The sequence below is a fragment of the Adelges cooleyi genome, unplaced genomic scaffold (genome assembly GCF_023614345.1).
Source record: "Adelges cooleyi isolate 19-005CV unplaced genomic scaffold, UGA_ACOO_1.1 ACOO_flye_CR_arks_rails_tigmint_CR_PRNA_651, whole genome shotgun sequence".
Lineage (NCBI taxonomy): Eukaryota > Metazoa > Arthropoda > Insecta > Hemiptera > Adelgidae > Adelges > Adelges cooleyi.
In genome coordinates this window covers 15,519,260-15,591,348 of record NW_026096352.1, presented here as the reverse complement: position 1 = coordinate 15,591,348, position 72,089 = coordinate 15,519,260, and the positions used below count along the sequence as shown (strand labels likewise).

The 72,089-nt window shown below is 33.0% G+C and overlaps 5 protein-coding genes and 1 pseudogene across 11 annotated transcripts in view; 2 read left to right on the top strand and 4 right to left on the bottom strand.

Moving 5' to 3' along the window:
- LOC126845018 (uncharacterized) overlaps positions 1–224 on the bottom strand; it is a 114,069-nt gene extending 113,845 nt beyond the window's left edge. The window contains exon 1 of the mRNA XM_050583588.1: positions 81–224. The gene's annotated coding sequence lies outside the window, so the exon portion shown is untranslated. The remainder of the gene's footprint in view (positions 1–80) is intronic.
- An 8,715-nt stretch (positions 225–8,939) lies between these two features.
- On the bottom strand, positions 8,940–10,668 carry LOC126845014 (adenosine 3'-phospho 5'-phosphosulfate transporter 1-like; annotated as a pseudogene).
- A 7,624-nt stretch (positions 10,669–18,292) lies between these two features.
- Positions 18,293–22,357, bottom strand: LOC126844414 (juvenile hormone esterase-like). Its single transcript, XM_050582596.1, has 11 exons — positions 22,321–22,357; positions 21,905–22,047; positions 21,676–21,816; positions 21,453–21,600; positions 21,128–21,313; positions 20,853–21,052; positions 20,465–20,627; positions 19,821–19,984; positions 19,107–19,272; positions 18,750–18,882; positions 18,293–18,682 (listed from the first exon to the last, which is right to left on the bottom strand). The coding sequence occupies exons 1-11, from the start codon at positions 22,340–22,342 to the stop codon at positions 18,508–18,510; spliced, it is 1,641 nt and encodes a 546-aa protein (XP_050438553.1). The 5' UTR covers positions 22,343–22,357; the 3' UTR covers positions 18,293–18,507.
- A 2,575-nt stretch (positions 22,358–24,932) lies between these two features.
- LOC126845013 (ATP-dependent Clp protease ATP-binding subunit clpX-like, mitochondrial) lies at positions 24,933–26,642 on the bottom strand. Its single transcript, XM_050583585.1, has one exon. It carries the CDS (start codon positions 26,640–26,642, stop codon positions 24,933–24,935), a length of 1,710 nt encoding a protein of 569 aa, XP_050439542.1.
- Positions 26,643–37,222: 10,580 nt separating this feature from the next.
- Positions 37,223–59,867, top strand: LOC126844337 (transcription factor 12). Of its 7 annotated transcripts, XM_050582468.1 has the most exons (16): positions 37,223–37,567; positions 38,764–38,807; positions 39,074–39,205; positions 39,336–39,389; positions 52,963–53,053; positions 53,129–53,301; positions 54,346–54,570; positions 55,061–55,243; positions 55,494–55,628; positions 55,699–55,813; positions 55,957–56,095; positions 56,666–56,755; positions 57,140–57,220; positions 57,828–57,973; positions 58,108–58,256; positions 58,434–59,863. In XM_050582468.1, exons 1-16 carry the CDS (start codon positions 37,435–37,437, stop codon positions 58,473–58,475), a joined length of 1,932 nt encoding a protein of 643 aa, XP_050438425.1. In that variant the 5' UTR covers positions 37,223–37,434; the 3' UTR covers positions 58,476–59,863. The 7 variants fall into 7 exon arrangements, with proteins under 7 accessions (XP_050438425.1, XP_050438430.1, XP_050438427.1 ...); XM_050582470.1 differs by lacking the exons at positions 37,223–37,567; positions 38,764–38,807; positions 39,074–39,205; positions 39,336–39,389 and adding an exon at positions 43,649–44,514 and having other exon boundaries at positions 55,957–56,014; positions 58,434–59,865; XM_050582467.1 differs by lacking the exons at positions 37,223–37,567; positions 38,764–38,807; positions 39,074–39,205; positions 39,336–39,389 and adding an exon at positions 43,649–44,514 and having other exon boundaries at positions 58,434–59,865.
- Positions 59,868–62,840: 2,973 nt separating this feature from the next.
- On the top strand, positions 62,841–65,465 carry LOC126845012 (uncharacterized). Its single transcript, XM_050583584.1, has 5 exons — positions 62,841–63,536; positions 63,625–63,699; positions 63,783–63,980; positions 64,063–64,241; positions 64,506–65,465. Exons 1-5 carry the CDS (start codon positions 62,841–62,843, stop codon positions 64,681–64,683), a joined length of 1,326 nt encoding a protein of 441 aa, XP_050439541.1. The 3' UTR covers positions 64,684–65,465.
- The last annotated feature ends 6,624 nt before the right edge of the window (positions 65,466–72,089 follow it).

Below are 72,089 nucleotides of genomic sequence, written 5' to 3'. Positions count from 1 at the left end.
TCGTAACATTAAATACATTTATAATTCAGAAAATATATAAAACCAGTAAATATAAGAAAACAATTTCGTATAATACTTACGAAATAATTGCAATGATAGTTATACTGGCTGCTTCAATGTTTTTTTACGACTAATCGAAAGGCTTATATATTACCGACCCAAAAAATAAAATCCAGATGTATTTTGCAAAATTGTTTTTGCGAATTTGTTAACATAAGCAACATTTGTTGTTTTTAAAAACATTTACAATTAATTAATTTGGATGACATTATGTGTCGAATAAATTGTAAAGGGATATAATAAACACTATTTAACATATGTAATTTATACTATATTGATACAGTTTTATTAAAGTATGACGCAAAAGGCAATGTTATTTGTATAATAACAGAACGTTTATGTGTCTAAAAAATACTAGCGCCAAATAAATATTTCGCAAAAAAAAACAATTTTGGTTAGCGTTGTAAAAAATAATTTTCCAATATTTCAAATATTCCTAATATTATTAGTACCAAATAAGTAAAAATGTTAAATATATTATTATACAGAGCTTTAAATCAGAAAATTATAGTTAAATAAGTTTCTTATAAAAAAACCCGTTCAAATAACAAAATATATTGGGCACAAGATTTACCGTGTGATCGCTATAAAAATAAGTAAACTAGTAACTCTTCCAAAAATACAAAGTTGGTCTGATTAAAACTATGGTTAATAGAAGGTTACAAACGATTTCTATTTGAACTGGCCAAATAAAAACTTGGTCCAACTTGAGTTAATTTTATAGCCAATTCCTGTAGAGCTCTCCATCGCCTCTATGCATTCATTCTATTATGCATATACTCTACTGTACAAGTCCTCTGGAATAAAATCACTTTTAAATAAACGCTTTAAAGCTTATTTGTATACACAGCACCTCAATTTAATATTTTCTTACTTTGCTGGTTTACACTGTGCTTGGTTAGGACTGTACTGGCTTGAAAATACAAACTATTGATTTACATCGAAGCGTTTATTCGATAGTGATTTTGTCACTCTCAGATTTAAAAATTCCTTAAACTTGTAACCTCCCTGTCCCCACTATGGCCCCGACCCCACTACGCTTCGTTCCCAACTATTCCCCGATCCCTTTATACTGTTTTTTTTTCGATATTAATTTGTTGTATTACACTTTTATCGAGTTTTTTTTGTATTCAATATATTTTTTATTATAAAGTGTTTGAAGTTTCCTGAAAATCACTTTACGACTCTGGAAGAGTTGTTTGTAAATTATTAAGATATCTGGAGACCGAAAGTAATTAAATAGGTGGTTCCCATAGGAAAAAGCCAGTACAGTGGGTTTGAGGCATAGTAGGGACAGAGCATAGTAGGGTTGTGTCATGGTAAATTTTACTTACTATTGAATGGAACACAATAATAACGTACCATACGGTTTATCGGCTGATAATAGCTGTCATTCTGGACAGTCAAGGAAACTATCAAATCTATGTAATTTCTGAAATCATTGGAAAGTACGTAAAAGGATGTTACGTGAGGATTTCAGAACAAACAGTTTTCTTATTTAGTAACTTATTCCAAAAAAAAGGAACCATTCAATTTCAAGACGCCTGAGACTAACTACTAATTTCCATAGATTCGATTGAATGGTGATTATTAATATTATTGCTTATGAAATCTTTTGACCTTTTTTTAATCTATAACTACATGTATGTTTGTGTTTCCAACGTTATTAACAGCTTGGAACAGCAAAAACGCTCTCACGAAAAAACCAAAAAAGGAAGGAATTTTTCTTTGTTTTTTTTTTTTGTGTACCTATTCTTAGGATATAAATTTTGAAAATTATTCACAATGTAAAATAGGCGTTGCTCTATATATTATAAACATTTTTTAAGATTCCTATTAAGAAAATAACAAAAAAAAATAAACTTAATTTCAAGTATAATTATTTATTTAGATTTTAATTTTGTTATGTGTAGTGGGTATTAGGAAAAAATTATTATTTAATAAAATGAAAAAACTAAATTTTCTTTGAAAATATGGACAAAGTTTATATTACAACATAAAAAAAAAACTCAATACATGTTTTTATATTTTTTTAAATTAAAACACGCATAACTTTTAAAATGTATGCATATTTGCCGTTTGTTACTTTGTAGGTATTCAATATTTTTTTCATTATGCGTCATAGATTGTTATACAAAAAATATATTTGTACAAAAAGCCTGTGAACCACATTACAATAAATTTAACCTTTTTCAACTGCGTATTTTTTTATATAAATCCAAAACCATAATGTTGTTAGTGGAGGGGTGGGTATAGTAGGGATGGGAGGGAGTCAAGTGAAGCCAAAGATGTGGCAGGTTTTATGAAAAATGACGACTTAAACAAAAAAAATTACATAATTACTACATCTATTTGTTCTGCCGCATGCACAGACCATACTCGTATCCATAATAAATCACAAAAATAAATGAATTTATTAAATAATAATAAATCAGTTTGTATTACTAATTATTGTAAGTGAACAATTTTTTGAATAAAATCATTTATGCTGTAGAGTCCCTCTATACCTATCTTCACTCTATGCTCAAACTTTTAAATAAGAAATATTTTCTAACACTTCTAGGGGGAAGGATTTTTGGTATACTTTGTTGAGTTAGATATTACTGTCCTAATTAATACAGTGATATAGGTAAAATTCATAAATTAGAAAATAGAGTAATAATAAGTAGAAACATAAATAAATACGAAACGACGTAATAATGGAAGGTATATTATATGTTAAGATGGTTTAGTATTGGCAATCCACAAAAACTTTTCTTAAAGGTTAGTTAGTAGCATAAATATGTTTTAAAAAATGATTTAAATAGTTTATAAAAGTTTTTGCTCGGGTTTTTTCTCGTTAAAAATATTTTTTCTGTCATATTTCTCTTTGATATAATGGTATGAATCATTAAAATATATTTTGTTTTACATTTTATTGCTTAGTTCAGAAGGAATACGCGTTTTATACAAAATGGTTTGTTACTGCATTATTCATTTTTAATAAATAGACCATAGCATTTTTGATATACTGGATGATTCTTCTAACACTCAACACTAGTCTACTCTAAGGCCTCTGGACACCGACCGTTTTTTTCAGCCAAAACACATTATTTTTTATCCATTGAACAGGCCGAACCAGTGATCCGACAAACAATCTAAAAACAGATATAAATTTGTATTAAAGTTTACTTTAGATCGGTCATGGCATACTTAAACACGAGTAATGTAATATAAAACTATACAAATTGTTATTATGAATTATGACTGCTCTAAAGTTAAAACTTAGATATTACCAAGTATTTGTCACTTGCTTTTATTTAAACATCAGAATGAAAATAGGTCTTATATTATATTAAATATATAAACAAATCTGTAGACAAATTTTAGAAAAATATTTATATTTTTTGATTTGAAAGCTATTTTGGGTTTATTAACATGATATTTAGTGGATTATCCATGTTGTGGGTACTATATAACTATATAAATTACATGTTTTTAAACATTACTATAACTTTGCAAAAACTGGTCGGATCAAGTCGACATTGTTATGAAATATTTATTAGGCATGCCTCTATCCACACTCAATGAAAATAACAATCAATTTGAATAAACATTATTTATCGACCGTTATGTGTTAAGGATACAACCATTTTATTCATATGAAAAAAAATACCAATACGATAAAAGGATTAATTACTTTGATATAAATGTATTAAATTGGTAAATAAAAATTGTAAATTAAAAAAAATCTTTTATTATATAATTTAAAATTGTAATAGTTAATAATTATTAATACAATATATTTCTCGATTGGTGCGATAACATTTTTATTATGATCGTTATGTTTTTATCAAACAATTGTGTCGTTTATTGTAAAGCTAAATTATTTCTCTGTAATAATTTAATTTTAAAATAACGAGCTTTTTGTGAATTAATATGTAGGAAAACCAATACAATAAATATTCATTCAGTGTTTCATTAATTTTTAGTTTTATCGGAGTAGCTTTTCTTATGTAATGAAAAACATGACTAAACGTGACTCTATTAAGAAAAAGCATATTTATTTAAAAGAATTAGAGCTAGTCCACTTTTACAATTAACGACCCAATTGTTGATTCAATTCATACAAATATTTCGTTATTATGCTTATAAAATATTTATAGGGTCAGTAGAAAAAATATATTTATGAAATTAATTTACATTTTTATTGAATATAGCATTATTTTTCGTTTAGCCTCTGATTTGAAACCCAAATTTCAATAACACCTGCCTCATAACCTATGAGTCATAGGTGGGATTAGAGGTTTTTTTACAATGTTTATATATTTTTTCAGATATCCAGTTGTTTTATGAATTTATTTTTTTGTTGTTCTTTTTCTTTTAACAAACAAGCATGCAAGGTAGAACTCTACTTTACATAAGATATAGCGAATATTTTTTCTGTATTAGTTCTGTTTTCAGACTTAGTATTATAGTTGTAATTAATAATCACTATTAATTACACATGTAATATTTAACAGTACGCATAGATTATCTTTAAAAAAAATTATCTCATAAGCAGCTTTAATTTATATTATATTTTATAAGTTAAAAAAGAACTACTAAAGCAACTACAATTATAATACCTCCAACTTAGTTTCGGCGTTTAAAATTTTTTTTTAAATAGCTATAAAAATATGTGTTTTCACCCCTTAAGTGATTTAGGTACACGTAAAGGGCTCTTATGTGTTAAATCAATAATCAGATAAACTTAACTACACAAAATACAGTATTTTTCACAATGACTGTTGAAATGAAAACAAACGACTAACAACTGTTGGACTATATTTTTAAGTTTTAACATTATCAGTTATGTATACATTATACAGTAAAACATTTTTTAGATTTTATTCTGTTGTTTAGGAAAAATAAGTTTTTTGTTTAAACGTATATTATATTGTCATTTAAGATAATAAGGGAATCTGAATGTATGAACACAATAATTATAAAATGTGTTAACTAGAATACAAGATATCCATAGAGCTGTAATTTGGATTAAAACACATAATTTTTAAAGATTCTAATATTCGAATAGTGGTATAATAATATACATTTCGAATTAGATTGTAATTCCTACTTTTATCGATAAATAAATAATTTCGTGTGGCATTATTGAACGGGATTATAGCTAACTTGGTCCTCACTTATCGATGTGGAATAATGATTAAGTTAGTACTTAACAATTTTTTTAGTCCGATTCTACCCAACCCGGACCGAACTTACCCAATAAAATAAATGTAACTGTCTGGAATAACCTGGACTGAGTAGAATCGCGTTAAAACTATTTATTCAAACATCAAATCGAGTTGGGTAATATTTGATTTTGATTTTTAACTGAAGAATTATTAACTAAAATGAAATTTAATAATCTGACACTTTTCAAATTTCGGGAAAATAATATAATAGTAAAAATACAATTATTAATCGTTTTTAATCGATACTAAAATATTTTATATTGGCATCATCCTCTACTGGATATAGAAAGCACTCAGGCACACTATATTTTGTCACTTTTTGTAATTCCTATTATAGTAACGTGTCAGAAGGTATAATTGTTAATTACGTCGATATTGACAAAGACACATAAACTGATGCTTTTTTACAAGAAAACTATATTATCATACACCATAATAGTGAAAAAAGTCCATATCAACCGTACTTATTAAATTAATTTAAACGTTCATATAAAAGAATATTATACAAGTTAGAAAATATTTTTTAGCAACAAAGAAATTAGTAATAGTAACTACAACACACAATATAATAACCGCGTCCTACCAATTTTAAATCACTGTTTGAGGAAATACATATTATTTCCTAAATCAGTAAAGATTTTTTTTATAATTTTTTGTTTATTATTTCAAGATGTTAAAAAAAAAATGGTAGTATTACGTTATATTCGTATATTCGTTATTTATAACAAATTTTAGATGAAAATTTAAACTACTGGGACTACTTTACTGGAAGTAGAACCCCACACATGTTTTGTATATGTTGATGTATATTTTACTCGTACGTATGTATTAATACTCAGGTTTGACCCTACTGATAAATGAAGTCTAGGAGCTTGATGGCCAAGTATTGCACGGAGCATGTAAATGTATATGTTTCGATCAAGACATGGGTGAAGGAGTTAGACAAGAAGGTTGAGAAAGCAGACAGTAAGTCGTGGAGAGTCCCCGGCGAGTAAAATCAAAGCGGGCTTGAACGTTCAGGCTCTAGGTCTATAAGCCCTAAAATTCCAAACTAAACCGTCTATGCCCCAATTGGTGGGAATAACGTACGTTAAACATAAAAAAAAGACATACAGTGAATGTTTTCCTAAATCAAAAATGTTTTATAATTATAACTTATTACAAGGAGTTTTTGTAAAATCAATTATCGTGAAAATTGTAATCCAATATTGTAATATTATTTTTTTTTTTTATCAAAACCAAGCTGTTTTTGAAAGCTTCTGTTGTAATGCAAACAAATGGTAAGATCTTGTACAGTTTTATTACATATTTTTTTTATCGAAAACAAGTTGTTTTTCTTAACATATTTTGATTTGCAGTTGCTTTTGTATTTAAATTTTTCACCTTTTGTATTTCTTTAATAATATTTTACAATATTTTCCCACATTTTGTGTGGTTTTCAATTGAACTGTTATTTTTCAACATGAAAACATGTTGGTAGCAAAGTTAGCATGTCGTTTTTTACAACGTCTATTGCGATGTAAATAAATCACAATACCTCTAACATCGTAAACTTTTAATTTTTAACGACTTAAGAACATAATTTACAAAATTTTGACTTTATAAAACTAAAAAAAGAAAAAAAATCATAACGATTACTCTACAATTGGCTACAATTCCTATTAAACACATTATAACACTTAAGGACAAAAAACCTAAATCTACTACAATCTATTAAACTCAAATCATAAGAACCTGCATACTTTACCAAAACAGTTGTTATTTCATTTTTTTTTGTTTATTTAGATTGCTTATTGTTTTTTTTTTAAACAACTTATTAATCTTGATGTATTTGGTTTTTAGGTTATGTTTGTATTTAAACTTTAGAACCATTTTATTTCTAATCTTTAATATTTTATGTATTCAACTGTTTTAGTTAAAATGACTTAATTGCACAAAAGTTAACGATACATTTTTTAAAACTAAGTATAATGTTTTTTCCACTATTTGTATAATTATATATTGTTAATTTTTTATGAAACATGTCAATTAATATCCAAGTACGAGACCGATCTCAGTCGGTTCTTTTGGTGGATGGTCTTACATCCGAAACTTGAAAACTCCTGCGACGATGGGCGATCTGATTGGCAAAGTCAATGGGTGCGTGTTCAGAAGAAAATGTTTAGTGTAAATTTGCAAAGCTTTGTTAAAGGTTTTCACATAGATATAACATATTATATTTTAATATCTTGCGTACGAGTCCGCAACACCACGGGATACATTTTTATGTATCTAAGGTGGTTAGTAAACATATCAAGTTTCTGGCTAATATTTTAGTGTTTTCATAATATCAGGCCTAAAACAATTCATAGAGAATATGGCCCCTTAAATTATTGAATTTATTATTCATTTCTATTTTGAACGTTGTGAATACAACTTACATGCCCCCCCCCATTTTAACCCACAACCACATCCCTCATCTTCTATCTCTTACCCCTATCTCCTATATCCTATCACATAAATGTAACATCCCCATCCCCAACCCCACCCTCATAAAAAGGACATATAAGTATATTATAAGGATAAATGTTCGATGTTATGTTGACAAAAATGTATAATTATTAATTGTATTAAATTAGATATCTTTAACGTCGGTCACTTTATTTAACACTAAACTACCTACCTTCCTAATAATTATTATTAACTAAATCAGTGTAAATAGTTTATAAATATATAATGATTATTGACTTATAATTCGCGAAGATTGTGTGCAATTTTTCGTGTACGGTAATTAAATGTACATTACGGTAATTTTGAAGACATTGTGCATTAGTCCCATTTTTTAATTCTGGCAACACTGGATATTACCTTAATATATTATTAATGTGATTTCCTACCCTTTGTTTTCTGCCTTTTATTTAACTAATAATTTATAATATAAATTGTTCGATTTTTTTTTTTTTACCACAGCACTTTTGTTTTACTGCAATCTGCAAGTGTACGAAACACCTGCACTTCTCGGTTTCTTTTTAAACAGTTCAGAAAATCATTTGGGAATGACAGTTGTCAACACTTATTAGTATATTTAGTTATTACTAATCGTGCGGTCGACCGGAATTAAAAATGCGGCTTATATCAATTAATGTGCACTGTTTTCAAAACAAAGAGTTTCCCTTTACAATCTGCCATTTGCGGTAGACATATTGCCTGTTGCTAGTTGTCGTTTTACGTTTGTCGTTGACGTTAGCTAAGGCCTAGTAGTGGTTGTGTCTTGTGTCATTACAATTGTTTTACTTTTGTTATGCGTATTTGAATTTGTTTTTCTATGGTGTTTACTGAATTAAATAAATATAAAGATACATCGTTTGGAATCGCTAAGATCCGTCTTTGAAGTAATTTTATTCAGTGTTATTATTTTATATATTGATTTTGTAATAATTATCTGTAGACAGGTATAATTAATATTATAACTTATAACCATGTTCTTCCACTTTATTGGAACTTAAGGCATTGGTTTATTTTCAGACCATAGATTTGGATTGGATTTAGATAATTTCCAGTTGGAAAAATTATACATACAAGAATTATTGTTACAGTAATTTGGTCTATGGAATAGTTGTGTTACTTAAAAAAAGGTTCAGTTAAAATCATTATTGTATTATATGAGAAAGAATAATCATCAGTTTACAATATTTTAACAATTCTATTTGGCAAAACAATTTTTTTAAATAGATAACATTGCAGTAACATAAAATACAGCCGGGTAAATATGGATATGAAGACAAATACGATTCCAAGTGAAGCCATAAATCCATCAGGGTGATGATACCTCAAACATGATATTATTATTGATAATCCCTGTAAAATATTATCTCTTTGTTAATAATAACAACTTAAAAGTACAATGTAATTTTGTATTAAGCTATGTACTTGTCATAGTTTTGTTTAATCAATAATTTATAATCAAAATTATAATGAATTGTATTTACCTGTCTTGTAGTCATTATTATAGTAAAAACAATTAGTCCCAACTTTGAAATGGTTTTAAATATAAATAACTGGCCACATGCAGAGCTCACTGACAATATTATGCAATCTGTTCGAAACGATAGATACTATATTTAGAGAGAAAAAAAATGAACAAAAATGTCGATATTATAAATATTTTAGATTAAATTTGAAATGTGTCACTATCATACTTGCGATATAAATACATAAGTTTTTCTGAATGAATCGGATTGATATAATGATACTGATGTGAGCAACGATGACCAAAATGAAGTAGCAAAGACCATTTGTAAAGAAGTTACTTGGTATTGTGTGAATATACGGCCTTGCCATGTTGCCGTAAAACTGTCAGACGCTAAATAACCCACCAATAAAATGATGCCGGATTACAAGTTGTATCATCTAATATTATGAAAAATAATTGGCAAAAATATGTGCGTTAATAATAATATAATATTTAAATAAATAATGTGTATTTCTAAATAATTACCCGAATGCTTGTTTACAGTGACTGAAACGCAGCCGTACCAATCCAATATACCCACTGCGGTAACATATTCGTAGTATTGATATTTTTTACCGGATATCAATTTCCTCATTAGCATTACAGGAATAATTTTACATGTTTTAGCCAATACCTTAAAAATTGTAATAGTTTGAACTAGTTATGATAATGATTATTAAGTAATATTATTTAACCTGTGTATATAGTATTACCTGTGTTGGAAAACTAACGTACTTGAGAGCCTCATATTGGCACCATGAACTTATAACGTTTGATTACAATAACTGTACTTGTATAGTGGAGGAGGATTTTTTAATCCAACGCCTTTATTCATAAATAATACTGCAGCGGACAATACAGTAGAAAGATCTCTGTTTAAAAAAACTAACATTTGTGAATCGCTAAATTTTGATTGTATGTCTGAACCGTACGACTAAAAAATGTAATTCTTGATTTACATGGTATATCATAAGAAGTGATACTAAATATAAAAACTAAGCTTACTTGAGACTTAATTTTTTCTTGAACCACGCCTCAAACTTAGAATGAGGTTTGTACCCTCCAAAACAATACATGAAAGTAAATAAATCTTTTTTAAAACTGGCAGAAGAATGAACATCTTGTACAGTATCTTGCTTTATACGTTCTACATCAGTACTGTGGTTTTCAACGAAAAGGAACTTTAAAAGTTTACTTGTTATACTGTTATCTGAAAACGCAATTAAAATATTAGAAAATAGTTATTTTTACAAATTATTCCAACAAACCTTCTAATTCATAATATTTAGCAAATTTATACAGCCAATAACCTGGTACCAATACTAAGCAGTATCCAAGACTGTTTTTTAAAAACGTACCCAAAGATGATGTATTGTGGGTAACATTTGAAAAATTTACCATAGTGGTAAAGAGCTACTACAAAAATGAAAAACGTTGATATAAGTGGTTTTTGATAGATACGTTAAAAAATGTACACGATGCTATAACTTGGTTTTCCAGCATTTTTAAGAAAAATCTTTTTATGGAAGATTTCAACATGAAAATAGTTTTTACATGATGATTTTACTTTATTTCACATGTTTTGAATGTATTCACAGTGTATGAATCATACATAGTTTATATTTTGTAAAAGAACATTTTTAAAACAAAATGCAATGCCCTTAACAACAAATTAACCCATTCAAATAACCTGCTATCATCTTATCTATGAACAACTCCACTGCTTTCTTTGACATATTATGCTACGTTTCAATATCGAAAAATCCTTAATTGTATAATATTTTCAGCTCGGATGATAAAAATAGATAAAAAAATATGTTTCAGGTTTTAATTATTACATTTATCTTACCCTAGACGTATAAATAAGAATATATTTTATGTCTTAAACTTAAACCAAAAATTATGGATATTTGACTATAAAAAAAGACATAGTATGATCCAAAATAAATTGTCTAATTTATAAACTTAGTTATCGTACATTAAATTTGTGTCTAATCAACCCAATATTCTTTTTTGTTTGACATTTTTTATGAGTTGTTGTCTGTTTGTCTGTCCTTTATGCATTAGTACACCATTCAAGGATGACCTCAAACACGAACTTTGTACTTTAAATACGGTACTCAAGCAAATGGTAGGTGATGATTAAAGGAACAGGCCGAATCTCTGTACCACGATTCTGGCAAGCTTTTAACTGTTGGAACGGGATCTGGGACTGAGACTGGGACCGGGCTGGGACTCTCGAGTAAGAGGAGGACATAATAACCGAAAAAAGTGTCACAAAAACGCTATCGCGCTGTTATCTGATAAGAGAGAATAGATTAGAGATGAAGGATGGGGATGAAGGTGGGAATGGAAATTATTTTACTCAGCCCTGACAGACTAAATCTCGGGCAACGCCGGGTCCGGACAGCTTGTCTGTAATAAAAACCATCCATAATATTAGGGAAAATACATTTTAAAACGATATTTGGCTAGGTTGAAAGATGATAATAATTTTCAAAATTAATATGTCAATTACAGCTATATAATAATTGAAACAAATAAAACATCGTTAAAAAATTACAAGTAAAACAATGTCAATAATTGCCGTTAGATGTGAATAAAAATTAATAAAATAACAAATGCTAACAAATAACAAATTTATATTAAACTGGTAGTGTTCGATGAATCTAGAACGAACCCAAAAGCCTTGTAACTTGATTCTATAAAACCGCTTATTTTTTCTTTGAATATCTCTTCCACAGAAACGATTGTGCATTCAGCATTTTTCCCTACCAAGTGAGCTTCCTTTGTGATCATAAATTCCGGCCAACAAACTGGTGTATAGAATTTGACCAAGCTGTTTACGATACTTTGGATAATCTTATCGGTTTCGTTGACTAACTCTTCTTTGTTGACCGTTTCGCATTCGTAGTATTGTATAAACTGTTTTAGTATTTCCGATACGGAATTGTCGAGCTCGGTTTGCGAGGACAAACTAAGAAAATAAGAAAACACGCTTTGCATACGCAACACCAACGGGGCACTCGCCTTTATTGTATCCAGATATTGTTCCCAAGCGTTGTCCTCCGGGCTATAACAAGCACCGTACCAACTCCACAACTCTACGACGTAATCGCAACAAGCCTTCAGCACCGTAGCATATTTACAGCTCAGGAACTGATAAGCTTTTCTAAATTTATAGTTGACGTTTTCTCTGGTCACCAACGCTCCGCCGGAGCTGGTCGCCAGAATACTACTTACGGTTTTGTATGTGTGTTCGTCTTCTATGATCTCAAAATTAGTGATCGAGTTGAATGGATCGAGCCATACCGGTTTCGCCAAAAGCTTGTTCATTTCTTGTATGCATTGTACCTTGACTGGGTCGTACATTAACCGGGCAGTCATGGTTTCCGGATTGTATTCAATTCCTAACGACCCGTCGAAAAACTTTAAGAAGGTATCTTTTTCACGTATCGCACATTTCCTTGTTTCCGACGCTGCTTTATCGGGATTGAACCTACTTAAAAAATTTTTTACATAATAGGATGCGTAGGAAATTCCGCTGGACTTAGGGTCCCAAGGCGTTTTTCGCCAACAAAAGCTTTTAAACAACGTGGATAACCGTTGCTCGATTTTCGACAGTTCTCTACTGTTGTCTTCGACCTCGGCGTCAATGGCAGGTAACGATATCGCCGATCCGTTTTGGAATGCGGACAAGTCCAGAGTTTTGCTCTCGTAGTAAATTCTTATGTCTTCCAGGATATCGGACATGTCAATGTCGAATGCGGTTTGCCGGGGCAATCTGGGTATACAGGAAAGCACTGCCTTCATGCGCGTGACCATCGTTTCACTGTCTTTGATCATCTGCAGGTATCGCTCTAAACAGCGCAACGAAGCCTCGAGATTCGCCATTTGTACGCAAAACGGTCCTATACCTGTTACATAGCCATAGTATAGTCTCAAATTATCCGCGAAATTGCACGTCAATAACTGTTGTGTTTGTCGAATTTTCTGGTACACGTTTTCGTTGGTCACTATGGGTACATTGCTACTGGACGCTAGCAAATCGCACACACCGATTCGCTCTTCGCCGTCTACAATAATCTCAATCACGTTTAGATGTATCCATTTTGGATATGATAGCAGGTCATTCATCGCTTCGACGTGACATGCCGTTGCTGGATTTAATATCAACGCATATGCGTACACCGGTAAAAAGTACAGGCCAAAACGTCCCATTTTTGTATAACACTTGAAAACTCACAAAATACGGTCTTGGATAAAAATTTGTACACGTATGTGGATGATAAACTATAGCCAGTAGAAATACTATGTCGATAAAAGCATATTGTAGCGACGTGATGTGGAAGAAAAGTATTGTAGGTAAAAGCGACAAAGAAAACAAGTTTCACTTTTAAAGTGGGACTCGGTATTTGTTTTTTGAGTGTATTAATGTATTTCATTTTGTGTGACAGTAGGTAAACTATGTGAGTCGTTCTAGAAAATCATCGTGTGCTAACCAAAACTATAGTGCCACAACGAGTAGATGGTATTTTTTCATATTTTTTTGTATTCGTATGGTTTAACCAAACACCCAAGTGTGTTTGCTATCAGAATGAAACTAATGCAATAACTGCCACTACCTCTGATGTTAAAGCTATAAGTTGCAAACCCCCAAAGAAAAAAATGCAAGCTAGGCCTTAGCTAACGTCAACGACAAACGTAAAACGACAACTAGCAACAGGCAATATGTCTACCGCAAACGGCAGATTGTAAAGGGAAACTCTTTGTTTTGAAAACAGTGCACATTAATTGATATAAGCCGCATTTTTAATTCCGGTCGACCGCACGATTAGTAATAACTAAATATACTAATAAGTGTTGACAACTGTCATTCCCAAATGATTTGCTAAACTGTTTGAAAGAGAACCGAGAAGTGCAGGTTTCTTATACACTTGCTGATTGCAGTAAAACAAAAGTGCTGTGGTAAAAAAAAAAAAATCGAACAATTTATAATATAAATTATTAATTAAATAAAAGATAGAAAACAAAGGGTAGGAAATCACATTAATAATATATTAAGGTAATATCCAGTGTTGCCAGAATTAAAAAATGGGATTAACGTACAATGTCTTCAAAATTACCGTAATGTACATTTAATTACCGTACACGAAAAATTGCACACAGTCTTCGCGAATTATAAGTCAATAATCATTATATATTTATAAACTATTTACACTGATTTAGTTAATAATAATTATTAGGAAGGTAAGTAATTAAGTGTTAAGTAAAGTGACCTACGTTAAAGATGCTAGATACCAATCTAATTTAATACAATTAATAATTATACATTTTTGTCAACAAAACTGCTATAACATCGAAAATATATCCTTCTATATCCTTATATCCTTATATGTCCTCCTTATGAGGGTGGGAATGGGGATGGAAATGGGGATAGGGGCGTACTATTATATTTCCATCCGAGTTGCTACAAATGTAAATTTTAGCACCTTTTAAACAGCTGTAAGGACACTTAGCTATTACGTTATAATACGTTATTAGTATTATAATCCAAATTTTTAGCAACGATGCGGTCTGCGAGAGTATAGGTTTGACAACAATGTGTTGGTTTTAATCGACGATATTTCATAAACCGCTTAACCGATTTCTTTGCGTAGCAACTCTATAGATTAAAATTCGTACCTTTATTGGGCTTTTTTACTCTCTAAACGTTTTATTAAGGAAAACCTAAGAGAAAAAAAATGAAAAACTTCACTTGGACCGTGGTCAATTTCTAGGATGCTATGTGTGAATGAGTTAACAGTCAACAGATACTTGCAAATAGTTGATATATATTTATATATGGCTAACTATGGCAATAAATTATTACAGACAGACGAACAACGCTAATTGTATTGAGCCTAATACAAAAAATGAATTTTTTAACACCATTATCATATTCGCACTGGAGAGTTTGTATTTGCAAGTTATTCATGTAATAATTCGTATACTTGTGACCACCCTCACTCTCATTTAGCTCCGTCACCACAAAAATCATTTACTGTCGATGCTAAAAGTAATTACTGTTAGAACTAATATATGCATTACAAGATGGTAGCGACTAGCGTTGCATTAGATACAAGCACAGCTATGACATATATATAAAATAAAAAATGAATATATAGCTTTACAAAAGCGTTAACCAGAGAATATATTTTAATTAAACAATATTTGTTTAAGAAAAGAACTGAGTTTGGTTCAGTTATATGGTCACCGAGCTATCTTTTATACAAACATTTAATTGAGAATATTCAGTTCTATTATTAAGTTATACATTAAATATACCTATTCCTAATAATTTGCAAATCTCTTGCTTGGAATTCACGTTTTGTCAATTAAGGAGAAATGTTGCTGATATCATCTTCTTATTTGATTTATTAAATCGTTTTATTGATTCCCCTGAACTGCTATCTATGATTGGACTTAAAACATACAATTTTCGTTGTTTAAAAAAAACTAATTTGTTTCATGTCCCATTTTATACTACAGTATAACTATAGTTCCATATCTTTTTTCCCAAGAACTCTCTCTTTAGATAACCTTATTGACGAAAAATTAGGTTTCTTTTTTTTGTCATGCGATTTCTTTAGACAATGTTTATATTTAGCTTTAAGTCAAATAGCTATTTGATTTTCGTTTACGTTTTTTATATGTTTTGAATTGTGTATTATAATCTTATTACTTGTTATATTATTATTGTCATTCCACTGTGATTAATCATTTATGTTATACTTGAATTGTATTTTTACATAGGTTCTTATACCTGTCTACAGACTACAATAAAAAAAAATATAAAAAAAATAAGGTATACAATAATATATGGTGATCGATGCATAATTGCACAAAGATAAACAAAAACATGAGGTAAAATAAATACAGAGATACTGAACAAGCTTTAAAATTTTGAATTAACTAGAATAATTAGTAACAGATTTTACAATTATCTTAATACACAACAAGCTAGGTACAAGTAGGCTGGATCAACAATTACGTCACCATAAAGACACTAATTGTTAAATGATCAATTTATTATCAAATATTTCAGTTTACATAACTTTTACAAGCATTCTCAATTTATTACAATCCTTAGTTGGTTATTGTTGTCACATTTAAATTTTCATCCTTTTTACTACTCACAATCACTACCTATTCACTAATTACTTAATACCTATATTAATTCAGGTGAATGTTTCTATTCCTTATTATTTTTTGTTAGACTAAGTTACTTAAAAATGTTTTAATGCATTCTAAACTACACCTTTTACATCCCTGTGTATTTAGTATGTATTCATTTTAACGTTTTCAATGATGGTTTGTTTTAATTAATAATTTTTTTTAATTATATTATGTTTTATGTATACACTATGCACATTTCAACAAATAAATAAATATACTAATAAAGTATACTTTTTAAATCTTATGACGTATCTTGTCGTTTGATTCAACTAATAGTAATCATTATGTAACTTAAATATAAATATTATTGATGAAATCCCCAAAAAATGTGTTTATTACACTAAAACAAACGTTATTATATAGTTCAAGAATTGTACATAAGTGTACAATTATAAAAGAGAAGCTAGCCGAATTGGTTTGGATCACAGGTTAAGAGGGCGTCGCACCGGTGATTTTCAGTGGTAAAAACATGTTTAAGCAGACTGAAACTAACTTGCTTAATTTTGGTTTTAGAGTAAAAGCACCCATTATAAAATTAAAAGAAAACCCTATTCCGGAGGGCTAGACGGTGCGTTTTTTAAAAAAAATTAATTTTTTGGAAAGTTACAGTCATTTAAAAATGTTAAAATAGTCGTTATTTCTAAACTATGTATTGAGCGTTATACTTAGAATAATGAAAAAAACGCACCGTCTTGCCCTCCGAAATATTGTATACTTTTAATTTTATAATGGGTGCCTTTACTCTAAATCCAAAACTAAGCGAGTTATTTTCAGTCTGCTTAAACAAGTTGAGATGAAAAAACATTTTTAAATCGCTTTCAAGGATGCTGTGATAGTCGAAAAAATAAATTAACTACCAAAATAGAGTCCTAGTTATTGAACTAATAATTACACATCACAGTTTAACCTTTAAATTAAGATTTTGTAAAAAATTGCCTATACTTTACTCCTTAAAAATGGGCGGTGCGACGCCCTCTTAAGTGTAAAAAGGAAGACTTTTTGACACATGAAATTTCAGACAAGGCAATACAAATTGCTGCTTATTGGAAAGGGAAGGGAATATGAAGACCCGACACGACAAGAAGAAGAATATAACTAAAAATTACATATTTATGCTGGAGTTTTGTTTTGCAATTATAAACCTGGTTTTATTATTGCATTAAAGGGAAAAATATTTTTGGTGTCGGGCCACTTAACACTAATAAAATATAAATCATTAAGTTAAAAAATATGAATAAAATATAAATAATACAAGTAAAATAAAATATAAATAATTTGTTGAATGAAAGTTATAGAACTAAAAATATTTACTTGCCCTAACACAGCTTAAATGGAAAGTGGCAGCGTATGTCTTTCGTTAACTTCTGATAATAATATTTATAATGGTCTGTTTTGGACATTTACATGAACAAAATATAATTGAAAACAATATATACCAAGTACAAAGTATAAAAATGTAACGTTTTCTGAAAATCTATAACGTTGTTTAAAACGGTTTTGGCGAAGGCTGTTAACGAATTAACTGGGAGACGTCGCAAATACCACAAAAGTACAACGTTTGTTATGTTGCCTTTTTTTTTTTTTTTAGGAGCTTGTATATAATTATTAGTTTTTCTCGTTAAACATATTCAGTGTAGATACAAGTACCGTATTATACTACAGGCAGAAATGAGCAAATTTTAAATACATTTCTTTTTTATACGTATTTAATATCAAAAATTAAATTAAATTATTATTTATATAATAATAAAAACAAAAATAAATAACAATGAAAACAATTATACATTTTTATGAAATAAAAGTGTCAATAACATATAATAATATCCAAAAAACCCTGTATTAGTTCAACTAAATGAGTTACAACAAAATTTACCAGATATTTCCCACAATATAAATTTTAAGATTATTGTAAGAATAGTAGTTATCCAAATAAATATATAATTATAGTTTACTATAAGTAGTACTGTAAAAAAAACCATTCACATATATAATCTTATATTAATATACATTACCAACAAAATATCACAGCTTTTGATTTAATTTTACTAATTCGGCCAAGTCTTTCCAAAATTTTACTCTGGTTCCGTTCACTTGGCCTTCGACCGTATGAGTATCGTCGCCGTCGATGGATAGATATTTAGGATTATCCAAACTTGTAGGGTCCCATTTGACTTTAAGATCTGATGAATTCGGGTTTCTAAAGTAAAATACTGTTTTTATTTCAACAGTTTTTGTGTTATTAAAAAAAACATCGATAAACGGACCCTGTTTTTGCAAAATTAGTCCATAGTTTACACATTGTCCTGCACATACTCAATTCTTTGGAATTTGGTTCAGGCTTGAATGCAAACAATTTACCAAAAAATAAATAACTCATTTCATCGGCGTGACACGCTCCTGTCGATATAAAGTATTCATTATTATTATAATATTAGATATTGATCATTTTTTCTCAACGAGGAAGGATTTTTTTACAATACCCATTTATTTACATTATAAAAAGTATAATATAAAAACACAATAGTCTAGAAACGCAAGAAAAAGTTAATTAAATGTTTTTTTTTTTTGTAAAATTTATCAATACATAAGTTAAAATAAATTTACAAACTGATATATTGTACCTTTCAACTTTAGGAATTCCGGTCTTGTAGCAGAAAGAAGTTTTTTAAACACATTAATTTCTCCGTCAAATTTAAATTCATAGTTGTAAACTGGTGTTTTGCCTTTTTCGAGTAAGTGGTTGAATGCTTTGTGGAAATCTTTGATAAAAAATACATCACTGAATAGCTAAAAAGAAAAAAGTAAACACAATAAATTAATATGATACAATAAAAAAACGCAACTTTTATAAGTCTAGTTTGACGTTTGATTATAACTAGATACATTTTTTGAACTATAAAAACAAAACGTATAAAATAAATAATTACTTGTACTAAAAATTCTTGACTTAAAAACTGCAATTAATTTATACTTACAATTTACATTAAAAAAAATTATACAAGTTTAACATAATATTTTAAGGCCATACTTAAATATTTGAAGATGTATTTTAATATTTCAAAAATTTTAAAACCAATATAACTTTAGATTAATCTCACTTTGAATTTCTACTCAGAATTAAAAAATAAATTAAGAAGTATAAATAAATAAAAAAATGTTTGAATCTTTTTTTTTTTTAACTCTATTGGTTTAACGCGTTTTAACAATTTCATGTTAAACTACATTTATTTTTATATTCCATTTATTAAAAGTAGTGCATTTTGGAATTTTAATCCGAATTTTTTATAATAAGTTTAAATTGTTACAAATGTTAATCGATAATAATATGTTATTACCGTGCAAATACTTTCTAATTTCTCAATTTCAGATTTGGAATCGTAACCTTTATAGTAAAACGATTGAATCTTGTTTATGACTTTATCGCTTTTGAATTCACTATCCAGCAATTTACTAATATATTTGACTTTATTAAAATTCATTAATTTTTCAATTGCATGCTCTGAAAAAATAAGTCATAAAAAAAATGTGTTACTAACCGATAAAAAATATTATTTAATCAATTTTCACATGATATACTTAAATCATGAACTCAAAATCACACCATATGGTTGAATTTTGTTTGGTAGAATATAAATTAAAATGTTAACGCTAAAACATTTCGCTGAATAGCAACAGTTTATATAAACGTGTCAAAATTGCAAAATAATGCAAAAGCAATTACATTTAAATCGGCAATGATTTTAAACTAAAGCACAATGACATAAAATACGTCTTGTTTGTTGGAATTTTTACATTGTATAAATTTGCAAGCATTTAATTGTTTAGTTTTTTTAAATTTTCGTTTCAACTTCCAAATCAAATGGTATTGTGCAGTACAAATTTTACTTTATCGCATTACATACATCTTTTTTTTATAAGTGATATAAACTTGTCTAGTCTTGCAGTATTTTGTGCTAAATTAATTAAGAAAATCATTTGCCTCCAAACATTATCATTCCTTCTAAATTGTTGACTCCGGATATTAATGGAATCAAAGTGGCTGTTTTCAACAGTTCTTCTGGATGGGCTGGTAACAATCTCTCACTAACTTGATCGCTTTCAATGGACGGAACAAATTGGTAAACTAAAGCTTCTCTTTGGCCCTATAGAAAAAAAAAAAAAAAAATTTACATTTCCAAACAGCCAATAAAAAATATATTCGACCTACTAAACAATTCATATTTTTATATAAAACATATTTTTATTATAGTTTGTTTCTCATCAACTTTCAAATCGATTTTATTGAAGTTGAACGCTCAGTCTGAAGTATTATTATAAATACACACACAGTTATTTTGTTATAATAATAATTTCACGTGAATACCTACTTGAAATGTATATTTGATCATAGAAGCCTTAACCAAGTCGTTCACTGGAACTTTTCTTAAATACTGGACTATTTTGTGAGGGTCATCTGAAGGACAACCCAAATCCGACGCTAATTTGAGCGCAGCGTTTTTGTGTTTCGAATTAAATGCCCAAGGATTAAAAGCACATCCACTTTGCATAATAGCTCTTTGGAACACACCTGACAAATCAACCCGGTTTAAAAAAAAACATGATGATAGTTATTAGCAGCAGCAAAATATAAAAAAATATTTACCTTTCGATAATGGAGAAAGTATATGATAATGAACAGATGCTGATCCAGCACTCTCTCCAAAAATTGTTATGTTATTGGCGTCACCTCCAAACTCCGATATGTTTTCTTTTACCCACTTAAACGCAAACAATTGATCCTTTAAACCCATGTTTCCGGGACAATCATCGATATCCAGGTTTAGAAATCCTTGTTCGTTCGTAACAGATAACAATAAGTAATAGTATAAAAATGAAATACCCAAATCATAAAGTCACATATACAAATACGTTAACTAAATATGTATTTATCGTGAATAAAAGGTTTAAAAGTTCTCATAGGCTTTTACCTAGAACATTAAGACGATAGTTAAGCGTGACCAAGATTACGTTTTCTTCGATTAAATAGTCCGGAGAATGGAAGTCAGACGATCCTGAACTAAAGTTAAACGCGCCTCCATGCACAAACATCATTACAGGTTTCTTTTTATTTAATTCCTATTAAAAAGAAAAAAAGAAAACAAAATATAATAAAATTCATTCATTCGAAACACTGTTTTTCATTTAACGTACTTGTGGCACAAATACGTTCAAGTATAAACAATCTTCCATTCCGACAATTTTTTTCGTTATCATTACATCTTGTTGTACGCAAAACCTTTTATCTGAAAAAGCTTTGTAAACTCCGGTCCATCCAGGGTGTTCGACTGGTGGCTGGAATGAATAGTTTAATATTAATACAATATTATTGGTAAACAAGTTTCACCTGGGTACAAAGTAAAGGCAATATACTGTTAATTACCTTAAATCGTAGTTCATTGACGGGCGGCTTAGCATAGGGTATCCCTTGAAAACTGACAAACGGTTTGTTCGACAGGAGAGTCTTAGAATATTGACCTTGTAGAGCTCCTTGTTTGATATTAACGATCATTTTTTGCTTCTGGGCTAAACAAAAAAAATGTACTTATATATATTTTAATATTATGGAACTACTAAAACACTAAAGATAACAAAAAAAATTGAGATAACATGATTATTAAAAATGATATAAAAAAGATAACAAAAACAAATTTTTAAACCGCTGGTTTTCCTTTCGCACAATATTTTGGTCATACTTACTTAATATGACATCTCTTATTTTGTTGAATTGATTTTGTAATTTGGAAACCTATACTTTATTGCAAAATATATTTTGAAATAACAAAAATTTTTACCTACATAGTACAAACCAGCTATCCATATATTATGTTTGGTAAATGGAAAACGATCGTCATAGTTTAAAATTTAAATAGGTAATACTATTTTAGAATTAATTTCAACGATGAGTAGAATAATATGATGTAAACCTACATTATCAGTAATTTTAGTTGTAATTTAAAAAAAAAACGCCAAATAACAAATGAAAATGCAATAATAATAAAAATACTTACACAAGTTAGAACTTGATAGTTTTTAATCACTAGTTTCGGATATTAGGATTTGGCTACAAAGTAAATATATAATAGATACATAAAGAATATTTTATTGTTTATCCCCGTAATCTCGATAACAAATAGTAAAACAAGGAACATAATATTCTTATTCCTTTAGCCATACTTACAGTTTCTGAAATAGTATGATGTGGTAGTTTATTATAAGTTATATTATGTAGCTTGTATACACAGTGAACAAAGCAAATTCGTTGTGTCTGTGCACAATTTTTACAAAAACTGAATTTATTCCGGTTTTCACTAAAGAGCATTGTTTCACAAGAAAAGTTTCACAAGACACATAACAGAATAATTATTTATTCTGTTTATTGTTGTTCTTATTATTGTTGCACATATTATCATAATATTATGAGAATGCAGTGAAATAACCTTGTAAACCTTTGTGAAATTAGACATTTCTATAAGATAAAGCTTGTCATATGGTAGCTAAAAGGACCTTAGCAAGTAGGGCTTGTTAAAACAGGGGAGCTATTTAGGAGAAAATTGAACTAGAAATTATGACCATGTATACTAATTAGTATTGGAGTACTATTATACTTTATATTAGTAGAGTAGTTAATAAGGAAGTAAATAACTTTCTGGGACAAAGACTGGGGCAGAATAAATTTAATTAAATTAATTATGAGGGTCATATTATATCATACCAGTGCTTAAGTTTAATTATTTAAAAGTTACACAATTACTTATTACTAAATAAAGCAATACAAATAATAAAAACTTAGCAATAATGAATAACCAACATAAATTAAAAATTAATAAATATTGACACGATTTTTTTTCTTCATTATATAGGAATAAAAAAGTACTCAAAGTATAATATTTTAATTTTTTTTATAAATATTTTTTTGATTAATTGTGTGTTGTTGAATTGAAACAGTCGATACGATTTTACTGTGTTTTAAAATCAAATGGACCTTAACTTTCTAGTTATTTATAGTTACTCTTATTGCCTACCCACATTATAGTATTATCTCTCAGCTTTAAGAAGAAGAATACATCAGTTAGGTTAGGCTAGGCGTATTGCGTCTTTTTTTTTTAATTCATATTTTTATAATTATTTTATATTTAATTAATACAACGCGACACACTGTAGTGCAAAACGCAATTTCAAAATGCATCCCTTATTTAGAGGACTAGGTTTGAAACAAAACTATTCTTATAACATACTTTGTATACTTCATATTTAATTAAATATTTAAAACAATTAACAAATCGTTAAACAAAAAAATCGATATCAATTTTTAAATCAGCGACCAAAGAACATAAAACGTAACTCATTCGAAGGCAAGGTGAGGAAATTTCGGCTTGGTAATAATATGGTTCGCCCCGTAGATATAGTCGATACCAACAACACAATACACACCTAGCCAAGTTTTTTCACACGTATTTTATTTTGTTATAAATTTAGCATTTACGATTATAATCACAGACTATATTGAAGATTTCCATTTAGTCTGTATTAATATACTTTGAAATATCCTTATCAATTTATGGATAGCAGCAGCTGCTGTTGTCACTTATTTAGTTATTATGAATTATTGTAGGTATATTTATTTTGTGCAGCTCCATAAAAAAATTGCCAATGGTACCAAGCCGTGAAACCACTACACCACTCTGTTTAAAAAGTTAATTTGCAATTTTTTAATATTCTGAGTTTTTAACAGACTTAAATTGTGTACTATGTAAAAATTCGAATCGTAAAAACTCAGTCTGTTTAAATATTCTTTTAAAATTACATTAATTAGATTTAACATTATTCTGTAAATAAAATTTTAAAGCCAACAAATGAATTGTTGGTTACTAATGGTTACCAATGACATTATTTTTACAAAATATAAATCACGTAATTTCATTCCTTTTAAAAATAATTTTGATTTAGTAACAATAAAAAAAAAACCTGTGCGTGTGTCTTTATACGCGGCTAAATTACATGAGACAACTTTAGCGTCTGTGGAAATGGGAGAAAGTGAGTGATAATTTAGAAAATAATGCAATGCTGATGTTTATAATATTTGTATTTTTCCAGTTTTATTCTCCAGCTATGCAACACAACTGGGAGCTGTCGCCAAAATCTGGCATTCGTTAGACAATTCCTGGCTTCCTACAAGTTTCGTGTGGCAACTGCAATCATCCGCCCCGACACCATTTTTACCTGCCACTACTAATAATAAGATGTTTAAGACTACTGAGACAGTAAACTTGTTAATACTTTGACGGTGCAATTGCATATACTTCTCATCAAAAGTAGCGGGGATGGTCAAGTAAAAAGCGTCACGTTAGAAGTGATCGCTAATTGCATTGGCATTAGGGTATTAAATTTTAATATTTCAACGTTTAAAATCAATTTTGTGGTTTATCGGCGTTTGAGCAGGTCACACTAGGTTTTTGGCTTTTGGTCTCGTCGTCGTCGGTCAGACGATCACCACGCATGTAACGAAAGCGGTTTTTCCCGGTGACCATTTCGGCCGTGATACGAACGCTGACCACGTCCGACCCGGGCAACTCGTACATGGGATCCAACAGGATGGATTCGACGATGGACCGTAACCCGCGGGCGCCGGTGTTTCTTTCCAGCGCCTGTTCGGCGATCGCCAGCAGCGCGTCTTCGGTGAACGTCAGGTCGACTTTGTCCATGCCGAACAGCAGTTGGAACTGTTTGATCGTGCTGTTCTTCGGTTCGGTCAGAATTTCAACGAGCAATTTTCGGTTGAGCGAGTGGAACGGCACCAGCACCGGGAACCTGCCCACAAACTCGGGGATCATGCCGAACTGGACGAGGTCGCGGGGAGTGACTTTCTTCAGCAACTCGTCTCTTTCGGCGTTTTGTTTTTCCACGTCCGACCTGTCGGACGACGGCGACGACGACGACGATGACGATAACGTAAGATCCCCGTCGGTCGGCTGTTGTCGACGGCCGGCGAAGCCGAAGCTATTCGTCTGGGTGCGGCGACCGATGAGCTTGTCGAGCCCGGTGAACGCGCCGGACGCCACGAACAGTATGTTGGTCGTGTCCACCGACATGGTTTCGGCACGGGCTCTTCGGCTGCTCTTGTCGGTCACGTTCATCACCGTGCCTTCGAGCATCTTCAACATGGCCTGCTGGACGCCTTGGCCGCTGACGTCTCTCCACTGGTGGTGCCCGGACGCGGCGAAGATTTTGTCGATCTCGTCCAGGAACACGATTCCCGTCTGCGCCTTGTTCACGTCCGAGTTGGCCGACTTCAACAGTTTCGCGATCACGCTCTCGATGTCTTCGCCCACGTAACCGGCCTGCGTCAAATTGGTACAGTCGCATATGGCGAACGGCACGTCCAAGTGCTTGGCGACGGACTGCGCCAACAGTGTTTTGCCGCTCCCCGTGGGCCCGATCAGCATGATGTTGCTCTTGTCCAACGTGGTGTTCTTGAACATCGCCGAGAACTTGTCGTCTTCGTCGCCCTTGTCCGCGGCGTTCAAGTGCGGCGCGTCCAGCGCGTGGTTGACCGGGAAGAACTCCCGGGAATTCCACACGTCGTCCATGTGCCGGACGACGGCATCGCGCTTGCCGCTCTGCGCCTCGGCGCTGTGCGAAATCCGTTTACAGTGGTTGTACACGGCCACGGACAACACTTTCTTGGCCAGTTTCTGTCCGATCACGTATTTGTCCAAGTGGTCGGCTATTTCTTTTGGCGTCAGTTTGTGTTTCTTTTTATCGGCCTCGGCGGCCTCCGAGCGAATTCTGTATTGCATCTCTTTGGCGGTTATCGTTTTGAAAACGTGAAAACACTTCTGGCATCTCACAAACTTGTCGGTGGTCAAAAAGAACTCTAAAATGGTGTTGCCGCACCTCGGGCAAAGTATACCTGTCTGGTATCCGCCGGCCGCCGGTCCCGTACCGCTTATGGTCCGCCAACAGGTCGACGACAAATGAAAGTTTCTCCGCAGTGCGTTGTTGGGCACGAAGAGCTGGCGACCGACGAATTTGAAATTCCCACGCGGGTTCACATGATGACTTCCGTATAATCTTAACGCTGCGCAACTCGACCAAAATAATCGAAATTTTGACGACATCTTGTGAAAAACTTGTGTTGGGATTTAACATGAAAAGATCATTTTGTGTGAATTACATTTAGGAATATTGTACTTATAGTTCTTAAAGACAAATGTATTTTAGCAAATAAGCAATTAGTTGCGTTTTGTTTATCGAACGAGTAACACGTATGTTCCGCTTTCGAGTGCCGAATTCGCGCGTTGTGTTTAAATGTTGTGTTGAAAAATGTTTTCGCTAACAACGGAAAAGTGTTAAGTGTTTTAACATAAATAGGTCACGCGCAAACGGCGGCTTGTACGTCATTTTGCAATGAATTCAAATAATCAGCCAGGCAATGTTTACACGGCACCAAATCAAATTGTTATTGACCAAGCAATTTTAAATGAATACAAAATGAAAACGAAAATTTCAAAAAAATGGTATTAGATCTACAAGCGAGTATCGTACAATTGCAGAGCCAATTTTTAGACTTCCAAGTGAGTAAAATAAATAATACTAATACAAATAAAAACTCATACAGAGTTACATGAAGAAACGGGTTCTAGCTCAGGTGCTAGTTATAGCCCGTTGAAAAAACGCGTAAAATTGGGAGGAAACACTTCTGTCAAAACTGTGCCCAAAATATACAAACCACCACCGATTACGGCTTGTGGTATTTAAAATATACAACATTTAATTAGTTGTTTAACACGTGAAGAAGCTGCTGGTCACGAGCAACAGCTAAAAACAAATGCTAACGGTGACATAAAAATCCTAACAGGCGATGAACACCAATTCAGACGCACATGAAAAATTTTAGACGAAAACCAGCTAAAAACGGAAAAAAAATTTCGTGTTGTATTACGCGGTTTACATCCAGATACTGATATCTGCGAGATCAAAAGAGACCTTGCGGACCTAGGTCATTCTGCAGTCGAGGTTTCGAATATCCAAATTAAAAAGAAACTTAACCCAAATAAAAAAACAGCGAATGGAAGTATATAAAACTACCTTTGTTTTTTGTGGACCTAGATCCGCAAGCAAATAACAAAGATATCTATGGAGTAGACAGTCTTTGCTACCACAAAATTAAAGTCGAACCTCCAAGAAAAAAAAAAGTGCCACAGTGTAAAAATTGTCAATCCTTTTTACATACCCACAACTTTTGTCACAAAAAATCGGTTTGTGTCAAATGTGGCGAAGATCATAAAACAGAAAACTGTTCAAAATCAAAAGCTAAATGTGCAAGTTGTGGAGAAGCTCACACCGCCAACTGGAAGGGGTGCTCTGCCTACAAAAAGGCTGAAGAGCGAGTGCATCCAAAGAAGACAACTGCGGTACAGCGTATTCAGCAAAAGTCAGTTAAAAAAGTAACCTCGAATAATACCTATGCACAAACGGCTAGTTCTTCTAGTACCCAACAGATGACGACACAAAAGCCTGTACAGCAACAGCAGGAAAATAATGATGCCTCCTTAAAAGAGGTATTATCCGCTCTGGCTAACATTACAAAAACGCTAAACAATGTTACTTCTAGATTGGATAGGTTAGAAAATAATAACCAGTCCAAAGCTAAGAACAACGCGCAAAAGAAAAATAAATGAACCGTACACTGCGGAGCATAACGTGGAACGCTAACGGGTTAGTACAACGTAAACAAGAACTTGAAAACTTCTTAAACACTGAAAATATTGACATTGCTTTTGTATCTGAAATACACTTCACATCATGGACTGTTCTAAAAATAAAAAACTATAAAATCTATACAACTTACGGTTACGGCTATTCATTGCCCACCGCAAGGAGGTGCAGATGAAATTAAATTTACTGCATTTTTCCAAACGCTAGAAGACCGATTCATTGTTGGAGGTGACTACAATGCCAAGCACTCTCACTGGGGATCAAGACTGATCACTCCGAAAGGGCGTGCTCTACTAAAAGTAGCTAACACTATAAACGCTGAAATAATTTCTACTAGAGAGCCAACCTACTGGCCAACCGATTCTAAGAAAATCCTCGACCTGCTTGACTTCTTCGTAATTAAAGGCATCTCCTCTAATTATGTTGAAGCTGAAGGACTAACAGAGCTAACGTCCGACCACATCCCTGTGTTATTATCGTTAAGCTCAAATGTCATTATGAAAAAACGAAAACATTTTCTAACAAACAAATACACAGACTGGGACCGGTTTAAAAATACTCTGGAAGAACCTATCACTCTTTCTGTGCGGTTAAAATCGTTAACAGATATTGAAATGGCAGTACATAAACTGACTAATGACATTGTTGAAGCGACAACACCTGAAGCTCAAAAAGGCAACGACCGCGAGTTCAACTATCCAAAAGAAATCAGAGAGCTTGTTCAACAAAAGCGGCGAGCAAGACGAATTTGGCACAGAACTCGACACCCATCCGATAAAACCGAATGGAACCGAGTCAGCAAATTGCTACATGATAAAATCAAAGAAGTGAAAAATGAAACATTTAAATCGTATTTGTGTGGCTTATCTGCAACAGCCGATTCCGATTACTCGTTATGGAAAGCCACAAGACGATTAAAAAGACCTCGCGTTCATATACCACCCATCCGAAAGGAAGATAGCACTTGGGCGCGCAGTGAACAAGATAAAGCTGAAGTAAACGGACATCATCTCGAACGTGTATTTCAGCCAAACGACATAATTTCTGAACTTGACAGCACCCAATGTCAGCCACTCATTTCTACAAGAGAAATCATATGGCACTTTACACCACTTGAAGTAGCCCATGAAATCGATACCAACATCAACACGAAAAAAGCACCTGGATACGATGAGATTAGCCCACGCATCCTTAAAGAGCTACCTAAGAAGGCAATCATCCACCTTACTCACATCTTCAACGCCATCTTGCGAACGAAATTTGTTCCCGAGCAATGGAAAAGAGTGGAGGTAATTATGTTGCTCAAACCTGGGAAACCGCCCGAACAAGCCACCTCTTATCGGCTGATATCGCTTCTACCATGCATGTCAAAACTATTCGAAAAACTTCTTCTTAAGCGTCTTAGCCCACTTATTGAAGCAAAACAACTCATACCAGATCACCAGTTTGAATTCCGCCATAAACACTCGACCATCGACCAAGTTCATCGCGTAACGAACGTGATCAGTAAGGCGTTGGAAGAGAAAAATTCTGCTGTGGTATATTCCTTCATGTGGCCCAAGCTTTTGATAAAGTTTGGCACAAAGGTTTATTACTAAAACTGCAAGAGCAGCTCCCACATACGTGGTGTGCACTTCTCAAATCATATCTGACTGAAAGACATTTTCGTGTTAGATACGAAGAAACGACCACTAACTGGAAGAGTATATCAGCTGGAGTACCTCAAGGTAGTGTTCTCGGACCTATTTTGTACCTACTCTATACAGCTGATATTCCAACTAATGACGACACAACGATAGCTATGTTTGCCGATGACACAGCAATGCTGTCAACCAATAAGGACCAACAAGCTGCGACTGAGATCCTACAAGTGACAATCAACAACGTTTACGACTGGACAAAGCGTTGGAAAATAAAAATCAATAGTGACAAGTCGGTGCACGTCAACTACATGCTACGTAAAACCGCATATATCCCAGTCACGCTAAATCAACAGATAATCCCACAAAATGATTCAGCAAAATATCTGGGAATGCACCTTGACTCGCGACTTAACTGAAAACCTCATGTACCAAAGAATAAATGCGCAAACTGTATTGGCTAGTTGGGCGACACTCCGAGCTAGACATAACCAGCAAACGTCTCCTGTATGTATCGATCGTTAAACCGATTTGGATCTATGGTATTCAACTGTGGGGTTGCGCCAGTGTGTCTAATATCGAACTCATCCAACGTTGCCAGAACATCGCTCTTCGTACCATTGTTGCAGCATATCGGTATGATAAGAACGATATCATCCACCGCGATCTAAAAATAACATCCGTGCAGGATGAAATTACCCGGTTTGCCCGCAAACACGCAAAAAGACTGGAGCTTCACTGAAATACAGCTGCCATACAACTCCTCGACAACTCGCAAGACATCAGACGACTCAAACGACTCAAGCCATTCGACTTAGTCTAATTATTAGATTAAGAATGGGACTACTTCACTGGAAGTAGAACCCCACACATGTTTTGTATATGTATATATATATATTTTACTCATATGTATGTATTAATACTCTTTTGATTTATATTTATAAAGATTTTTAATTGTTTAAATAAAAATGCCCTTAGGCAATTAAAAAAATAAATAAGCAATTAAATGTAAGCCAAACAATTAAAACCAAGCTATACAAAAATTGTCTACACAGTAAAAATTTCAATAATGTTTATTATTTAAGGCCGCCAAAGTTACTTTGTCGGATGCACTCTCCCGTAAGCGACCGTTCTGTTACGAGGAGGGTATTGTAGCGTGTATTATTGTTTTTAAATTGTTCTTACGAATATTATAATTGTGTGTATGTTTTATTAACTTTTGAGTTACTTTTCTTTTACTTAATTTAAAAGTGTTACCTTTTCTCCCGTCGATTTTAAGGTAATTTGAACTGAGTGTTCTTTTATATTAAGTGTTTTGTGTTAAAGACCGCATCTCCTGAGGAAGCCACAGTACGGCTCTTGTTTCTTTGCTAGTGTCAGTAATTGCGGTCTAGCTACTAACCGGTTTATTATAGTTATAAAGCTAGACAATATAATTGTCCCGAGGCATTATACTATTTATAATCAGAGGCTTGCTCGTTGGATGGAAAAACACCTGAGGCAGAAACAATCCGAAAGGTGACTAGAGCTCTGCCACATTTATGCGCACTTACTAAAAAGTCACTTTAGTGTTTAGGTAAAAGGTATTAAGTAATTGTATTTACAGTGTATGTGTGTTTAACGGTTCGTGTACCAAAGTGCGTATACGACAATATAAAATACATGTTTGGCTATAGTAACACAATGCTAAATGTTATCTGTTATATACCGTATATTATTTAATAATAATAATTACACAAGAAATTATATAAGTATACTCTTAAGTAAGTTTATTTGTTCACTTTACCAAAAAATCATGAGTCACGAGTGAACTTTAATTAATAATTGAATTTTTTTTTTCATAGTGTTTTTATATAATGTTATCTCAATTTTCCATCAATTATTATGTTTCTACCCTCCTCCCAAACTGAGTTTTTTATAGCAACTACTGGTACTTAAATGGTAACATATATATTTTTAAACTTTTTAAATTAAGAATATTCTACTAAAATTTTTGACTGGTCTAAAACCAGTTTTTCATAACTATTTTTAAAGATATTGAAGTTTCAAGTTTGGGGCAGGAAGCATGTGGAGTGTAGTATTATTTTCATTTACCCAACCGCACTTCCCTTCCCGTCCCAACTTTTAAACTCTAATAACTTAAAAAATAATTATCCAAAACCTGGTTATCAACCAAAGTTTTTAGTAAAATATTCTTAATTTAAAAAGTTAAAAAAATGTATACGTTACTATTTAAGTTTCAAAAGTTGCTATTAAAAAAACTAATCACTATAAAATCACCCTGTATATATATATATATATTAATTTATGAGATAATTCTTTTACAGGTTGAGAGTTACAATATAATATATACACACAAATACAAATTTAACCATATTTAATACAGTCTTAACACAATTACAATTTTACTATTCAACGTAGTCTTTTAAATAAGCGGACGTTTTAGTTAAATCTTTTTTGCCTTGTTTGAGGACTATTACTCAACAACTGTTCAGCATCTACAAATTCATCGTTGCTAGATAAGTTAGAGTCATATATTTTGTTTTTTTTCAAATAATGTGTGTTTCTGCAGTATACTACCCCATCACTGTCTTGACCATATATGACCGAGTAGTACTCGCTTTATCCACTATAACACCTGTTTTCTTTCCTTAAAAAAAAACACGTTTTATTCTTCTCATAGTATACACACTCTCTTATAATATAACTTTTGTTAGACCACTGGGCCTGCTTATCACGATTGTTAACGTTGATTTCGGGGATACTTGGTTTTAATACTTATAGTTCTACAGGCAATCTTGTCCTTAACAATCTATTTATTAGCAGCTGAGCAGGACTAACTTTCAATCCTGTCACTCGTGAATTTCTGTAGTGAAGCAAATATAGATTTATATCACACTTAGAGCCTTGACATTTTTTAACATATTCTCCCTGATTTTATAACCGGCATAACACCTTCCTTAATTTTTATTTAAAATTTCTTATCAAATTTCCCCACACCTTCGGAAACATCTCAATTTAATTTTATAAATTCTTCTTTACTCGTATTATTTTTTAAACTGTTGATTTTTTTCAACTTTTGTAATCAGAGTCAATTTTTTTGTATTAGATCAGAAATCGTACCATATTGAGCCCGTTTTAAAAAATCACTCCTTCCACTTCAAAATCGAGGAAAACAATAAAAAAAAAAATAGTGCAGTGTAAATCAAGCTCAAACATAGCTTGAAAACTAATCGATAAGAGGGTATAATATAAAATAATTAATTAACGCCATCGTGTATTATATATTTTAATCGTTTGCCACAATGTTTTCTTGTACATTAAGAATGCGAATATCTTCTGCCAAGCTATCAGTGTCCCTACCTCTCTTGTTTTCGTTCACAAATCCGTGTTGCACTGTCGCAGTCTACTTAGAAATATATCAGTGGTCTTGTAAAGGCGAATCAGAGGTCCTATCTTTTTCAACTAATCGGTCGTTACTAATCACCGTGTCCATTGAGCTTGTAGCAATAAGAGTACGCTTTCCGCTGTCTGATACAGTGGATACCTCCACAGATTTAGTGCTCTTCTTCAAAAGCAACGACATTTGCTTCTGTCTCGAAGCCAATATTCTTTTTTTGACCAGGTATAAAATATACTACACAACAAAGTGTATGGACATAAATAATGTGAATTTACACAAATTCAACGCTAGCACTAAGTTCAATTATATAACCTATACAAATAATGTATTATTATGATATTAACATAGGTACTTTTTAATCGAGATTTGACTGACGACACGAAAGTTGTTTTTTTAAATTTGCTTAAAAACGTTTATAAAATATAAAGATACAAAAGTTAAGGTAGGTTTAGCCACAAACCGTAATTTCGATTAGATATTTCTCAATTAATGGCTTGTTCTTCAAAGTTCTGAGTGTAGACCATTTATGTATCATGGATTTTTTTCAATATCGACTCTACGCCAATACAGACTTGTTCTCCTTTCACATGCAAAAATATTATTTAATTTTGTACCAATCTTTAAGTGTTAGCACCAGTGAGACTAAATAACTAACACAGTTATCTCCTACTAAGGGTTTATTTAATTTACTTTTATCTTAGACATTTTTAAATTCCGGATGACTTTGTCCGAATATATCAGCCACGTTCTCATTTAGTTTATCAAAAAAAGCTTTATTTTTCAACATCGAACCAAGCTCGTCCGAACAATGGCCCAATAGATACGTCCACAATTGTCCAGTAATCTTGTTGCTATTTCTTCATAATATTCAAATTTCAATAAAGCTCGCTCGGAAAACGAATAATAGGAAAATAGTAATAATATTAAAATATTGTAAAATTGCCATAGAAACTAGGTATATTACAATTGCACAGTGTTATTGTCCTCTATAACTTTTTCAAAAAAGTCCAATTAGTTCCCCTGGAAGGAATAGATATTTTTTTCTTTATTTCACTTTTTCAAGCTGAGTTTTAGGGATTTAGATCTGGAAATTAGACCGGAAGTAGATCAAGAATTTCAGTTTTAATAACTCTATGAGTGAGAGAGATGCGACCTCCGCGTTCCCACCATGCCCCGACCCCGATGTACTACCTTTTTCCAAAATCGTTTATCTTTTTAATCTTCTTTGAACAACTGTGTAAAGTCGACATAGAACCCTTAGTTTCCAAGCCAGCTTAATTACTTTTAAAGTTATTAAAGATTAAAGTTTAAGACGGGAGGAGTACCGGGGTAAAGTATTATTTTTATCTGCGCGCATTACTCAACCGCACTACTCCTTCGGCCCCGACTTTTCAAACTCTAATAACTTTGAAAGTAATGACTAAAAGTTGGTTATCGACCATTCAACATTTGTGTTATATCATTCTTCATTTAAAAGGTCAATAAAACATACACGTTACCATTTAGGGTTTCAAAGATATCAAAACAATCACTTTGGGGAGAGGGGTTAAAACCATACAAGTTTGTGAAAAATTAATATCAAATTTTATAAAACCACAAAGGGGGATTATTGGCCGATGATGCCTAAAAGTAATTACAGGTACATAGTAACTTTAAATGTATTTGTTTAGAATAAAATTTAAGGTTTTAACAATATGTGTAAATGGTTTATTATATAAATTAATTTCTTTTGGTCGAGGCCTTTTATATTATGTAGATTTCACATATTATTATGTTACCCCTATAGACCTGCTTCCAGTCAAATTTTCAAACATTTAGTCCTAAAACTACGTTTAAAAAAAGGGATACCTAAACCTTGAATAATGATATGGATTCTAAAAAAGGCAGTATTATTAACATTATTTATATTCCAGAATTATAAAAAAAGAAAAATGCAAAGTGGAAAAGCAAAACCACGCATCATTTACATCCAATATAAACAATAATAGAAACGCACGCCCTCTTTGATATATTATGTACGTTATAGGAGAAGGGGGGGGGGGCACGCGGGGAATTGCGGCCACTAAAGCGGAAATTAAAATATCTTTGGAACTAAATGTTTAGAAATTTCGTTATTTCTTGAAATCGATCTATAAACTTGTTAGGTATTATGTATATAAGTTTCAGATTTTTTAAATTAAGTAAAATTTATTTTTTAATTGCAGATGACCGCCATTACCCCATTATTTTTGCCTTTTGGTTTGTATTGCCCCTATCAGTCTTCCTTTAAATTACATGTATTAACTCGAAAGCTATAATATTTAGGTAGATTATGAGCATAATCCAGGGAACATCTTAAAAGATATTAAGACTTTTTTAAATTATTTTTTTTCATACATTTATGATTTTAAGTTAACCTAGTTTGGATATACTTTTCACCAATATAACCTCATACATTTGCTGTTAAAATCCTATGAACTTAAGATTTTTTGAAATGGTTACCTACGTGGGTATTTATTATCTTAAGTTTTTAAATAATTAATTTTATAAGTAATTATTCAAAACTTGTTATCGACTAGTCAAAATAATTCTGAACTTAAAAAGTTAACTAAACGCATACGTTACTATTTAAAAAATCTTAAGTTCATAAGGATTGAACACACAAGGAATGGTAAAATTATTACAATATTAGGCGAACTGTTAATTGTTTACGAATTATAATCCTTTTTTTACTCTTCTATAAAACTATAAAAAATAATAACTTTAAAAAGTTCATTATCATTCAATATACAAGGTAATTATTTTTTATCGTGGACCACTTAATATCTCATTGGGTTCAATTAATGATTTAATTTTATATAATGTGATCTCAATTTTCCACAAATTTTTATGTTCCTGTCCTCCTCACAAAATAGTTTTTTTGATAATAATTTTTGAAACTTAACGTATATATTTTGTCAATTTTTTACTGACAATTTTGACTGGTTGCGAACCAGTTTTAAACCACTATTTCTAAATTGTCATTGTTAAGCAATCACTCTGTTTTTTCAATTTTGAAAGTATCCAGCCGCTGCGCTGTAGAGATAATTATTTTATGGCTGTTTTCACTAAATCAATTTTGGTTAATATATCCAAGCACAACCCAAGGGTAGTTTAATCAATATTAGTTTTAATGTTGTAGGCGTGTATAGTTTGTGCAAACTGACATTAGTATTAGTCGTTAAAAAATAGTTGACCATCGACCATAAAGAAGTACAGCCCCACTTGCCTACATAATATTTAATTGGAAATAACTCCAAAATGGTATTTTATTCAAATTGGGTTTAAAGGTACCAAAATAATTTTTTTTTTTTGTTATATCGTTTAACATCTTTTCACCATAAAACTAATAGGCATATTAACAATTACTACCAGATCAATTTTTGTCCAATATTGCCTATCCTTTGCCCCTTAATAAATAGCGCTTTCCGTTCCCTTAACACAACAGGCTTTATCAATTATTATTATAAAAAAAATAATGATGATAATTACGTGTAGTTTGGGCACAGAATAGATAGAATTTAATTTTATATGCGGCGGCGTCGGCGGTTTACACAATAATTTATCGTGTACCGATTAATGTGTGTATAGTACAGTAGGTAATATAAAATATTATCGTTGTGTAGCATAACATTATTCGCGTTTGTCGCCGTTGTGTTGGCCACACTGTTGGTGGTCGGGCGCACGCGGGGAGATTGTACGGAGGCAACGAAAACTCGGCCGCGTTTTTACCGTGTGCCTACACTGCGCCATTTTCTACGATGCGTGTGCGTGCGTGCGTGCACGGCGGGGCGACGTGAGTGCGGAAGGATCCGCAGCCGCCGCCGCCCTCCCCTACACTCCTAGCCAACAAAAGTGTCCCCCGCCGCCCCGCCACCGACGGCCAGTCGAGCCGAGGCGAGTCGAGCAGCAGCACTCAGCAGCAGTAGGCAGTAGTAGAGCAGGGATTGCGCCGCGCCGAGGGTTTTCGGTTTTGGTGTTGTTTTTTTTTTCCCCGTCCGTATGCACCGTGGTCGCGGGCAGTGCTTATGATAGGTACGATCTGACATCTGACGCTTACATTGGGTGCCGTCATGTCGCATAACGTTGTCTACGCGGCCCCGTCGGTCGTTCGTGACCCGTGAAAAGTTCATGTTATGTTTTCAAACCGATGGACTTGTGAAACATTTTATAAAACCCAAAATGGCGACAAGCGACGATGAGCCGATGCATTTGTACGAGGTGTTCCAGAACTGCTTCAACAAAATCGCTAACAAACAACCAGGTTGGTGGAGATGTTGAATCGTTTTGCGTGTCATCAGTGTTGTTGTTGTTATTATTATTATTATTATTATTATCATTATCATCAACATAGTTAGAAGCACAACCGGTCGCGTCTGTGGTTCCTGCCGCCGACGGTTTCGGTCCACATTAGATATCAACAATAACAATAACAACAAAAGGTGATGCACGTCGTTATCGCCGTGACGACGGCCAGTTTTGTTTTGCGTTCCGTCGTTTTCGCCCGGACCGTCGTCCGTCGCGGCCAACATAATATTATTTTGTCCACCGTCCGGCCGATGCACTGGACACCCGTCGGCGTCTACCCTTTTCGGTGGCTGCACCACACATATCTGCGTGTACACCGAATTGCCTAACTTGATTTTTTTTTTCACCCCAACTGACATAATATCATTTGTTCTCGAGCAACCCCTATTTGTTTCGTTACTAAAATCTGCAAATGCAAATTTGAGCATATTTTCATAATTCATATCCCTAACAACATCAGAGGCCGTGTTCAACGATAATAAATTATAACACTGTAAACATATCCGTTGTGCACGCATCTGCGTAAATCCAGTACGTTAATGTTTTGGGGCTTAAACATTTTTCCCTGATAAATTATATTGCAATGATACTTTTATTTTTAATTTAAAACGTTTTACAATATAACGTTTTACAAGTATAGTCATAATGAAAAACTATTTTTCAAATATATTTTTACCCCATTCAACATTATTTTTAATTTATTATTTTCGTCGTCTTCCCAGCGTATAATTCAGCCAGACTCGCCGTTCTCAAGTGGTTACACAGAACACAAACGTCAATAATATAATGTAATTTGAATCAAAGTTACTATAATGTAATAACTACAATAACTTCATCGAAATTTCTGTAAACACTTAAACGGATAAGGTTTTTCCATTCTGTGTTTTGATTTTATTTAGGTAAACCAATACTTAATTTGCATTCATTTCATGTGGAATAACAACAGCATATTAATGTAACATTACATCTACCTACAATAAAATGTGCACATTGTTGTCAAACAACCAATTTGGGTTATCTAAAAAAAAAAAAATAGATTTATATAAAATAAATTATTATACCTACCTTGTACAGTTGTATTTGATTTGTAGCTGTGCCCGTATTAATTGCTTTTTCAACACAATATTAATTACACAATTTATTGTTTTTCAGAAAAATCAGGGTTTCAGCCGCCATACAATATGGAAAATGGAATGGTAAGGATTATTGATTTATTTGTTATTAAGTTTACTGGTCCGTTTTTATAGCAATCTATTAAAATAGGTACCTATATCAAAAAAAAAAAAATAATAATAATAACGTTTTAGAATGTACATATTATGTTAGCAAACATTGTTTTCACTGCTGTGGACGGCATTGAATTAAACATTTGTGTTTATTTTTATCATTAAAAATAATGGTTTTTAGATGTTATTTTATTATACAACGCTTGTATTAACAATTTTGTTTGTACATTTTTCAGGCATATGGAAATAACTTTGCTTCTGGTCCTGAAACTTTTAGTCCAGATTCTCCTTATTTTCCGTTCAGTAACACTCCAAGGAAACCCCTTCCTACGACTACAGCTGGTACAGCAGTAAAAAGAAAAAGAGAGGTAAGCTAAGACCTAAATAATACAATAAGTGTAATAGTTTTCGTTGCAAAGAATAATGTATTATTTTAAAACCAATTGTTTGCTGTGCCGATTGGACATTTTGTTACTGTAGTCTCAATGTATTTTACAGAGTATCGATTCACCTCCAGCAGAACCGTCAGAAGTTGAAGTTCCTCATCACTGGGTAAGAATTGTATATAATAATTATAAATTTACCCGCTTTATTGTGTTTTACTAACTTCATAAAAGCGTAGGCATTACTCGGTGAAAAATTCAAATGTTGTATATAAAAATGTCTACAGAAATTGAATCTATTGTAATGCTTTTATTTGGTGTTAACTGGCGTAAAAATATTTCAACAGAAATCTTCTAGCTCCTAAAACTAGCTTTCTCCGTAATAAGCTAAACCAAACTATATTAGTAAATTCGGTATATTAATATAGTATAAAAAATTGTAATATCTAAAATAATAATATATCTAATCTAATTCTTTTTAAACTATCTTACGGATGAATAAAATATAACGTATTAGGTATTAATTATTTACTTTGATAAAAAAATTTTGACCGGTCTTTTAGTTCTACATTAGCATACATTAGATGTTCTCGATATTTGTGTCTGACTAAACTTTCACAATTAATAGTAAACACATTTTAAACGCTATGATTTAAAATTTACTTTGTTACAAGGTATGATATATGCGTGTTTTTAACTCTGTTTTAACAAGCAGTTTTTAGGAAAACGGTTGACAATTATTATTTTTTTTTTTTTGGAATTTATTTAAAAATTAAATAATAAAACATTTTATTTAAATTAAAGGAGGGCTGGTCAAATATTGAAACTTGGTCCAATATTTAGGTTTCATCTGGATTTAATGTACAATCCACTCCCAGTTTAGACTTGAATCAAAATTAAAATACAAAAAATTAAAAGAACCAAATGTTTTTTCTATGTCAAAGTTATAAATACAACTGTTTTTGTCATGTTCTAATAGGAAGTATATTTCAGGTTGGCATTAAGTGATAACTTTGCGTTTGTCTCACTTTCGTCTGAACGCAGTGTGGTAAAAAACATTGCTCGTATTTGAACAGCTTACCTAAAGCATATTGTACACTATAGACTCTTTAGAAATTTGTTCTAGGTTGTTAGGGCTTAAAATATACGTATTTTTTATTTATAGAAGCGTCGCAACTTAGCATAGCCGTATTGTTGTGGCCTTTTAGTCATTGTGATCGTCCTGTTCGTTTACTTAAAAACTTTATAACATTTTATGATATTGTTATATCATAAAGAAAAATGACAAGTAAAATAAAACTAATAACAATCGATGACCACTTTGCAGGGTACATTTTTAGGTAAATACTTTATAACTGTAACTATGTTGGTAACTATCTGAGTTGGCTTGTTGGTCAAGTTTTTATATTGATATCCCCCCCCCCCTCCTAAGTATTCTCATAAGTTGTTTGGACCACGCTAATTCTTTTTTTTTTTTTTTTCCCACTCCAACTTGTTTGTCTATTATATTATAATATACTCCTTTATGATAAATAAATATATTTTTATAGACACTTAATTTGTAATAAACGGTGAATAAAATAATTTGAGATTCGAAAAGTAGATTGGCCGAGTCTCGGATTTGCCCATGTGGCCGCCGTCGTCAATTGAATGGATAATTAAATATTATAAAAGATATTAACAATTTTATTACCTATGTACTCAGGCTGAGGATATAATTATTTAATTAATTTTTTTCAAGGTCCTAAGTTATATATTGTAGTCCAGATTTCTTAAAAAAAAAAAACTCCTATAACACCGTAAAATATAAAAATGGTTTTTATTGTTTTTTAAATAAGTTTGCAGTTTGCAGTAGTAGAAATTGTTTTTTGAAAAAATATTTTATTTCAACTTGATTTTTAGCTCATGTTTCCCAAAATTGTGTCCAACAAATAGTGTATTTTTAGGAAAACACTTGTTTGGGCAAAGATTTGTTTAAATTTTGAGTTGAAAAATTAAGGACGAGGGCTTGTGAAAATAACGAATGACACTTTCTGTTGGTATTTAATAAATACATTTTTTCCAAATTACAATTACAATCCGAGTTAAAAAGGCGTCGCTAAAAAAATGTGTGTACCAACACAAATCTTAAAATGGGCTGTAGATGTTATTTTCTGATATGAAATTGAATGTACTCAAATAAATAATAATATACCCTCGAAATATTATGCTAATTATTGAATTCGAATGTATTTTTTTCTTTTTGGAATTATCTGTTCAACAAAATAAGATATTTGTAAAATATAAAATTTTAAAAAATGTCTCGAAACCGGCTTTACATTTTGATAGTGTGTTCTAAAATAATGAAAATTAGTTGGCAGTACCTATCATATTTTTAAATACCTACGTTTACAAAATAATATATGCTCTACTCAACTTGCTCGATCAAAATTTGATACGGGTACTTTGTAATTTGTTTGAATATTATTTCAATAGTCGTTTTGAAAACAAATTAAACTACTTTTTCGTTGTATATTTTTAGTCGGCTTTTTCTCGTGTATTTTCTCATACACTTGTATTAATTTTGTAATTAATTTAACCGAGTATTGAGTATATATCTATTTATATATATATTAATAGTATGTGTAACTTATGCGAATACGATAGCGGTGTGTCAGCAAAAAAAAAAAAATCTCAAGATATTATGTAGTGACTCATGAACGTCGTATTCTCAGATGCTCTCATCTTCGTTGGTCTTCTGAAGATTAATAATTATTGTTTTAGAACCAAAAAAAAAAGAATAAATACAAATTATACAAGAAAACGTGCACGTGTGTCACGTCTGTGGTGGTCACTTTTCGTGCAATTTTCTAGTGTCTAGTGCGGTGTTCTTGTTTTTGGTTGGAGAATTTTTTATTTTTCGGTTTCCTAAGATTTCAAACCCTGTAAACGCGGTGTTCGGTAGTCGACGAAATAAAACATTTATCACGGTCCGGGGGTGCGGCGAGGGATGGGGGGAGAGGGAGTCTGTGCAAGATACAACAACCCGGTTTCGCTTTACGGGTCGTCGGCTACGGTGGTTCAGCGTGTCGATGGAGTACACAACAGTGTAGTATATAATATAATATTATATCTATACTATACTATATACGTGTGTGTGTGTGTGTGCTGAGTAATATGATTTGTGTGAATGTGCGTGTGTGTACCGCCGAAACGCTGTGTGAAGAAAGGAGGACCGCTGTGCTAGTGTGTGTGTGTAGAGAGAGGAGTAGTTTTGTAACATCTGGCAAAGTGGCATCCCGTGTAGGTGGGATCGCCTCAGCAACAGCAACAGCAGCAGCGACGGCGGCGTAGCATCATCATCACTTGTATGTGTATTTGTTGTTAGGTTGTAAACCGTGTGTTCGGATTGCACCGTCGTCGTCGTCGTCGTTATGGCCGCCCCGTCACGGTTTTTATCTTCGGTTTCTTCTCTTTGGCTTCTTATAATCTTATCCCGAGCCACCCGCGGCCAAAGGCACGTACATTACATATTTTTGTTTTGTATTTTCTTCAAAAACCGTCTTTTGGGGGGAGGGGGGGTGCTTGTCGTCTAGATTTTTTGAAATTTTCGATATAGTAGTTTTTTACGTGACGCAAACCGTAGGACTAAAAGTCAGTCTTAGAGTAACAATCGCTTACCAATGTTGGCTAGTATATGTTAATTCATATATTTTTATTCTTTACTACTCTATGGGACAAAGGCTCTGCTCTGCACCACTACTACGGGTTCCTCGGCCGGAACCTGTAACGCCGCCGGGGTAACACGACCCGGTGCGCAAGTGCGGCGGCGTATCTGATTTCTAGATGGGGGTCGGTAACACAGCAGTAAAAACCCCCACGTCTAGAGGAACTATTGGGTTTCGGTATTATATTATATTGTAATATTATAGATCTCAGCCGTCGCCTCCCCCCAGATCTCGTTAAAGCTGTTATTGTTGTTTGATGTTTTTGTCACTCTCTTCGGATAATATGCGTACGTGCATTTTTTTTGAACCTAATAACAACAACACTATGTATAGAGGTACGCGCGATAATAAGCGCTCATTAGACGCTTTATTGTTTGGGGAAAACGTCGACGGCAATTTCATTTGTATTATATATTTTTATTCTCCTATCCCATTGTGGCCGTGCGTGGTGCCGGCGAATGACTGCGTAGTGCGTGCGTCGCCGCCGCCGCAGCCGTCCGATTACCGTGGACGACTGCGGTTGGCAACAATGTCGCCGAGGGTCTAGTGCATAATAAATATTATGCTGCTGCGTTTTCGTATGGTACGCGTACGGTGTGCGATCGCGTGCAGCCGTATGTTATAGAGCGAGTTTTGGTGGGGGGCGTTGGCGTTCGGAAAGAGGTAGGCGCCGGTGGAGGTGGTAATAGTGGTAGTACGTCCGTGTTCCACTGTACTGCACGCGACTCGTGGTGGGCATAGTATACGCGGCGGCTGTGTACAATACAATATATATAATAATATATAATATTATAAATTATTATTGTAGCCTGTTGCTTCCTTCGGGCGCTGCGGCCGCCGCGGCAAAACGGTTTTTAGTGTGGCGACGACTTGCTGTGACAATGGACACGCCGAAGCCGTAGCGGTACAGTCTCGTCCCGGCAGTGTGCGTGTGCCTGTGCCTGTGTGTGTGTGTGTGTTCGTCGTGTATGTGTACGTACTACAAGCGTGTGTCCGCATTCGCCTTCGCAGTCGTCTAGCGTTCGCTCACGTGCCGCCGTTGCGGTGTTGTGCAGTCTTCGCCGACGACCATCTGGGCGCCGCGTTTCTGGTTTCGGCCGCGTAAACCGACGACCCTTCCGCACGCCCCCCCCCCCTCCCCTACCCGCCGCCGAGGGTGCTGTACGGCCGACGACGTACCGGCCCGCCGACATGCACCATTACCGGACCAGGGAAGAAGAAACGTCCGCTTGCGGCGGCGGCGGCAACGACCCGTACTTTTACCTCCGGCTGTCGGCCGGCACCGCGACGTACGCCAACCCCTTAAAGCTCGAGGTCGACGTCAAGCCGGAACCGGGAATGACGCCCGTGCCGCTCCACGGCGGTTCGCCTTCTACCACCGACGTGCACATGGACGCCGGCGGCGTTGGCTGCGGTGGCGGCGGCATAGGCCTGTTGGCGTTGACTCAACTCGACGGTTACGGGTACAAATCGTACGATTCCGGCGACGGCGGCGTGATCGCCTCCACGGACGTCGGCCACCTGGCCTATTCGTCACCTGACGACACCAAATCTCATCTACACCAGCACCACCAGCAGCAGCAACAGGTAACAGAAGCGAGCACTTCCCGTAACCCCCACGTTTCGGGTTATCCGTTTTCGCCCGCTGGGTTGTTTGTTTACTCACCGTTTCCGGTCGTCATCCGACCATTACTCTGCGACGACACTACTCAACGCCTTTATTACATGCATTTAACGTTTTAGGAAAACAAAAAAAAACTTTTAAAAACATTAAAACTGGGATGGCGAAATTTGTGTTTTTTCCAAATTACTTTAATTTAAAAAAAAAAATCGAACAACAAACTTCCATAAGAATACAATTTGTTTCTCAATAGTCCGGTCCAAAACAACTGCGGTATCTGTTTGATGAAACGTACCGATCTTTATTTATCTCTTAGATAATGTGTCTCGTTGAAAATATTTCACGGTTCGCTTGGCGTGCGAGAATTCTCGTCGACAAATTCCAAGGAAAATATGGTTTACCAAATTAAAATCATATTATTATCCACGTGCGCTTGTAACAAAGCTTGTAGCCTATTTAACATCCGACGTCTGTACTCGACGGTCGGATTTTCTTTTGGCGTGGAAAGCTTTTGCGTTTCCACGAATATATATATTCACCGTGCAGCCAACGGCAGTTCTAAACCGTACACGTAAATGTACAGAGTAGCAGCTATAAGTAGGTCTTTATTGTTGATTATATTATTTGTAAGGTGAGCCAAACCAGTTGGCAGATGTTAAAAAACACACCTGCCTGCATCCTCACAACAATGGTCTCCTACCCGCCGCGCCTCCGAAACATGCTTGATTTTTTCCCCTTCTTACGCGCCCAGCTCTGCGAGCCTACTTACAATTTAATATATTTTATGTCTCTATTTTTTTTTTCCACGCATATAATATATTTATATGTATGTATGTATGTATATATGTTTGCTTGTATAATAATTATTCTCGTTCTTTGCGCACGTGCTGTTGTACCCACACTACTTTATGTGTGTATTTTATTTTGACTATTTCTCTCTTTCGGTCGAAGACATTTTCATAATTTTTACGTTGCGCTTACGCCAATAATCGTTGTACAAGGTTGATTTGCCCGATTTCGGTTCGCGTATGGTGCAAGGCCCACACGCACAGCTGTCTGGTTTTGATTTTTGTGTCTAAATCACAATGTGCACCTACATAAAATAACGTAATACACGTGTATCATCGTCTAAGTATACCACCACGGTGCTCTCATTAGCGTACAGTAAGAGTATATTATCATATTCTAGAAAGACACAAACGGCGGTGTTCAGAGCATTCAAAATATGTTGTGTGTAAAAACCACCACCCCGTTTAACTTGGACAAAATTAGAAATACTACTATGTTTGCTTGTTGGTACCTTTTGTGCAAAACAAACGGGTTGGATTTCTATTATTGAATTTGATTTCTGTAGTTTGGATTTCACTACAGACCTCAGTAATATGAAGTAATGTTACAAAAATTATTATTTTACATTGGCAGTTTTCTTTTCTTTGGTTTATTGTGTTGTAGACAAAAATATATCAAAAGTAACTATTTACCGGACGTTCCATATAGTGATAATTGGTAAACGCAATAAAATCGTCATTGTCCATTGTTTGGTTTGTCGATCCGAAACTGGATTTGTTTTTGTATTGGTTTATATACGGAAAACGTCGGAGCAACCTAGAACGAGGAATAGAAAAACGACGGTAGCAGCTTTGACCATATTACATTACTTATTATGTGTTTAGCGATAATGATAATAAATATACTTACTACTCTATTATGTGGTCGGCGTTTTCTTTATACAATCCGGTAGAGGTATGCGGTAGAATTCCTTAATTCGCCAAAGTAGGAAGTCTTGTCTTACAGTTAATTGTTGTGATTGTTTTCCTCGTCGTCTCGTTTTGTCTTAAACACGTTTCTTCGTTGTGATGTGCATTTATTTCATTTTTTTTTTTTGTCTTAAACACAACCAGAGCTCGGATGTTAATGACCATAAATGTGTTGAAATGTGTATTGATCATCCGATCATCGTTTATGAACTCTAATGTTCTCTGTTTTCACACAACACTTGTGGTCTACACCGTTACCGGATAAGTTACCTTACACAACTTTACCACCCTTTTTGTCTAGTAATAATATTAACGCGAATATACACTTGTGTATTTTGTATACAGGAACTAAACAGTAGCCGGGTTCACCGAACTAAACTGTGAAATGCGTGTTTACACTCAAATCAATAATAAAAATCGATCGATGTGTTTTAGTAAATTATTATAATGCGTCGACATGTTTTTACTAAAAACGACGTTTTTTTTTTAATTTTTTTTTTATTTGAACAAAATAATACTCGGCTACACAATTCTGAACACACACACACACACTCCTTTTATGTATTATAGTATATAAAAAAAAAAACTATTCCAATGTGTACTATTCGTGCTGTGCGTCGAGAGTTCATAATAAAAATTATTTAACGACTCTTCATTAATTACTTTACCAAATTCGACACCACCCAACTCGGTATTGGTCGCCATCTCTCAATCCCGTATGTGTGTATATATACATATAATTGCCCTGTGTAATGGACCAAAACGCGGTGCGGTTGTATATGCGCCTTATACATACCATATAGTATTGTTTATTGTAATATAGTATTAGAATCTTACAGTCTTGTATTTTTTGTCCAAGTCACGCCCGGTCAAATGGACCCGATAATAAAAATAATTTAAAAAAACATTGGTTATAAGAAATGTAAGTCTCGTTTGCTGTTAGAAAAATTTGTTGTTTTCTTTAAGTATAAAAATTTAAAAAAAATACTAAACCAAAAACCGAATAATCCTTTTTTTTTTAATTTTTATTATGATAAATAAAACAAGTATTAAGCGACGTTTGTGTGTGTTTATGGTGTTCCTATGTGTGTACATTTTTTGTTTTTGATCTTAAATAATGTAAATGTAATTTTATAGACCTTTTGTATCTCAACACGTGCACAAGAGTTAAGTTGGTTAAGGTATTATAAAAAAAATACACAACACACGTATCAGTGTCAAGTATGAATTATTTAGTTATCAAAATGAATTAATACCGTATTGTTAACGTGTGTTGTACAGCTATAATATTTTAAATAGTTTATTATATTACAACTTTAGAGTCGATAAACGGGACGGAGAAATATTGATTTTTTGTTAACGAAATTACATAATTGAAATTCGATTAAAACACTGAATCGTTTCGATACGTTTTAAGAATTGTTCAAAGTTTTATTTTTGTGTATTTTGTTTGCAATTGTTATATTATTTATTGTTGGTCGGTTTAGCGTTTTTTTTTTTTTTACCTCGACACGTACCTATTTAGATTTAGGCTGTGGTGTATTATAATATATACCTATACCTACGCGTTGAACGTGTCGTTATATTTGGATACCGAATTCTAGGGTGAGGGGAGGGGAAGGCGAAGGGGCTCGTTCGATCATAATATTTTTGGTATCCAAGACAAATAAAAACAAGTTACCATAAATTAAAAAAAAATAAAACGTATACGTGTTCTAGCGGTGGTTTTCTTCGTCTTTTGCCATAATATATTAGCTATAAATAATACAATTTTACAATCCGTACACTTGACGAGGAGTCTCCTTGAACATATGGATAGATAGATGTGTGTATGGATGTGCATTGTGTATTATTTTTAACGCACTCAGGGATTGCCTGTCTGTCTGTCAAATATACAATAATAAAAATAAGATTATGATGACGATTTTTTTCATATTATGACCGTACCTACATAACTTTTATAATATTTATATATATATATATATATTTTATAATGATGATAATAATAATCATTATAAATGCTCGGTGCACGGCTTTCTAAGGCCATCGTCGTCACCGATCGAACGGTGTAAGTATTGCATTGCGAAATTATCATTGTCGTGTCTGTCCCGGTCGTAGGTTTGCTCTATTGTGTTCTACGCTTTGAAAATTTGTTGAATTTTTAAAAAAATATAAAAAATTCCATCGTCATCGCCGCCGCTGCTGCTGTTGACCTTGTTTGCGGATCGATCGCATAATATTATAGTGTTTAAACGTCCGTCGTGCGTGTATCATTGGGCCTACTGCATACGGATTCGATGCGGAGGAGGTATTACAATGATAATATAAATAATATGTGCTTTCAATAGTATATTTTTGTTAACCGACGAACTGATTCCTTTGTGTAGCAAGTCTACAGGTTGCGGGAATAGTACCAAAAGTGGAAAAAGTTCGCTCATCCGACACCTTGTACGTTTACAAGTTTGGCGATGTTCAATAATGTTCTCGAAGAACAGTAGAATTACTTGTAAATTTGAGAATTACTTTAGGATTACTTGCAAGGAAAAAAATCCAAAAAAGAATATCCTAACAATATAATAATTATAAACATCATTACAGTATCTATACCATTTTATATTGATTTCTTACATTTTTTACTATCAACGGATTCGAAATGGTTTCTCAATAGTGATTTTATTACTAATGTATGTAAAATAATTTCCTGGACCTAATTTGATAAGATTTGTTAAGTCGGATATGCTGGCAAAGAGTAGCCAGAGAATGGAGAAATGAAGAAACGGTCGGCGCTAGAATATTGTTTAATAAATCATTTGATCGTTCAAATAGTAATGTTACAGTACCACTAAGTGATGAGTCATGAGTGATTTATGTAAGAAAAAAAAATACTGTATGTAAATGACAACACGTGTTGGGTCGTACAATACAAGAGGATGGAAAATCGTAGCAGATTTGTTGAATGTTGAAAAAAAAAAACAGAGATAAAGTTTTTATGAAAACTAAAACGCTTAAATGCACTATTTATCGTCTACGATAGGCTCTGGTTGTGAGTGCAACAAGTACCTACTTGAAAAAAATAAAATAGTATTTCCACGACGTCCAATTAGCTCTAAATAAGTGCGAATTGTTGTTTAATAAAAAAACAGATAGAAGGCATATTTTTAGTAAAAATAGTGTTTGACCCTTCTACCCTGTAGTAGTCCAAACGTACACAATATGTATTCATATTCACACACACACACACAAACATGTATGTATAAAAGTACTATGTGAGTTATATTATCAAATATTACAAGTTGAACCGTCGTCGGTCGACATTGACGGATTGCAATACATTATCATTTTTTTTTCTTTGTCAGGCTAGCAAAGCTCGGCCGAGATATTGCTCGTGACGTTTGATTAAAAAGAAATATTGCATCTTTTGTGTTTTTTTCGAATACAAATGCTTTTATTTTTGTCCGTACACATAGCAATGTACGACTATAACAAAGTTATATAATGTTGCATACATCATGTCCTTTTTGTGTACACTATAAAATAAAGTATAATATCGGTCTGCCATACCGGTGGCTTATTAAGATGGAGTGGGGGGGGGGGGGGTGTACATTGTACACAAAAGGTGTATACATTTTGTCAAAGCAAAATTAAAATTAAAATAAGTACTAACGAACGAGTTAATGCAATTTTTTGACAAGAAGCCAACGATTATAAATTGTAAGAGGTTTGGTTAGGTTTGTAGAAATGTTGGTGAAAATATACACTGAGATTTTTTATGGTTATTTCTTTATTTTAATTTGCCCAATTTGTGTACACGAGTACAAGGCTTGGGTATGTCTAAAGTAAAAATAATATCAAAACTATACTAAGTCGGCCGAAGGCAATGCCGCCAATATCCTCATAATGAGTAGGACAAGGATTTAAAAGCAAAATGCATTTTTTCTCCTTAAGGCTAACCCAACGGGGTCAGCATGGCCAAAATTCATTTTGAAGCTTGTAGATTATAGTTATTTGGAATTTGTATTTTGCATGTTTTGCTAGTTAATAATTCTATTTAAGTTGGTTGGTTAGTTTAGTTTAGTTTTATCCGACTACGTTTTGTTAAATTTTAACTTGTAATTCTTGTAAACAAAACACAATATGTACTTATTTAAAGAGATAAATCTTTTTTTTTTTTTTATTAAAACATTACTTTTTTTTATTTCGAAGATACATTATTTGAGTTATATATTTTATTGTTATTCAACTTTTGTTTTTATAAAAAAAGGCATCGAATAACACCTAGTCAGAATTGAGTTATTATGTTTGATTTATTTACCCCTCTACTAATATGATAACCATATGTTGTCAGTTGTATTACAAAATCCTGTTGTGTGTTAAATTAAAAATGTATATTTTCCATGTAATTAGACGGCATTGATCTAGTTTTCGATGTAAATTTAAAGTTCTCAAAAGTATTTTGCTTAACCGTTACGGTGTGTACTTATACTTTGCCATTTGTGCGCACGCCTCAATGGTGGCTTTAAAATTTATATAAAAAAAAAAAAAAAAAACCGGCATCGCGACTACTTAACCGCTTGTGAGTAAATAAAACCGAACCATACTCGTTTTGGCGTAGAATTTTGCAAATTAGTCACTCGGCGTGTTACTATTATTATTAATAATATTAGGTATTCTAATTGGATATAATATTACACATGTAACGTCACACACTTAGGCCTCGCAAGCGCCAGATGGTTGTGTACTGTAGTATGTTTAATGGACGATGAGAGAAAGTGGTTTGATATAGTAATAGCTTATCTTCGGCGCGAATTCTCGGTGTCCATATCCGAATTGGCTTAGCTAAATACCCTGCGGATTTGTGTGCTGTGTGCTTCATTATCTATCTCTAGCAATTTAGATTGTTCGAGAAATTTTACACCAGAGCTATGTCAATAGAGTTTATATAATATCGTTGTCACGTGTAGGTCAGATTCATTTGGTTGTTGTGTACAGTTTAATGATGTTTTTGTTAAATTAAAATTCTGATCAACAGCTGGGCCACAAATCAGCCCCAAAATCATCCGTATCCTTTAGTTTTAATCGAAATCTATATTGTCCCAAAAACATTTTCAGAGTATTGACATGATTTTGTCAATTATTTTCATCATAGTAGATATTATGTGTAGTAATTTAGTATTAAAGAACTTCCGCTGGTACATGTTTTTTAAATTAATTCCTTTTATTGGTGTTTACACTCAATGTGTAACAAATTTGTCCAAAAACTTTGGACGTACGACATGTGTGTCAACGCAACAACTTGGTTAAACTTTTCAAGAGAGCCGAAAATAAACTGATTAAAAACGTCAAATCAGGATATTTTGTAATTATCGGAGCATTTTAGTAGTACAAAATCATCCTGTTGCACACGGTTGCCTACCGCAATTTGAAAATTCGTTTTAATAATAATAAACATAAAACTGACTAGACTCTTATGACATTAAAATTAAAAACCATAAGGCATCGACTCGACTCAAGTGACCCAAAAGACGCGCCCACGGAGCACCCGGAATTATTAATTATATTATACGTTTGAAACTGATGGCTTTGTATATGAGTTGTGTCGTCGACCCCATAAATATTGTACACCGCAAATACTAGAAGGCAAACAGCGTTGTTGAGTCGTCTACTTTTGAGATATTAAACACGCAATATATAAACATGGTTATTCAATTTCAGTAGACTTAAAATGCACGGTGCCGCATCAACTTTTGGTGGTACTACGCGCACATTGAAATAGACGGGTTTTTTTTTTTTTATGCAAACAAACCTCATTTACACAATTATTATTTTGTGACTTGACGTCGTTTTCACGAGCGCCTGCGATTTATTATACCTAAGCGTTTGTTTTAAGCGCACGACTCGCTTTTATCACCAAAAAAATGGCATTCGATCAAATATACTAACGGGGGGAAAAAAACCAATTTAATTGTATAAATACAAACCTGACCTGGCCGGTACAAAACATTGTATATTTACATTACATTGGTGGTTCTTGCGAGTGACCGAAAAACGCCGTCTGCCATATTGGTTTTGAGGATGGCAGCCAGACTACTATAATAGATGAACTATAGATATAATGCCATGGCTTAAATATAATACTAGGTTATTGCATATCCCCCCCCCCCCACTTTATTATATTATCAATTCACAAAGTGGCAGCCTCGAAGGGTACATCCAAATACTATAAATGATGATAATACCGAAAGGCTAGGATAGGGAGGGTGTAGAGATGCAATAACCTAGTATAATATTTAAACCGTGTGGATAATGCCAGAAAAAAGCATGATAAATGAACAAAATGTCAGTGCCGCCGGCCTAGGTTTGCCTTCTGGCTGTGTACAGGTGGAACGGTCTCGATTGTGTCAGTTTTACTACACCCGTTAAAGCGAATTTCCTATGGATATTTTTTAATTTTTTATTTTTTTACGACCCTCACACCGGTTTGACAACTCTTAACCAACAAGAATTGCCGTCCTGAAGAAATAGATGTCTGGATAAAAAACAAAAAAAAAAAACAGAAATATTTACAAACGTGTATACTAATTAATGATTTTTTTTTTCTTATAACGTTTAATGTGATTTAAATATTTTAATATATTCATCCGTGTGTTGTTGTTTCAGTATGGCGGTGATGAATTCACACCAGATCCAGCTCGGTTTGCTGCTCAAAAGCCCGGTTCGTCCGTGTACGCCGCTGATTCTTATTACTTAGGTAATTTACAATTGTTTTCCCGACTATTGATTATCTGTACTTGATAATAATAATACTTTAATTGTTTGACGGTAGATGGTACAGGAAACAACAGCGATGTTTGGACCACCAGTGCAACTGCTCAACTTCAGTCTCCCACGACATACACCACGTACACAAATCCACCGAATTCGCTGCTTAGCACGTCACCGAACATACCGACAAACAGTTTTCCAGCGACGAATTCCATGTTAACCCCAGAGAACATGGTAACCACCGATTATTATTAGGCGTTAGTAAAGTAGTGTAGGCACTGTCTCGCGTAGTAGGCGAACAAAACAATAATATATTGTCCCTGCAAATAGGCGAAGAAATTATTGAAGAAAAAAAGTATAATAATACTCTACTTTTATCTGAATCTGAACCTCTTCGTGTTACTGTTTGACCAGAATGTTTTTCTCGGTTTGAAATCAATAATAATACCTGTATACATAAAAAAATTACTTAATACAACTTAACAGAATGTATAAACGTCACGTTGGCCTTTTTCCAATTTCTCGTCCTATTCAAGCGACTTAAAAAGTATTGACATCAGGTAACCTTTAAAACGAAACAAGTTTTTGAAATTTGTTGAAAATAAAGTTAGTGACGATTTTGTAAGTAACTTTAACCCTTAACTTGGCAAGGGCTGATTATTAAATATAAAAAATAACTATAAAATACTTAGTAGTTTTTAGGTCGGCCAGTTATATATAAAATATATGTATCTTTAAAGATGCAATGCCCAGTTAAGGGTAAAAACTAAGGCTGACTGTCTAAATCTAACATCGTTTTGAAACATAAATAAAAATCAATTTGTTGAGAAAAAATTGCACAATTTCATTTATGGCAAACTTCTTGGTCAAACGGAAGGACGAAAGGATTCAAAAGTAAATCTCAAAAATCTGAGTGTCTTACTCGTTTCAAACCGATTTGCAGGGCTCAAACATAAAAATTTTCCAAAAATCCCACGTAAGGTATAATTATATATTCGGTACGAACAACAGCTATCGATGGTATGATTTTTTTTGTATTTTTTCTGATGTTGCCATAGTTGGTAAGTGCCCACCATCTTCAGTGGTAATTTAAACGGAGTAGCCACTTGTTATTGAAATTAATGTTATTTGTTTATTGCAACGATAAGACTTGCTAGTAGATAATTTTACTCGGTTAGGTGATTGTGTGCAGTGTGCAGGGAAAATGACATGCGTTGCGACATTGTGCCCGTTTTATACGTATGTTTGTACAATGTTATTAATGTTTGTTTTTCGCAGGGCTACAACACTATCGTTCCAAATGCTAATTTACCTCCCGGCGGAGTTACACCTGCAACTGACGGACTAGGGACTTCCCCTCTACCGCCCATGTCAAGTCTGCGCGGAGCTCCTCCTTCCGCTCCAAGCCCAATTGCAGTTACCCCTAGCTCAATGATGTACCCGGGACATAACAGTCCCACTATTCAAACTCCTGGTGATACACTTGGCAAAGCATTAGCATCAGTACGATAAATATTATATTTCATAATTTTTTGTCGCTTTTTTACCTTATCACACGCCTGTTTTGGAATAATTTCATTTGTGGAAATAATTGTACGCTTTTTAAAAATAATAATATTTACCGTTAAGGGTGCATAACAGTTTTATTCGCTTTTACGCTAACATCTTACTATACTAACAATGGCAACTGATTAACAGTCATTTTTTATGGGTCGAATGCTGTTAATTATAAATTAATAATAATATAAACTCGGTACTCGGATGGATTGTTTATTCTCGTTTAACGTATCGATTGATTGTACCTCATCCTTGTTCCCTTGCGAGCCTTGTGCATAATATATTCAATTTAAGCCATAGTAGTACTTGAAAAGTCATCTACGTCAGTGGTTTTAGAAGTTGTGTCTTCTACTGAAATAAATATCTGAAAATTCTGAAAAATAAAATAAATAGGATATTCGTTTCATTAAATACCATCGAATAATATGTGTTGTAGATATATCCGACTGACCAGAGTGTCAGTAGTTACAGTTCAAACCCATCGACACCTATAAGTTCACCACCACCTCTAGCACCTATGGCGCCAGCAAACAGCGCTGGACCTTGGACCCCTGGCGTAGTAGCACCTCATCCTGGATCTCCTCATTTTCCTTCTACCGACCATCGAGCTATTCATATGGTATGTAAACGGATGACTACAAAACGCAATCATTAATCGTATTGTTGTCGGAACATTAAAAATAATATATTAATCAGTGTTTTAATAATAATGTATATTATAATATAATATTTATAAATAATTGAATTTTGCAATTTTTCTTTTTTGGTTTTGGGCTTTTGTAATTTTAGATTGCTTTGCGTTTTACACTTTAAAAGTTTAAAATATTTATCTATATTTTTTATTTAATGTTGATTCATTATCGCTACAGGGTACTAGAATGGAAGAAAGACTGGACGACGCTATTAACGTTCTACGAAACCATGCAGAGAGTCAGGCATTAAGTTTAGCCGGTGTTCAACATTCCTCCGCAGGCATTGTCCCGCTGTATCATCATCAACACCTAGTAAGTGATAAATAGTTTTCTAAATCATAAATATATTGACAATACTCTAATCGTGTTTTGTCATTTTTAGGGAAGTCCTCATTCAGCCGCAGCATCGGTCGGTGGCGTGCCAAATACATACCAAACTTTACCGACTTGCCCAGACAGTGACGGACCAATTAAAATCGAAAGATTAAGCAATAGCAGTATGTTTTATATTTTTAAAAAAAAATTTCATCGGAGCTTGTGCTAATACTGAAAACGTTACCGGGCTCTGATATTATCTATTATCTGATTAACTACATATTATATTGTCGTTATTCTTACATTATATCTTCGATTGTTTTAGAAAAGCGGAAAGAACCTCCAGACAGTTCGGATACGAAGCCCTCAAGCAGTGATCATTTGTTAGTAAATAGCATCGTTAATGTCAATTCACCCCCTGACGATTCGTCTTTAATTAAAAATTCAAAACGGTCCCGCCGATAGTAAGTTTAATGTGCAAATTTTTTCCCCAATCATTTTTAAAGTCACATTAACTTATAATATTCGTTAAAGAAACACTAACGGTGGGCTTGTTAATTATTATTTCTTTTTATCATAATATTAAAAACTGAATAATTATTATTAAAAATAAAATAACACCTTTTAATAACACAAAAACTTGCACAAATCTAACAAGTAATCTAAGAAATAGTCATAATATAAATCTTGTCACCTAATATATTATTAAGCCTCATGGCATAGCACTTAACTGTCAGGCGAACAAGGACCTAGTTGCACAATTTAATAACAATAAAAACAAGCAAATTAAATAAATAACATAAAACAAAATATATAATTACTTAAGCTCCCTCATCATCAACCTTTTAGTAGGATAAAAAAGTTTTAGACATATTATTATCATTATAATATTAATCATAGTTTCATGATTGATGATCGCTTGCAATACGATTATAAGTTAATATCATATTGCTAAAGTTACACTTTATTGAAATTGGTGCTGACTTGCATGACATAATATGTTTATTTGTGTGCATTGTGTTATTATTTTTCAGTTGTTCGAGTGCCGACGAAGACAACGAAGATCCATCAACGAAAGCGCACAGAGAAAAAGAAAGAAGGCAGGCAAACAATGTCCGCGAGAGGTAATTCGAGTATAATATAATATTTGAAAAAACGGATAAAATATGCACATTTTTTTTTTATCGTTAACGGATAAAATATTAAAATGTTAAGTAATACACTTAATTTACTAAAAACTAAACTACAATTATTTTTTTTCGTTTTTACGGAATGATAATACGATAACTAATATAATGTTTTGTGCAAGCTTTTTCTCTAATTCATTAAAAATATTATAATTAATATATCAATCTCTCTAAATTTTGAATCTGTAATATTCTTTTTTCTTCTATCTAACACTTGGGTTTTCTTTTTCAATTTTTAATTATTTCGATATAAAAAGATAAGCTTAGTGTTGTGGATCAACATTTTTATTTGTAATGTGTTTGATATTGCTGTTGTACAAGTGTGGACGACGAGTGCGAAGATCCTGAATTAAAAGCTCAACGGGAGAAGGAGCGTCGCCAAGCAAATAACGCTCGGGAAAGGTGAGCTTTTTTGTCGCTGACAAAAGCGGCTCTCGGCTCCTTTTTATCATTTTTGTTTTATTATTGTTTAAACAACTTAAGCTAGGTTTTGACATTGGTCCATTGGTCAATATGTTGAATGAAATTATTACTATCATTAAAATTGATGTCAGTGTGACATTTTGATTTTTAATTTTTTTTCTACTCGGTCACACTCCTTGTACACAGCTTAAAAAACGACTCGACAAACTAGGTTGCACTGTATAATATTTGTTTACTATAATCATTATTTCTTTTTTAATGAACGAATGAATGATTCTCAAGTTTACTGTCGTTTTCACAATGTTGTGTCAACACAAGTCATGTAGATTATCTTAAAAAACAAAAACTTGAATATGATACCGCTATAGTATAATAAAAATATAATGATGTAACGATAACCATTTCAAGAGATGAATAAATAATATCAATAACGACAATGTTGTTAAATTTTTGAATAGGATAAATATTGTAGATTGAATTTTTTTTAAAACGTTATTGTGGTTTTATTTAGTTGGATAAACAAAAGTACGCAGTTTTGAATTTTATGTACGATGTTTTTATTATTATTATTTTTTTTTTATATTAGAATCCGAATACGGGACATTAACGAAGCACTGAAAGAGCTGGGAAGAATGTGCATGACACACCTAAAGACGGACAAGCCTCAAACAAAATTGGGTATTCTAAACATGGCCGTCGAAGTTATTATGTCGTTGGAACAACAAGTCAGAGGTTTGTGATATTTTTATACTAAGTAGTTATTAGATCCTAGTTAATTATAATTGAGGTGTTTTTTTTTTTTTTTTTGTATTTACTATTATAAATTAACATGGATTTAACTGTTTGTGTTCCGTGTTCCTTTGTAGAGCGTAATCTCAATCCTAAAGCGGCTTGCCTGAAGAGAAGAGAAGAAGAAAAAGCTGAAGACACTGTTGGCCCTAAACTTGGACATCATTTATCGGCTGTTGCGCAACACATGGTTGTTCAACCTCCACATTTTCCAACCATGACAATGGTACGTATCGCATAATATTGTCTATCGTAGTAGACACGGATGGAAAATGTTATCGAAAACAACAGTGATGTTCGATGAAAACGAAACTATTAAAAAACAGTTTTCCATCCATGTTATAGTAATTGGACCTTCTAAAAAAAAAAAGACTGGTTATAAAATAAATTACAATTTTTACAGCAAAACAATCAAACAGGATTGCCTCACAATGGACCTCAGTAGCAATGGAGAACACCATCACCACACGCGTTGTACTCCTAAGTGGTCTGAAGGTGATGGGGCATTCGATTGCTTTAAACCATTCTCAGTTTATTTTAACGAGTATTGCCAAGTATATTATATATATAAATATATGTATATCTATATATAATATATTTATTAGTGATATTTTAAAACGATTTTGTTATATTTTTCTTTCTATACGATTTTTTTTTTTAATATTTAAAACATAATTGAATTCAATTGTGATGATTATTTATTATTTTGTTTTATTATCGTAGCGACCAGTAGTTTGAACCAAATTTTTTTTTTTTAAAACGGTTTGGAAAATGTATAATGTTTTTTTACACAAACAATGTTCACCTCGATCTGATGATACTAATTAGACGTTTTTGTTGACTTAGTATTGTCATTTATGTTAACTGTTATAATATCTTCGTGCTTCAATTAAGTTTTACCTAATGTAATCTTTTTTCATTAACTCTTAAACTTTTTTTCATCGTTATCATCATTAAAATCTGTCAGTATTATTTAAAAAAATATATAACTTAAAAGTCTCCTAATTATTCTGTCCGGAGACTGTTAATTTTATTTTGACAATCATTCAATTAGCCGTAAACTACAGGTGTTAAACATTTTTTTTTTCGATTAGTTTAAATAATTATTTTTAATTAATTAGATAGAATACGTGTTGTATACTTTGCCGTGATTATTTTTTTTATGTGCAATTTTGTTCTATGAAATTATTGTTATTTAAATAGTTTTGTCTGCTCTTAAAAATCAAACGATGTGATGAAAATTAAAGAAAGATTACATTTATTAAAACTATTTAATAACAGGATAAACATAAGTAAAATGTATTACCGAACATGTCTATTTAGTATGATTACAATGAGGTGAATTTTTTTAAAATTTATTATTATTTATTTAAAGCGATAAATGTTCACAAATACAAGTTTTAAATTTTTACAACTTAAACCTAACCTGACTGACGGGTTAAAGCGGCATTGTGATTGATCTGGCTAGAATTTCATCGCTGGCAGCCTTAAATGATTGACATCAATTATGTTTTTATATTAAAAAAAATATATATATATATATATTTATATATATACACATATGTATATGTATGTGTATGTACTTATATATATATATATATATTTCAAACCGTTGTGACGATTGTAATTAAATTTAAAGGTGTATATTGTGAATAACAGTAATGTACTACACGATCGCAATCGATTGTTTGTAAATTCTCAAATATACTTTTTTGTTGTAAAGTATGGCATAAACAATTACCTAGAAATCAAATGAAAATTATTATAAAGTATTTATTTATGTAACGGCGGTAAATTACAACATTTATAATTGACTGTTTTTTTTTTTTTTTAACTTGTATTATAATTTTTTTTATCATTCTTCCTAGTGTTAATTTTTGTCTTAATACATATATACATATGTCAGATCATCACTGTAGTTTAAAATAATTACAATTTGTATTTTAAACTTACAAGTAAAAATTTACATATATATATATATATAAATATTTAAAAAAAAAAATAAACAATAATAATAATAACACTTGAAATTATTATTTGTAAATGTTCATATTTTCATCAACCATATATGATGATGTATAACGCAAGTTTTAAACTTATAATCATCACGTTTATTGAGTTCGGATAAATTAAAAAAAAAAAAAAAATCTGTTATATGTAAATGTATTACGCTATATATTGCCATAATTTGTATAATTATTATTCCCAATTAATTTTTGGAGATATATTTATAACACTAGTTATTATTATTTTATTATTATATATAATTTTTTTTATTATTATTTTAAGTCTTATGTCATATTTTTGGTATTTTAGTGAAATTAATTCGTTTATAATTTATAATAGAAACTAAAGATTTAAAAAAAGAAACTAAACATCACGTCTATGTCGATTTTTTTTTTATGAAATAATTGTCTGTAAAAGTACTATTTGTAATTTGTACATATAGGCTGTATTATTATTTATATGTTAATTTTTGTAACGTTTGATCCAATATAAAAATGTATTTTAAATAAAAATATATTAAACTATTAATACAACTGAATATGTTTAAAATATAAATAAATCATATCAATACGAGAACATTTAATTTAATTTTTTTTATTATTATTATTTGTGCTTACAGCCAGTTGTCTTATTAATTTTTAGTTTTAGTATTATAATTTTTAAACATCATTAGTGTACTACAAAATCCATTTTCAACTAATAACTGTTAATTTTTCAGCAATTATTGATTGTTAAAATGTACATATTGTACAAAATTATATGATATTGTGTCTTCAAATGGAAAATAATAATAATAAAAAAAAAAATTGCAAAATAATTCTTTTGGACAAGTGTATTCTTTTAAATAGGGTATTAGGTTATTTATCATTTCTATTATATGTAATTTACCTTGGCTAATGTAATTTGATTACGATATATACTTTGGAGACTGAAGATCGATCATCGATCAGCAAAGAATTTATATGTAACAGCCAAAATAACCGTAGAACTCTAATACTTATACAATATTTGTATATGTATATTGAAGGCGATTAGTATATCAATCAATATTAAAATCAAGAAAAAAAAAGTTTAAAAATACCCATTATAAGAATTTTATAATAAAATCTTTACGTTAATAACCAACTTCAGACATTTTCGTTAAGGCTATATTAATTATTTATTATTACTAACTATATTATTAATTCATTAAATAGTAATGTAATTTTTGGGTTCTTTAAAAGTAATACATTGTTGACCTTTCATATCAAACTAGTAACGATTATCAAGCGGTTATTATAACTAATGTAAATATTTTTTTTGGGCTTTCAGTTTTACATATGTGTATTTCATTTGTAGATTCATATAAATCTTTGAAAAATCCGTTTTCACATCCAAACAATAAAGCATCATGGTTTTTCAACGCCTTGATTTTGACAACTACTAAATAGTTGAACAATTTTTACTTTCTTTATATTTAATGTCCTTCTAAAAGGTACAGAGAGGTGGTTGCACTATTATACATACTACACTATACATCCTAAGTTAGCAAATTATTGAAAAAAAAGTTTAATTCATTCAGCTTAATATGTTAACTTGGTTAAGCAAAATATATGTTGGCTATACGGCCTTTGCTGTTGTTATGGTTATTGGAAAGTTGTGTATCGAAAAACAAATGAGTAAATATCCAACAGAAACGGATTAAACAGTGAGACACCTTTGGTCGTCTTTCATAGAGTTCATACGACTACCGGCAAACTTTGTCGGGCTTGAAAGTTCTGAAGCTTAAGATTAATATTTACCCTGACTTGCTGAACTTGCTGTGAACCCAACGACACCACACAATCGATAGTACTGAACATCGATGTTACCCTAAAGCACGGTGTACTCACTGCGCATGTAACCACCCCATCCACGCAAATCGTCAACCCCCTCCCCATTGTGTCCAACCCTCTTGTATAGTCTGTTTTGGTCGTCGCAGTTCTTTGGGACGCATCGATAGGCGGCGACATACACCAAACAAACGGCTGTCCATATAAACACAATGTCTGGCATCATCCGTGTACTACAAAACGACGGTAAATATTATGAAATAGTTTTTATTTGTATATACTCGTATTAACTAATTTGGAAACTGCATTTTACTTCCATTTGTATGCATATTTTGTGCTCAGTTTCATAAATGTATACATACATATTTTTATACTACCAGTATACCTAGTAGTAGTCTAGCTACTGGCGCTGTTGAAAATTAATCCGGGTTGGATAGGAATAACATGTAAGAATATATATATATATATGAAGGCTAAAGGAGCTCGGGTTATGACTCTAGGTTTTTCGCTGTTGGCAGCTACAACGCGCATTATACAAATGCGAAAATTATTGATTTTTATCGCGGGGGTGGACCAAGAGGGTGGCAGCTGCCAAAAAGACCACTTTAGCAGTCTAGCACAGTGTGACCAGCACGAGGGGTATGGCCGGCAAGTGTGTGCGGGGGTATTCCCTAACAACTTTTTTATCACAATATGATAAACCTACAGACGAAGATGTAACACACATTAGGTACACGACGCCATTATACAATCATTATACCACTCGATTCCATGTACTTAAAAATGAATCAATTTTCGAAGTTAATTCTGGGTTAGGACTTTGTTATTGTTAGGATGTCGTGTTATTTAGCTGTGGTTGTAATTTAACAAGCTGGTGACGAATTTCAAACACTTCTAACGATTGAAATAGGGGTGTAAACAACAATAGATTTTTGTATGTTTTTTTTTCCTGTGCAGCTTGCTTTGGCAAATTTGGCTGGAAGAAAATCGGCATGACGCACTATTTTCCGTTCACCATCCGCCAACACGACGACGACCGGCAGCAGCAAAAGCACATGATCAGCTCTCGAATCGTCGAAAAGGTATTCCACAAGTATCTGCATCATCCGTTCGACGGGGACACCGTTCGCGAGTGCATTAGAATCGACAGTTTCGCCATGACGCGTGCCGAGCAAAATCTTCTGAACTACATCAACCAGGTGCACTGCGATCAGATGTACGACAAGTGGTCGTTCGACATGAACAGAGACGTGCTACTCCGGCTGGAAGACGTGGAAGAGCTGTTCGTGTTCATAAAGATATTCTACGACAAAACCGTGTTCAACACCCTGCGCATACGCCAACAGAGATGCGGATTCTTGAAGGTCAACAACCGCAAATTTCTGCCTTATTGCGTCAAGGACAACCGAAAGTACATTCCGCTCTTCTGTCTGGAAGGCAACCTGGACGCCGTGAAACCGCACAGCGTGCTAATGACGGATTGGAATTTGGCTTACTTGAAATACGTCTGCCAGCTGCTGGAATTGCCCAACTGGCTGTTTTCCGGCGATTCCATACTTGCGGCCACGCTGCAAGTCGCCAAAACCACATTGCCTCCCGACACGGTATACGAAGAATACTGGCCGATCGTCGTAAGTCCGCCGCCGCCTGACCTCGTCCGACCACCGTATCAGTCAACTGCCAACCGTGTAAGTTACCAGACGGTCGAGTATATACTGTCTTCCTTGTTGACCTACTTAACCAAGTCTGTTTAACGTGCGACTCGTGTTTTTGTAGGAACCTTTGAGTGTCACACAAGGCCAGTCGACCAGTTCTGATAACCAAAGTGCAGTGGATCAATACTTCAGCGAGGTATGCTTTTGCTACGGTTCATTTGTGTAGCTAGCTCAACTGTAAAACTGATATTTTATCTTGTTTTTAACATTTCAAAATAGGATACGGGATTTCAATTGAACACAGGTCATGCAAACCGCAGGCGAGCATATTTTTCACCTGGTCCATATAATCGAATGTTGCACTGGCGACGGCCGCGACGTTCTTCAGTTCGGTTATCCGAATTTGACGGTTTACCATCAAACCAAACATCGTCATCAATCCGCCAATCATACGAACACTGTGAACATAAGTACCTAGTGCGTACCCACTAAGAGACCTAAGCGTCGAGATTCAACACACACAAAGGTCGAAATAATATTATGTTTTGTAACACAACAGGTTCAACCGACCACACTCAAAGACAAAACGATATTTTGCATTAACGTGGAACCGTACGTGCACTCCGACTACATGGTGGCCGTTCAGGATTTAGTAAGACAGTTATTCCCCAACAGCAGTGTCAAGAGATGTGCCTTTCTGTTGTCGTTTCTGGAGAAACCGCTGTACAGCGGCAACGCGTGAGTACATTAAACAGGGTGTCTTAAAAATAATGGGGGGGGGGGGGTTCAAACGGCTGTAGACTGGTGAAGTATTGGACCTACAGCGCTCTGGCAGGGCTTCGGTGAAAGAGGGAGTTGTCAAGTTTCGCATGACTGCCACTAGAGATGTTACTTCACAACCTACAGCCGTTTGAAGAAACCCCGCCATTCTTTTTGAGACACCCTGTATATAATACCTCTATTAGCTCTTCACGCTAACAATGTTGTTGTTTCATATTACAGTGAACAATTAGCCGTCATGAGGGCAAACGGCCGGACGCAGGATATCGCTTATGCCGACGAACTTCCATTTGTCAAGTTATTCGACCTCAGGCTCGTCTTAGACGAACTCAGCCGTTTGATCGAACAAGACGAACAGGAGCTGCAGAGACCGCCGAAGAAGCGGCAACGGCTCAACTGAAACAGGACCGGTCCACGACTCAGAATAACATATTTTGATTCGTGGAAAGGACCTTCGAGTCAATTAGCTCAGTACTGCAACCAATGGGGGTGTTAAGTGATATCACTCCCCTAAATTTATTATATTTAGCTAGGACAGCAGTGAGGGTCGTCGTGCAATACAGATTTCAGAACTCTGTTACTCGCACGACGTCTATTGTACATTTTTAGGCAATTACAATAATATTATTGCTCGTCAACGCAATGCGGACAGAAAACTATATCATTTCAACCCTTTCTTGTGAAATCTTAAACCCTTCAACGTGTGATTACCACCCTTTACGATCTTCCATAAATATGTACATAAGTGCACATTTTCTTTACATACACTTTGTACATAACATACTGTCGTTTGGAGTTCTCTTTTGCTATCTTTGCAAGTGTGTTCAAATACAACTTTTTTCGAATTAGCAGGCCAAATTTTCTTCGTTGTTTGAACTGATATATTTAATACAACGTTACACTTTCCCTAAATAAGTCCAACGGTCATTAGGCAGGTTTCCTGATCGAAGATTCCTTTGGAGAAGAGCACGGTATATGTACCTGTTCGCATGTCCCTTTGGAATTCATTGGTTCAAGGACCTCACAGGACACTAGGAATCATACTAATCCCTCCTAAACGAGGGGAGACAAATAGGGACTTGGTACGGTTCCTGGGATCAACGCCTAGGCCCCTGCTCTTATGAAATTCCCGTTTGGGCAACTCACATGGGAAAAATCAATAAGACTATTTCGTTTACCATTTACCGGGTGTGATTATTATATAAATTAAAATATAATATCTTATTACTAAGATAACATATAATACGTGTGAAATTCAAGAAAAGCAATATTAACGACAGTCCTACATTTTGTATAGGAATTTGTCGTTAAATATTTAAATCATTTTTTTACTAATTTAATATAATATGTTTTCTCTCTCTAAAAATCAATCAAGAATTAAAAAAGCTTAAATGTAATTAATTATTTCATTTATTCAATGCTTTATTTTTGGACTTGTATTACTATAAATTCGTTTGTACCTATTATAAAATGTATTAAACTATTTAAAAATAAATACTTGATGGTTGTGTTTAATTTTTATTTCTGTATAATTTAAAGTCATAAGAACAGAGCAACTCGCGAAAAATATACTATTTTTGTACCATTAACATAAAGTGGAAGAAATGTTTTTGAAGTAATATTTGATGTACTTGAACATTTATATCAGGATCGGAAAGATAACAAGTTTATTTTACATATCCTATATGTTGGAATTATTATAACTAAATTAAAAGTGATAAAATACAAAAACTATGATTTATATATTTTATTTCCCCAATAGCAAATTAAAAATAAATTATATTGGTATAATAATTGTTATTTAAAAGGCAAGTTTTGTAGTTAATTAATTTAAATAAGTATAAGTATATATTTTTGCTGATTTTTTTTTTTGAAAGAGTAAAACTACAATCCAAACATCAAATAGTATTTAGTATATTTCGTTTCTATATAATGTGACTACAGGCCGCAATTCGTTTTTTAATAATAATATTATAAAAAAAACTATACTCTTCAAAATTATGAGTACATGAGTGTATTTATATTTATTCCGAATAAATAAATATTTAAATAATCAATAATCGAATGAATGATTAAGAATAAACAGAATTTAAAAATTCCACTTGTTCCAAAAGATATTTCAATTATCTCCTGGGTCAGTGTATAATTTAAACAAAAGAACTATTTATTATTACAATATAGTACTACATAACTATAATTGTACGTTTGTTTATAAAATTAAACAGACCGAGCACTGATAGATGTAAATATTTTTCCAACACCTTTTTTGCTTTAAAATTAATTTTGTAATATAAATTAGTCTTGTCAGGTCATCTTAAGAGGACGTCGCAGTCAAATATTTCGAGTACTAAAACACCGCTTCGGACTTCAAATAGTACTCAGAAACTATTAATCGTAGAATAAATCTAAGGATACCTAAAGAAAGCCTGGAATGTCTACTATGTGCGTATAGAGCCATATTTCCAAAAAAAAATTGTTTACTTATAGTTATTTCAATAAGAATTTTTACTTTTTTCAAACGTTCATAAAACCATTGTAAATAAAGTTATCGAAAAAAACTCTCTATAGGCACGTAGAAAAAGTTCTGATCTTTCATATGGTACTATAAACAATTTTCTACCACCAAAAGCGTACGAGTACTATTTGAAGTGCGAAGGGATGTTTTTTTAATTTTTATAATAATTATTACGTCGAGAGCTGGCGCGCCTAGCGGCCAATTTATTACATATCTTTATACGTTCGGAAAACCGGTTTTGGGCCAACTGCCGTAGCGCGGCGACAGCGATAACGTCAACGGTGACACCGCAATTATATTATTACCTGAAGTAAAAACAGATAACCCAATTTTTAACAATCAATTCTCAATAACAAACAAATATTATATTTTACTTGCGCAGCGATACTGTTATTTAATATTTGCTGTTTTATGTTCATTATTTTATAGAGAATTAGCTGAAGAAGCCAGTCGCTAAGTCGCTTGTATGTAAAAGGTAGCAATTGTAGTAAATTATAATTTGTAAAAATTGTGATTTAAAAAATGGTTTAGGGAACGGTGGGAGGGAGGGGGTACCTCAAATTATTTTAAGGCACACTGTAAAAAAAATCGGAAAAATATTCAAATACCTCTCCGAAAAACCGAAACATTGTACTACAATGTTTACACCCCAGACCAAAATTAGTGTGGGGCCCCCTCCCCTCCTCAGACCAAAATTGGAAATTTTTAAGTTGCTATGTGTAAATTAATCAACAGTCAATTTTTAGTTGCAATAAATCATATAGATCAGTAATGTATTTTAAACAACATTTTGATTTTTGGGGGGCCTCCATTTCTTTTTTGTATTACCTGGTGTCCGTAATTTCTATATTCTTATTTTTCGTAAAGACGGTTTTTTACTCTCAATCTAAGCCACCCCCCTCATTCAATGCCGACCACTAAAAACGTATTTATCTAACATAAATATTTGAAAAATGAATTTGTCAAACGTTCTAAGTGCCAAAGTATAAAAATTGAACTTTATAATTTAAATTGTATTTTATCCATTACCGGTGTAGTGCACCGGTCGGATGACCGCGTACAAAACACCGTAAACGACCAACGTTTGAATAAGTTAAACTTTTGAATTAATTGTAATAGACATATAACAATGTTTAATAAATTTGATATAATAATAATGTTTAATCAATTTTGAAGTTAATAACTGAGTAGTGCAATCAGTCCTATCGTTAATTGACTACCGACTACTCGACGCCGTCGCTCTACTCGAACATAATCAAATAATCAATTAAAAGAATAAAGTATAATTAAATTATTACAAGGGGACACCCATTGGTCACGTCTTAGTGACCATGCATAGACGCGAAAGGAGGACATGCCCTTATAGGGACCCATGTGCACTACGTGGGTTTACTACACCGGAAAGAATTTTGTAAATTTCAAGTAAGGAATAGATATTTATTAAAAAAAACAATCATATTTAAAACTCAAAAATATGTTATGTTTCCGCTAGTGAAATAAAAAAAATCAAATTATAAAGTTCAATTTTTATACTTTAGCACTTGGAACGTTTGACAAATTAACTCTTCATTTATACTATAATTTATTTTTCTATATAATTACAATTTATAAATTAAAGAGTATTACTCACAATATATTTCAATTATGATTTCGTATTCTATTTTTTTTTTTTTTTATAACAAAGCTAAATTCCGCAATAATGTCGGCGGTGACCACCATAATTTTCGGGATAACAACAGATAATCTAAGCTTATCTAATTATATTATTTGTAAATATTGTAGAAATATGACTTTACTTGGGAAATACTGTATTTTTGTTGCACAGAGAAGCCACATTTTTATTTTTCCTATTGTGTTGTGTGTTTTATAGATAAAAATTATAATACAAAATTTACATATGTACACATTGTTTTTTTATGAAATAGTATTAGATTTATATATAATTATTATTTAATGAAATAAATCATAGAATATTATATATGACCCGTCCAGCACTTAAAGTTTATAACGGATACTCGTACCATTATACAATTATTATTCTATTGATGAATTTTTATAAACATGTTTTCAATTATTAATTTTGGATTTATAAATGAATTATCAGAAAGCTGAAATGTTTTACATAAAATACTGATTTTTAATGATTTTGTTTGGTGACCTATAATACTATAAAAAAAAAACAGTAAAAAAGAAAAAAAACTAAAATATTCATTACGACCATGGCCAATATAGGCTAAGCAAATTTGGAAACACGTATTTTATTGTAACAGACATGCAAAATAAGTATGCTCCAATATAAATGTTAATAAGTAAGTACGCTATACGAGGTACCAAGTTTATTCTGATATCTGAGAAAATTATTTATACGCTAAAAAAAAGTAATTAAGTTATCAGAATGATTCAAACTATGATGGGTATTGTATTTTCTACTCAGTCCATTGTTATATAAATGTTAATGAACAGTAGCTATAAAAAAGATTTACTCGAGATTGTAACACGCGCGCGAGCTCGCGAAGTAGCGAATGTTTACCGCGACGAATCATACGTTTCCAGCATAATATTAGTTTTTACTAGATCGGCAGTCGGTGATAGAATAATGTGCCGCTCTGATAATACTACAACGCGCCGCCGCAGCACTCGTATGGGCGTGACTATAAACCGCCGCCGCCGCGCCGAGACGGAGAATAACGCCATCTCTCGGGAGTTGTATACGTAACACTTTACCTGCGACGTCCTCTTAACTGTTACATTCATACCAAAGCATAACAGAAATATACAATATTAAGTATTATTACTATGTTACTGCAATATAAAAGAAATCGGAATGCCTACTAAAAGTTGCGACTAGACATTTTGATTTTATTACAAGTCCTTCTGCTCAAATACCATGTTAAAAAAATGCATTTTGTAAATATTTTTCAATAGACAGTAGCGTTTGATTGGAGATAACAATTATTAACTAGCAATTAAAACTCTTAGAGCTAAATACAGTGACTTTAGGTACTGCACGGTCAAATACAGACAATAGTTTTAGTTTCCAACTTTTCAATAAATAGGTAGTTATTTTAGAGAACCCACACGAATCTACTGTTGTATTTTGATTAGTGCAGTAATATTAAAGCCTTTGCTCTGCACCTGATGTTTGTATACCTGTTATAGCTATATAGATACACAGTTTTTTAATCAAAGGCATTTCGTTTAATGATAAAAAAAGCAATAGTATGTCTTAGGTCGTTTAAATTCAGTCATTTTTCTTCTTTTACTTAAGTACTATCCGTTTCCAATATGGCGTAGTACTTGATCATGATAGCGATAATGACCACGTTGAAGAACAGTACTATGAACAGTGACACGAGCACGGCGAGCACCGGATGACCGTCGAACACGTTAAAGTACTCGTCGTGGCCGTCCACGGTGGCCGCGGCCGAGTACGTCCACGCGCCTATTGCCAACATGGCTAAGCAGAAGGCGACCACGCAAAAGCGACCACCGGTGACGGCCAACATGTCGCTGACGGTTAACGCGCTGTCCGAGTGGACGGACAACCGGAACGTCCGGATGATGGCCATTGCCAGCATGACGGACGCCAATTGGAGCACGTACCAGTGTAGCCAACACACTTCGATAAGCGTGCCCGCGAATTCTCTCTCCATGACATTGCCGTACTGCTGCGCGGCCGTCTCCATCACGCTCCAGCGCAACGCCAACGCGAACACCACGACGATCGCGGACACCATCAAAAGCGTCTCGAGCAGTGTCCAAAAGCTGACAAACGCGCCTATGCCGTGGCACGTCAGGTCTTCCATCACGGAATTTCCCAGCCGCACGCACAAGTACACGTAGAACACCATAAACAGATAATTTCTTAAAGTGTACCAATTCCGTTAGGTTTCCAGCTAAAATCGATTTTAACCTGTACGTATTAATTGTTGACAAATAGTTTTAATATGATCACAGCGGAGGGATACACATTATTGGTTACATTACATTTCCGAATCAAAAGTGTCGGTCTTTAAGTAGTCCTGTACAAATTTTCTGTAACTGTTACTGGCGTTTTGAGTGTAGTAAGGCGAAACGAATGAATTCAAAGCAAATATGCAAAGTACTGAAGCCGATATCAACAAAATACAAAAAATAGCGTCCGTTTGAAATTTTAAACATTGCAAGTTAAATTGTTGTTAATTAGCAAACGCCTGTAAAATTTTTTTTAAATACTTCATTGGTTATAAATGTAGGGCTAAACTATAGATAGTACTTGCACTCCCAGAGTGTTTCCTGATGGAGAATACAGCGTACAAATTCTGGTTCCTCCAATAAAACGAACCAATTTGACGTACAATTCTGGTTCGCCCAACACGTCCTTGTTTCTCTTACGATAATGGTCAAAAACAATGTCATATGTGTTAAGTGATTTTTGGTAAGTCTATGACAGTTATTAATTGTCTACTTAAAACTCGTATTCGTATCATGTATGTATTACAATACACCTTCTCCCGTTCTCTCCGGTCTTCTGTTCTCTGTGATCAGTCACACTAACATACTTAGCTACTACCAAATGTTATACACTATATTTTCCAAATAACCTAACCTAACCTGATCCATGAGTGGTAGAACATACCATTAATAATACCCCCTATGTAAGTATGGTGCAACATCATATCATTGTCTAAAACTTATTACTTATTGTTAAGATGTATTATTAGTACATACATTGCTAAATCTGTACGTAAGAATGTTGATTATGAGTATTTTGATTGGTTGAGATATGATCATGCTTTGAAGTATTGTAAATGAAACCGTCATCAACCAATGCAACGATTTCACAAATCCCAGTTTTAATCCGTAAAGTATAATTATGACACTCGTAAACACATAAATCAAAATGCAAATCGACCTGCGTAGACATACATTATGTAAGCAAATGGGTAATAAAAACTATTAATTTGTTCAGTTTACACACCATCCGGTTATAAGCCAACCATCGAAACTTTCGGAGCTTTTTTTTTGTACGACATGAGCAGGCTTGTAAGGTCGTTTTGGAGTGAACAATGATACGATTTTCTTAAAAGCTTTCTTTTTCAAGGGTACTATTGAAAATTTTTGATAATTGAAATATGTTTAATAAAATATTAATTATTTAATTTGTGTTTTGTGTGACAAGAGGATGCCTATAAGATTGAAAGGTAAATTTTATAGGACGGTAGTAAGGACAGCAATGATATATGGGTCGAGATGTCGGGTAGTAGACGAGAAAAGTACAGAGAATGAGTTGAGTGACTAGGGATAGTAGA

Coding starts and splice junctions, on each gene's coding strand:
- LOC126845012 (XM_050583584.1), top strand. CDS start 62,841: ATGACGCACTATTTTCCGTTCACCATCCGCCAACACGACGACGACCGG. Junction 63,700..63,782: donor TGGATCAATACTTCAGCGAG/GTATGCTTTTGC, acceptor ATTTCAAAATAG/GATACGGGATTTCAATTGAA. Junction 64,242..64,505: donor CCGCTGTACAGCGGCAACGC/GTGAGTACATTA, acceptor TTCATATTACAG/TGAACAATTAGCCGTCATGA.
- LOC126845013 (XM_050583585.1), bottom strand. CDS start 26,642: ATGTCGTCAAAATTTCGATTATTTTGGTCGAGTTGCGCAGCGTTAAGA.
- LOC126844337 (XM_050582467.1), top strand. CDS start 44,119: ATGCACCATTACCGGACCAGGGAAGAAGAAACGTCCGCTTGCGGCGGC. Junction 53,302..54,345: donor TGTTAACCCCAGAGAACATG/GTAACCACCGAT, acceptor TGTTTTTCGCAG/GGCTACAACACTATCGTTCC. Junction 56,096..56,665: donor TCAAAACGGTCCCGCCGATA/GTAAGTTTAATG, acceptor ATTATTTTTCAG/TTGTTCGAGTGCCGACGAAG.
- LOC126844414 (XM_050582596.1), bottom strand. CDS start 22,342: ATGGATAGCTGGTTTGTACTAT. Junction 21,314..21,452: donor CTATCGTCTTAATGTTCTAG/GTAAAAGCCTAT, acceptor CGAACGAACAAG/GATTTCTAAACCTGGATATC. Junction 18,683..18,749: donor ACTAATTTTGCAAAAACAGG/GTCCGTTTATCG, acceptor ATTTTACTTTAG/AAACCCGAATTCATCAGATC.